Genomic DNA, 72,089 nt, shown 5'->3' with positions numbered 1-72,089 from the left:
CCGGCATCGGATGAAGCATACAGGGTGTAGTGTTAATGAGGTCAGTCCATAAGAGGATCATTTAGGAGTCTGGTAACAGCAGGGAAGAAGCTGTTTTTGAGTCTGTTCGTGCGTGTTCTCAGACTTCTGTATCTCCTGCCCAATGGAAGAAGTTGGAAGAGTGAGTAAGCCGGGTGGGAGGGGTCTATGATTATGCTGCCCGCTTTCCCCAGGCAGCGAGAGGTGTACAAGGAGTCAATGGATGGGAGGCGGGTTTGTGTGATGGACTGGGTTGTGTTCACAACTCTCTGAAGTTTCTTGCGGTCCTGGGCTGAGCAGTTTCTATGCCAGGCTGTAATGCAGCCAGATAGGATGCTTTCTGTGGTGCATCTGTAAAAGTTGGTAAGAGTTAATGTGGACATGCCGAATTTCCTTAGTTTCCTGAGGAAGTATAGGCGCTGTTGTGCTTTCTTGGTGGTAGCGTTGACGTGGGTGGACCAGAACAGATTTTTGGAGATGTGCACCCCTAGGGATTTGAAGCTGCTAACCATCTCCACCTCGGCCCTGTTGATGCTGACAGGGGTGTGTACAGTACTTTGCTTCCTGAAGTCAATGACCAGCTCTTTAGTTTTGCTGGCATTGAGGGATAGATTGTTGTCGCTGCACCACGCCACTAGGTTCCCCATCTCCCTCCTGTATTCTGACTCGTCATTATTCGAGATCCGGCCCACTATGGTCGTACCGTCAGCAAATTTGTAGATGGAGTTGGAACCAAATTTTGCCACGCAGTCGTGTGTGTACAGGGAGTGTCGTGTTGGGTGTCCTGATACACAAATGAGCCAACACGGCTGTAGATGGTACAACTTGATTTTATTATGTTAACTAACAGATGCAACTAACTAGATACTTGGGTATGTTCGCTACCAGCTAACCTATGGACCTAGCCCTATCACTAATGTTGGTGAGGCACTCAGCACATGGTCTATGTCTGAGTGTCACGCTGCAAGTTCTGTGTCCCGAGCTGTCTCCTGCCAGAATGAGCGGGAACTCTTATGTTCCCCCTTTTATAGTGCGTGTGCTCTTACTAGTGATTGGCTGTGATGTTGTGTGTGTGCTGGTTGGTCCAAATGCCTGTCCATCAGTGTGTGTGTGATTGCACCATGTTATGCTGATCTGGATATCATGACATCCCCCCTTTTCACAAGAGATATGTGCCTGCATGATAATAAATAAGATTGTGTACTGGGTGCAACTAAATATGTGTGTGTGAGATTAACTACAAAATGTACAGGAGGTTAACTATATACATAGGAAGATGTCAGGTGCAACATAAGAACAAAAGTGTATCAAGAACGTAACAAATGCACAAATGCAAACTCTCGAACACAGAACGATAATAGAAACATGTCAACAGTACTGTACCCAGTTCAGTAAGTCCAATGGAACAAAAGAAACCAAAACAGGCTCATAAGTTCAGTCTCTCAGGTGGGCAACGAATTTGGGTTGACTGCCTCAGGGGTGGGTTAGGAGCCACCGGCTGAGGAATGGGCCTGTCGACAGGCGAGAGAGGAAAATGCATTGTGGCAGGAAGCTCAACAAAGCCGACATCAGGGGCAACAGGAGGGCATGGCACCGGTGCAGAGTGTCGTAGCGAGCGCGGAGTCAAATGAAGGGCCCGCCGATTGCGGCAGCGAACAGAGCCATCAGGCATGCGAACAACGAATGATCGGGGAGCTACCTGGTGGAGAACCTCAGCCGTTGCTGACCAGCCACCATCCGGAAGGTGTATGCGGACATTGTCGCCAGGCTCCGGGGCAGGAAGATCAGTCTCCCAAGCATCATGTGCCACCTTCTGCTGATCGCGCTGTTGCTTCATCTTCCGCAAGACCGGGGCATGATCGAGGTCAGGAACATGAATGGACGGAACAGTTGTCCTGATGGTGCGACCCATCAACAGCTGAGCCGGCGACAGGCCCGTGGACAGTGGGGCCGAGCGATAAGTCAGCAAGGCTAGACAGAAGTCAGACCCGGCATCAGCAGCCTTGCAGAGAAGCCTCTTAACAATATGGACGCCCTTCTCCGCCTTGCCATTCGATTGAGGATACAACGGACTGGACGTCACATGCGTGAAGTTGTAGGCAGTGGCAAAGGAAGACCATTCCTGACTCGCAAATCAAGGTCCGTTGTCAGACATGACGGTGAGTGGAATGCCATGGCGAGCGAAGGTCTCCTTGCATGCCCGGATGACAGCAGATGATGAAGTGTCGTGCAGACGTATGACATCCGGGTAACTCGAGAAATAGTCAATGAGAATAACGTAGTCCCTGCCGAGTGCGTGAAAGAGGTCGACACCGACCTTCGACCAGGGGGAAGTGACCAACTCGTGGGGCTGAAGGGTCTCACGAGGTTGCGCTGGCTGAAACCTCTGGCAGGTGGGGCAGTTGAGCACCATGTTGGTGATGTCGTCGCTGATACCTGGCCAGTACACAGCATCTCGGGCCCTCCGTCTGCACTTCTCAACTCCGAGATGGCCTTCGTGCAGTTGCTCGAGGACAAGCTGGTGCATACTGCGTGGGATCACAATCCGATCCAATTTTAAGAGGATGCCATCAACGATGGCCAGGTCTTCCCGGACATTGTAAAATTGTGGGCACTGCCCCTTTAGCCACCCTTCTGTCATGTGGCGCATCACACGTTGTAGCAGGGGGTCAGCCGCAGTCTCACATTGAATGTGGGCCAGACGTGCATCAGTGGCCGGCAGATTGGCCGATGTGAAGGCTACCTGTGCCTCGACCTGGCACACGAACCCCTCGGGGTTGGACGGTGTGTTGACTGTCCTAGACACAGCATCTGCGATGATAAGCTCCTTCCCCGGGGTGTAGACAAGCTGAAAGTCGTACCTCCGGAGCTTGAGGAGATGCGCTGGAGGCGAGGGGGTCATGTTGTTTAGATCCTTCTGGATAATGCCGACCAGGGGGCGATGGTCGGTCTCTACAGTGAACTGCGGAAGACCATAGACATAGTCGTGAAACTTGTCAATGCCCGTCAACAATCCTAGGCACTCCTTCTCGATCTGCGCATAGCGCTGTTCTGTGGGGGTCATGACCCGCGAGGCATAGGCGACCGGAGCCCACGATGAGGTGACATCCCGTTGCAGGAGGACCGCATCAATATCCGATTGGCTGGCATCCGTGGAGATCTTTGTCTCCCATGCGCTGTTGAAAAACGCCAATACCGGGGCGGTGGTGAGCTTGACCTTGAGCTCCTCCCATTCACTCTGGTGTGCAGGCAGCCACTGGAACTCCCTGGTCTTCTTGACCAGGTGGCGAAGAGCAGTCTTGTGTGAAGCAAGGTTGGGAATGAACTTCCCCAGGAAGTTGACCATCCCGAGAAAGCGTAGCACTGCCTTCTTGTCTGACGGCCGCTGCATGGCTGTGATGGCTGCCACCTTGTCGGCATCTGGCCGGACACCCAGCCGGGAGATGTGGTTCCCCAAAAACTTCAGTTCAGTCTGGCCAAAAGAGCATTTAGCTCGGTTAAGGCGCAGGCCCTGATCGCGGATACATGCAAAGACACGCTGGAGACGACTGATGTGCTCCTGTGGTGTTGTTGACCAGATGATAATATCGTCTACGTAGACGCGTACCCCTTCGATGCCCTCCATCATCTGTTCCATGATGCGATGGAAATCTTCGGAAGCAGAAATGATGCCAAATGACATACTGTTATAGCAGAACCTGCCAAATGGAGTGTTGAAAGTGCAGAGCTTCTGGCTGGACAGATCCAATTGAATCTGCCAAAAACTCTTTAAGGCATCAAGCTTGGTAAATATTTTTGCCCGAGCCATTTCACTCGTGGTCTCTTCCCGCTTAGGTATAGGGTAGTAAGCTCCCTCATGATGTTGGAATTCAAGTCTTTCGGGTCAATGCAGATCCGGAGCTCGCCGGATGGCTTCTTCACAAACACCATGGAGCTGACCCACGGCGTTGGTTCCGTGACCCGGGAAAGCACTCCTTGGTCCTGCAAGTCCTGCAGCTGTTGCTTGAGGCAGTCCTTGAGGGGTGCTGGGACCCTATGAGGGGCGTGAATGACTGGGGTGGCATCTGGCTTGAGCCGTATTTTGTACGTGTAGGGCAGTGTGCCCATGCCCTCAAAAACCTCCTGGTTGTGCGCGAGGAGTGAGTGGAGCTGCGCCCGAAAGTCAGATGTGCCGTCAGGAGACAAAGCGTGGACTCGCCGAACGAGGTAGAGAATCTTGCACGCCAGTGTGCCTAACAGAGAGTCCTTCAAGGATCCTACGATCTCAAATGACAGCTTGGCCATGCGCGAGTTGTGGGTGACTTCCAGCTGGCAGGACCCCGTGGCCGGGATGACGTTCCCATTGTAATCCACCAATTAAGGGCAGCACGGTAGCCTTGTGGATAGCACAATTGCTTCACAGCTCCAGGGTCCCAGGTTCGATTCCAGCTTGGGTCACTGTCTGTGCGGAGTCTGCACATCCTCCCCGTGTGTGCGTGGGTTTCCTCCGGGTGCTCCGGTTTCCTCCCACAGTCCAAAGATGTGCAGGTTAGGTGGATTGGCCGTGATAAATTGCCCTTAGTGTCCAAAATTGCCCTTAGTGTTGGGTGGGGTTGCTGGGTTATGGGGATAGGGTGGCGGTGTTGACCTTGGGTAGGGTGCTCTTTCCAAGAGCCGGTGCAGACTCGATGGGCCGAATGGCCTCCTTCTGCACTGTAAATTCTATGAAATTTCTATGAAATTGACAGTGGGAAGGTAGAATGGGTGGTTTGACCTTCAATGCCTGGAAAGCTGACCATGCGAGCAGATTGGCGGAGGCACCAGTGTCCAGGCGAAATGTGACTTGGGATCGGTTGACCGTCAGGGTGGCACACCATTCATCATCCGGATCAATGGTGTGGACTGGCAGCTGCTGCTGGTGCCTACTTGGGGACAGCCTGTTCTTATGGATGACCGCAACGCGGAAGGGCTAGCTGTCATTGGTATCGCCAGTCTGCAAGGTGTCTGGAGGTGAGCCAGTGTATGTAGGCTGAATGGCCCGCACGGTCCTGCGAGACTGGCGGAATTGTTGCGAGTTGGCAGGTTGAGGTGCTCGACAACAGGCAGCATAGTGGCCCAACCTGCCACAGCGTAGGCACTGTCGGGTTCTAGCAGAACATTACCGCTTTAAATGTGCAGATCCACAGTTGCTGCACGTCGTGACGTCATTACGTTCGTAACGTTCGTTGCGCCACCACGCATGCGTGGTGCGGTCCTGCGTAGTGCGCGCCTGCGCATCGCGTTCCTCTGCCTCAGCGTCCCCTCTTTTGGCGCGTACAAGCGCGGGAGGCCTTGGAAAGCGCGTGAAGTAGCCGCCCTCGTCTGGGCCTTGGGCCGGGAGGCACTCAATCGACCGGACCTGCTCCACCTCGGGGGCCCCGTGCCGCGCCGTTTCGGCTGCCCGGATGTGGGAGTACCGGCTGGTCGCGTTTTCATGGAGGACACAGGTCTCGATTGCAGTCACCAGGGTGAGTTGTTTCACTTTAAGGAGCTGCTGGCGTAGGGTGTCTGACACAACCCCAAAAACTATCTGATCCCTTATCATGGAGTCGGAGGTGGCCCCGTAGCCGCAGGATTACGCAAGGATGCAGAGGTGTGTTAGGTATGATTGAAAAGGTTCATCCTTACCCTGCAGGCGCTGCTGAAATAGGTACCGTTCGAAGCTCTCATTTACTTCCACGCTGAAGGGCTCATCGAACTTGAGCAGCACCATTTTGTATTTTGTTCTGTCCTCGCCTTCCGCGAATGCCAGGGAGTTAAAGATGTGGATGTTGTGTTGCCCTGCCGTGGAGAGGAGAGAAATAGATTGAAAGTACCTCAATATTCAATGTAAAGTGGAGAGAAGGGCTATCTCCCTGTCTGTGGCCTCGAGGAATAGCTGAAAGTGCTGTTTGAAAAACTTCCAGTTTACCCCTAGATTGCCAGCAATTCGGAGCGGCTGCGGCGGGCTGATGCTTTCCATGGATCAGGGTGGCGGATTGCTGAAATGGTGCAGGTAGGTCTCACAGTCGCTGGTCTGCGACCACTCGTGGTATCATGTCGTGTTGGGTGTCCTGATACACAAATGAGCCAACACGGCTGTAGATGGTACAACTTGATTTTATTATGTTAACTAACAGATGCAACTAACTAGATACTTGGGTACGTTCGCTACCAGCTAACCTATGGACCTAGCCCTATCACTAATGTTGGTGAGGCACTCAGCACATGGTCTATGTCTGAGTGTCATGCTGCTAGCTCTGTGTCCCGAGCTGTCTCCTGCCAGAATGAGCGGGAACTCTCGTGTTCCCCCTTTTATAGTGTGTGTGCTCTCACTAGTGATTGGCTGCTATGTTGTGTGTGTGCTGGTTGGTCCAAATGCCTGTCCATCAGTGTGTGTGTGATTGCACCATGATATGCTGATCTGGATATCATGATAGGGAGTAGAGTAGGGGGCTACGTACGCAGCCTTGAGGGGCCCTGGTATTGAGGACTATTGTCGAGGAGGTGTTGTTGTTCATTCTTACTGGTTGTGGTATACATTCTTACTGATTGTGTATAAAACGGGGCTGTGTGCGGCCTCGGCCATTCTCCCTGTTCAGGCCCTTTATACAACTTGAGTCGCATTGAATAGCTGGGAAACACACGGCTAAACGCGCTCGCCAGGGAACTTTGTTCGCTTTCAGAAGAATCGCACCCATAATTTATTTCAGACCTTTACATTGAATATTGAGGTACTTTCAATCTATTTCATTAACAATTACCATACGTTATGCCATATAGGTTGACCTTTCAAGCTCCTAAAATCCTTCCTATAATATCCTCAGGAGTCCCAGGAAGGTAAAAAACAAAGATTTATTTCGGCAAACAAAGGTAAATATTGCAACGTGGCATACAGCGCACGTGCCCAAGCCGGGACTACCAATCATGCTGGCAGTGTTCATGTAAGCCTACTTAATAATAATAATAATCTTTAAAGTCACAAGTAGGCTTACATTAACACTGAAATGAAGTTACTGTGAAAAGCCCCTAGTCGTCACATTCAGGCGCCTGTTCGGGTACACAGAGGGAGAATTCAGAATGTCCAAATTACCAAACAGCACGTCTTTCAGGAATTGTGGGAGGAAACCGGAGCACCCGGAAGAAACCCACGCAGACACAGGGAGCACGTGCAGACTCCACACAGACAGTGACCCAAACCAGGAATCGAACCTGGGACCCTGTCACTGTGAAGCGACAGTGCTAACCACTGTGCTACCATGCCGCCCAGGCAGTCCCCTGTTAGTATTGATGGTCACATATTTCCTGAACGTCGCATCCAAGACCAACTGGAGGTATGTGTGCTTTATAACCAACTTGGAGAAAGAATGACCCCAGGCCAACATTGCATAAAGGTCCTCCACGCATGGCATTGGGTACCCGTCCAACCAAGAGGCCTTGTTCACTGTAATTTTATAATCGCCACACAGACGGACGGACTTGTCTGACTTCAGCACCAGAAGGCTGGTACTGCCCACTTCGTGAACTGAACTGGGTGAATAATCCCAAAGTTTTCCAGCTGGCTGAGCTTGTCGTCCACTTTCAACAGCAGGGCATATGGAAATGGGTGGGGTCTAAAATACTTGGGTTAGGCTTCATGATCCACACAAATTTTGGCGATGACTCCCTTTTTGTCCCCCCAATCCATCTTGGAAAACTTTCAGGACTTTGTACAGCCCGCCTGTATTCATCTTGAGATGCTCTTGGTGTGATGGGACAACTCTACACCAGAAGACCAGAAGATATAGGAGCAGAATTAGGCCATTGGGCCCATCGAGTCTGCACCACCATTCGATCAGAATAATAATACCCTAACCACACTATTAGAGGGCTTGATAGGCACAAGCAGCGAGAAGGGGGGGATGCTATGTGTGAAAATATACGTACAGCTACTGGACAGAGCTCGAACACCACTGGACGAGACTAGACAAAAATGGGAGGACGAACTAGGGACAAAGGTAGGATGAGGACTCTGGAGCGAAGCATTGAGCAGGGCGAACTCCACCTCCTACTCCGCAAGGCTAAGCCTCATGCAGCTCAAAGTGGTGCACAGAGCACACCTGACCAGAACCCGAATGAGCAGGTTCTTCCCGGAGGTGGAGGACAAATGTGAGTGGTGCCAGAGGGACCCAGCCAACCACACCCACATTAAACTTGCTGTGTTCTGGACAGACTTCTCCGAGGCAATGTCCAAGGTTGTGGGGGTGAGGGTGAAGCCATGCCCAATAGTGGCAATCTTCGGGGTATCGGAGCAGCCAGAGTTACACATCGGTAAAGGGGCCAATGCCCTTGATTTCGCTTCCCTAATTGCACGCCGGAGAACCCTGCTTGGCTGCTGATCGGCAGCACCACCCAAAGCTACAGACTGGCCCGCTGACCTCTCGGAATTTCTCCACCTGGAGAAGATTAAGTGTGCCATCCGGGGGTCAGAGGAAGGCTTCCTGGATACTTGGGGTCAGTATGTCGGCCTGTTCCAAAACCTGTTTGAGGCCTGCAACGAGGAGTAAGCTAAGAATAAAAAAAAAACAAGGCAGATGAGGAACCAAAGGACTGCACAACCCGGGGGGAGGTGGGGGGGAGAGGCAGAAGGAAGTTGGGGAAACCACAAGAGAAGAGGAAGGGTGCTGAACCAAAGATGGGGAGGGGAGGGAGGGGGGGGAGGACGACGGGGAGGGGGGTGGGGGGGGGGGAGAATTATAGACCGATCCAGAGAGCAATGAAATGTACATAGAGTTAGTTAAATGAAGGACAAAATAAACCTTTCTGTACAGTAAAGTAAATTAGCGCAGGCAAGAAAAATGTAATGTATACACACATCAACTGTTTATAAATAAGAGAAAAGCCAATAAAAGGATTTTCAGAATAATAATAATAATAATAATAACCTTCATTAGTGTCACAAGTAGGCTTACATTAACACTGCAATGAAGTCACTGTGAAAATCCCCTAGTTGTTACACTCTGGCACCTGTACGGGTGCACTGAGGGAAAATTCGGAATGTCCAACTCACCTAATAAGCACGTCTTTCGGGACTTGTGGGAGGAAACCGGAGCACTCAGAGGAAACCCATGCAGACACGGGGAAAATGTGCAGACTCAGCACAGACAGTGACCCAAGCCGGGAATCGACCCGACGTCCCTGCCGCTGTGAAGCAACAGTGCTGACCACTGTGCTACCGTGCCATGGCTGATATGTTCCTCATCCCCATTCTCCTGCCTTCTCCCCATAACCCCTGATCCCCTTATTAATCAAGAACTGTTCAATGCAGGTCCACAGACCAAGAGCTGAAAGGTGAAATTAGACAGATTTGTTCTTTCTTCGAACACAAGAGAGAAGAATTCCCATAGGGAGAGCTGAGTACCACAATTATGGGAAGTTGGGTCATTTTAAAATAGTCGGCAGATCCAAACCCATCAGAAGAAATAGATCCCGACAAAACCAAATAAAATCCCCGAAGTGGAAAAGCCACAGAAAAAAACAAATGACCTTCTTGGGAGAAGTTAACAAATCAAAGAGTAATTATTGGAGCATTAAATTAGAGGTTGATGGGCACGCCATGGAATTCAAGCTAGATACTTGTGCAAGTGTTTCAGTATTATCTGATGAAGCAAAATGGCTTTAAAAATATCACATGAAACATCCTTCCTCCATCCAGCTGCAGGAGGGACAACACTAAAATTGATAGGTCGTCGCTTGACAAGATTAAGATGCAAAGGTAATCACTGCATGTAATAAAGAACCAAGAGTCACCAGAGCAGAAATGCATGTTTGCAGCTGAGCCTTATTTACAAAGTTGATGCAATTGCTGACAAGCAGTCTCGTGATGGCATCAGTGGACGGAGGTCTTGCCAAATGAGCAAAAAGCTCGCTCTTCACAAAATTGAATGCTACAGCGGCCTTTAGCAATGCCTCTGGACAAAGAATCAAGATTGTTAAGTATTTTTAACACTCCATTTGGTTGTTATTGTTTTAACAGGTTACCATTCGGAATTACTTCAGTCCCTGGATGGCATAGAAGGAGTAATATAAGAACATAAGAACTAGGAGCAGGAGTAGGCCATCTGGCCCCTCGAGCCTGCTCTGCCATTCAATGAGATCATGGCTGATCTTTTATGGACTCAGATCCACTTTCCGGCCCGAACACCATAACCCTTAATCTCTTTATTCTTCAAAAAACTATCTATCTTTATCTTAAAAACATTTAATGAAGGAGCCTCAACTGCTTCACTGGGCAAGGAATTCCATAGATTCACAACCCTTTGGGTGAAGATGTCCCCAAATCCAAATCATCTATGTAAATTGTGAACAGTTGTGGGCCCAACACTGATCCCTGAGGAACACCACTAGCTACTGATTGCCAACCAGAGAAACACCCATCACCCCACTCTTTGCTTTCTATTAATTAACCAATCCTCTATCCATGCTACTACTTTACCCTTAATGCCATGCATCTTTATCTTATGCAGCAATCTTTTGTGTGGCACCTTGTCAAAGGCTTTGTGGAAATCCAGATATACCACATCCATTGGCTCCCCATTATCTACCGCACTGGTAATGTCCTCAAAAAATTCCACTAAATTAGTTAGGCACGACCTGCCCTTTATGAACCCATGCTGCGTCTGCCCAATGGGACAATTTCCATCCAGATGCCTCGCTATTTCTTCCTTGATGATAGATTCCAGCATCTTCCCTACTATCGAAGTTAAGCTCACTGGCCTATAATTACCCGCTTTCTGCATACCTCCTTTTTTAAACAGTGGTGTCACGTTTGCTAATTTCCAATCCACCGGGACCATCCCAGAGTCTAGTGAATTTTGGTAAATTATCACTAGTGCATTTGCAATTTCCCTAGCCATCTCTTTTAGCACTCTGGGATGCATTCCATCAGGGCCGGAGACTTGTCTACCTTTAGCCCCATTAGCTTGCCCATCACTACCTCCTTAGTGATAACAATCATCTCAAGGCCCTCACCTGTCATAGCCTCATTTCTATCAGTCACTGGCATGTTATTTGTGTCTTCCAATGTGAAGACTGATCCATAAAACCTGTTCAGTTCCTCAGCCATTTCCTCATCTTCCATTATTAAATCTCCCTTCTCATCCTCTAAAGGACCAATATTTACCTTATGCCATTTGGATGACATTCTCGTCCACTTCATCAAAGGAAGAACATGACCATTGATTGAGTTAAGTCCTCAAAGTCTTAGAAGAAGCTGTTTTTTCATTGAAGGACAAATGTGAATTTGCAAAGCCCATGATAAGATTCTTGGGAAACATTGTGCAAGATTCAGGAATTACAGACAACTCACAGAAATGCAAAATCCTGAAAGAATTCCCACAGCCTAAAAAAAAATCACAGAATTACAAAGGTTCCTTGGGATTGTCAACCAACCATCAAACTTGGGAGAAATCAAAGAGCCGTTACAATAGCTGTTGAGACAAGGTCAACAGTTGTGCTGGAATGTGGACCAACAAAATGCTTTTGACCAAGATCACAAATCTCTTAATTTCACCAGGAATTCTAGCTTACGATGATCTAGAGTTCCCAACAATTGTAATGGATGTACCATTTGCAGGTTTGGGCACTGGGCTGTAGCAAGCTCAAAAAGATGGAGAAAGAAGAGGAATTTATTAGCCCTCAAGACCTCTCGTGGACAAAGAGAAGAGATATACAACCATTGAGAAAGAAGCATTAGCAGTCTCATGGGCCCGCAAGATGTTCTCTAATAATGTAATTGAATCCATAGAATCCATAGAGTTCCTGCAGTGCAGAAGGCGGCCATTCAGCCCATTGAGTCTGCACTGACCCTCTGAAGTAGATCCCTACCTAGGCCCACTCTCCCACCCTATCCCCATAACGCCACCTATCCTGCACATTTTTGGAATATGATTAAAATTAAAACTGACCACAAAACTTTGGTTACCCTTCTGAGCCGAATGGAAATGGCAAAAATGCAACCTAGAATTCAAAGTTTCCGGCTGAAACTCATGAGATAAGTTTCATTTACTCAGTACATTCAAAGGAATTACCAGACAACAGCAGGTACATTGTAAAGAATACCAATGGAAGCAGTCAAACTGGAATTAAGTGGAAGCATATACTTCACTCATTTAGAAACACTTACTGAGAAAAGACTACATGAGTTTACACCAGCACAACAGCTGGATGATCAATGCATGAAAAAAATAGAGTATCGCCCAGTATGGACAGCAAGAGAACACTTCAAATAATCCTGTACTTGGCCAATATTTTCAACAAAGAAAATTGTGAGTTTTCAATGGCTGGCTAGTTATCCCCAAATCACTTTGACTGGACATTCTACAGATCATCTATCAAAATCACTTGGAAATAGCAAAATGCTGAGCAAGAAGCCACTGTCAATTTGGTGTCCTCTCATCAATCACTCCATTGAAGAGTTAATCACAAATTGCCTTATATGTTCAGTGCATAGTTAGTAGCTGAGGAATGGATACATTTGGTTTTCAATTTGATATCAAACAACGGCGGACCTCAGTTTTACACCTTTGCGCAGGAATATGGTTCCATGCACTTGACTCAAAGAACAAAGAACAAAGAAAAGTACAGCACAGGAACAGGCCCTTCAGCCCTCCAAGCCTGTGCTGATCATGATGCCCTAACTTCATGATGCCCTAACTAAAAAAAAAACCTTCCGCCCTTACTCGGTCCGTATCTCATCTATTTTCTCCCTTTTCATATACCCATCCAGATGCCTCTTAAATCTTGTTAATGTGTCTGCTTCCACCACATCTTCTGGCAGCATGTTCCAGGCACCAACCACTCTCTGGGTAAAACAATTACCCTGCACATCTCCCCTAAACTTTGCCCCTCTCACCTTGAACCGGTGGCCCTTGTAATTTACACTTCCACCGTTGGAAAAGCCTCTGATTATCCATCCTGTCTATGCCTCTCAGAATGTTATAGACCTCTATCAGGTCCCCCTCAGCCTCTGTCTTTCCAGTGAATACAATTCTCGTTTATTCAACCTCTTCTCATAGCCGACACCCTTGGGACCAAGCAACATCCTGGCGAACCTTCTTTTCCCTCAGACGGATAAAACAAACACGAGTACATCAGCAACATGGCTGAAATGTCGTTAATTTTGATTGGCCAGCATCCAATCCATGGAGTGGAAAGCTTTGAAAAACATTCTTGTGAAAACCACAGGATACGATTCACACTGGTACTAGAATGCATGGCAGGCAGATCAAATGTAATGCCTCAGGTAATTGTGAAATGTAAAACCGTTCTCAACAAGTACCCTGCAGGAGCTTCTGTGCATGTCCATGAAAACATTTGGATAGATGAGGAGGAGTGAAATTATGGATTGATTGTATGTGGAATAGTTGTCCTGGTGGCTTATGTAAAGAATGCAATTTATTATTGTGGATACTTGCATTTTCTTCAGGGGAGATTACTTCTTCTTCCATTCTCGCACCAATTTTTCATTAACTGGTAAATTCCCTCTCTGTAGCAGTTACCTGATGATAAAAACGATAAATATTTTTCTATCAAGTATCAAATTCATGCTCAAATAAAAGTTTATATATGGCAAATCCGATTGTCGTTTTTCAATTGTTTATACGATAAGAAAAGTGAGAATGACAAACTTTTAAATATCATTGGGTGGGATTTTACACCCTCTTCACCCCCCCCCCCCCCCCCCCCCACCCAGCCCCCCCACCCCAGGCATGTTTTCCAGTGGCAGAGGTGGCTCACTGGTGTCCTTAGCATTTTGCGTGGCTTGCCCATCCCACCGCCACGGAACCCATCGCGGGGAGGTCACCTTCGGCGGGACTGTGAAATTCCGCCGAGAGGGAACAGCTGGATAATACCACCTATTATATTTCATGTGTCACATGATTCTCCCAAAGCTGCTCTCCATTTTGTCTTTTCAATTTGCTTGGATTGTTTCTCTCTGCATTTTTGTTTGTTGGTTTTTAAAATGCACTGTTTTGTCAATTTGATTTGACGTCCCTACCAGGATATGGTGACATGCATCTCCAATCCTTTTGTCTTTCCAGGCAATGCTATGTTTAATATTGAGCTGTAAACCATGCCTCATTAAACGTCAACATTTGTTAATCTGCTATTGGGTGCACATACCATGACTTCTGCCAGTGCTGTGTTGCTATCACGTATAAACTTGAAGACCACATAAACTATTTCATGATCTCCAGCAAGGAATCTCAATTGCTCGAAAATAATATTCCAATATATGTTGACTTTGCTGAGTGCATTACCTTCCATGCACCTAGAAGTGTGCACAAGATTGAAATATTTGAATGAAGGCTCTCTATCTGAAATGCCATTATCTGACATTTCTCCTTATAATGTGGACTGGCAGGCTGCATTTTCTGTCAGAATTTGTTTTGTTTTTACTCTTTAAACAAACACTTCAAATCGCAGCTGATCTTATTACAAGACTTCGGTGATGGCAGATATGTGTCATTTCATCTGGGTAATGCAAAGCCTCTGAGCTCACTTTTGATATGGAAATGCCTTTGAAGTATTCAAGATTGCGGCATTTCAGAACCTTAAGAAGACAATGCCTTTTGTGGGATAACTCTTCGATCCACTCATTCCAGAAGACTGCACATCTGTCAAACAAATAAAATACTTTTTCCCCAAAGGTAGGTAAGCTAATTATTTCAGGGCAGCTTTGTTTTCGATCTAATGATCCTGCAAAGTCTTTTTTCAGAAAGCAGAGAGAAACAATCCAAGCAAATAGAATGGACAAAATGAAGAGTTGTAAATTATTCATGGATTTTTTTTATTAGTTCATGGGATGTGGGCTAGCATTTATTGTCCATCATGCTCTTGAGAATGTATTGAAGAGCTTCTTCTTAAACTGCTGCACTCCCTGTGGTGAATGTATCCCCACAGTACTGTTAGGCAGGGGTCGAAGATTTTGACGATGCAGAAATGGTGATCTATTTCCAAGTCAGGATGGCGTGTAATTATGAGGTGGTGATGTGCCCACTGCCCCTATCCTTCAAGGTGGTGGAGGTCACAGGTTTGGGAAATGCTGCAATGCACCTTATAAATTTAATACATTTCAGCCATGGTGCACGAGTAGTGGGGGGACTGAATGTAGAAGATGGTGTATGGCAGGTTGTTTTGTCCTGGATGGTGTGAGCATTGTTGGTGCTGCAGCTATCCAGGCAAGTGACGAGTATTCAATGACTTTCCTGATTTGTACCTTGTAGACAGTAGAAAGACCTTGCTGAGGCTGGAGGCCAGACAGTTGTCATGGAATACCCAGCTTCTGACCTGCATTTGTAGCCATAGAATTTTTGTGGCCAGTCCAGTTAAGTTTCTGGTCAATGGTTACTTCCAGTACATTGATGCTGGGGGCTTCAATTATGGTGGTGTCGCTGAACATCAGGAAGAGTTGCTTAGTCTTTCCTTTGCTGGATATGGTGATTGCCTGACATTTGTGTGCCATGAATGTAACTAGTCACTTATCAACCCAAGCCTGAAATGATGTCCAGGTCTTGTTGCCTGCAGCATGGATTGCCTCATTATTTGAGGAGCTGCAAACAAAATGTAAAACGGTGCAACCATCAATGAATACTTACTTCTGACGTTATTACAAAGAACAAAGAAAAGTACAGCACAAGAACAGGCCCTTCAGCCCTCCAAGCCTGCGCTGACCATGCTGCCTGTCTAAACAAAAATCTTCTACACTTCCGGGGTCAGTATCCCTCTATTCCCATCCTATTCATGTATTTGTCAAGATGCCCCTTAAACGTCACGACCATCCCTGCTTCCACCACCTCCTCCGGCAGCGAGTTCCAGGCACCCACTACCCTCTATGTAAAAAAACTTACCTCGTAGATCTACTCTAAACCTTGCCCCTCGCACCTTAAACTTATGCCCCCTAGTAATTGACCTCTCTATCCTGGAAAAAAACCTCTGACTATCCACTCTGTCTCTGCCCCTCATAATTTTGTAGACCTCTATCAGGTCGTCCCTCAACCTCCTTCGTTCCAGTGAGAACAAACCAAGTTTATTCAACCTCTCCTCATAGCTAATGCCCTCCATATCAGGCAACATCCTGGTAAATCTCTTCTGCACCTCCTCTAAAGCCTCCACATCCTTCTGATAGTGTGGTGACCAGAATTGAACACTGTACTCCAAGTGTGGCCTAACTAAGGTTCTATACAGCTGCAACATGACTTGCCAATTTTTATACTCAATGCCCCGGCCAATGAAGGCAAGCATGCAGTATGCCTTCTTGACTACCTTCTCCACCTGTGTTGCCCCTTTCAGTGACCTGTGGACCTGTACACCTAGATCTTTCTGACTGTCAATACTCTTGAGGGTTTTACTATTCACTGTATATTCCCTACCTGTATTAGACCTTCCAAAATGCATGATCTCACATTTGTCTGGATTAAACTCCATCTGCCATCTCTCCGCCCAAATCTCCAAACAATCTAAATCCGTCTGTATCCTCTGACAGTCCTCATCGCTATCCGCAATTCCACCAACCTTTGTGTCGTCCGCAAACTTACTAATCAGACCAGTTACATTTTCCTCCAAATCATTTATATATACTCATTTATATATACTATGATAAGGTTCCCCACGGTAGGCTACTGCAGAAAATACGGAAGCATGGGATTCAGGGAGATTTAGCAGTTTGGATCAGAAATCGGCTAGCTGGAAGAAGACAAAGGACGGTGGTTGATGGGAAGTGTTCAGACTGGAGTCCAGTTACTAGTGGTGTACCACAAGGATCTGTTTTGGGGCCACTGCTGTTTGTCATTTTTATAAATGACCTGGAGGAGGGCGTAGAAGGATGGGTGAGTAAATTTGCAGATGACACTAAAGTCGGTGGAGTTGTGGACAGTGCGGAAGGATGTTACAAATTACAGAGGGACATAGATAAGCTGCAGCGCTGGGCTGAGAGGTGGCAAATGGAGTTTAATGCAGAAAAGTGTGAGGTGATTCATTTTGGAAGGAATAACAGGAAGACAGAGTACTGGGCTAATGGTAAGATTCTTGGCAGTGTGGATGAGCAGAGAGATCTCGGTGTCCATGTACATAGATCCCTGAAAGTTGCCACTCAGGTTGAGAGGGTTGTTAAGAAGGCATACGGTGTGTTAGCTTTAATTGGTAGAGGGATTGAGGTTCGGAGCCATGAGGTCATGTTGCAGCTGTACAAAACTCTGGTGCGGCCGCATTATAGGAAGGATGTGGAAGCATTGGAAAGGGTGCAGAGGAGATTTACCAGAATGTTGCCTGGTATGGAGGGAAGATCTTATGAGGAAAGGCTGAGGGACTTGAGGCTGTTTTCGTTAGAGAGAAAAAGGTTAAGAGGTGACTTAATTGAGGCATAGAAGATGATCAGAGGATTGGATAGGGTAGACAGTGAGAGCCTTTTTCCTCGGATGGTGATGTCTAGCATGAGGGGACATAGCTTTAAATTGAGGGGAGATAGATATAAGACAGATGTCAGAGGTAGGTTCTTTACTCAGAGAGTAGTAAGGGTGTGGAATGCCCTGCCTGCAACAGTAGTGGACTCGCCAACACTAAGGGTATTCAAATGGTCATTGGATAGACATATGGACGATAAGGGAATAGTGTAGATGGGCTTTTGAGTGGTTTCACAGGTCGGCGCAACATTGAGGGCCGAAGGGCCTACTGCGCTGTAATGTTCTATTTTCTATGTTCTATGAACAGCAAAGGTCCTAGCACTGAACCCTGCAGAACACCACTAGTCACAGCCCTCCAATCAGAAAATCACCCTTCCATTGCTACTCTCTGCCTTCTATGACCTAGACAGTTCTGTATCCATCTTGCCAGCTCACCTCTGATCCCGTGTGACTTCACCTCTTGTACCAATCTTCCATGAGGGACCTTGTCAAAGGCCTTACTGAAGTCCATATAGACAACATCCACTGCCCTATCTGCATCAATCATCTTTGTGACCTCCGCAAAAAACTCTATCAAGTTTGTGAGACACGACCTCCCCCTCACAAAACCGTCCTGCCTCTTGCTAATACGTCGACTTGCTTCCAAATGGGAGTAGATCCTGTCTTGAAGAATTCTGTCCAGTAATTTCCCTACCACTGACATAAGGCTCATCGGCCTGTTGTTCCCTGGATTATCCTTGCTACCCTTCTTAAACAAAGGAACACCATTGGCTATTCTCCAGTCCTCCGGGACATCACCTGAAGTAGTGAGGATGCAAAGATTTCTGTCAAGTCCTCAGCAATTTCCTCTCTTGCCTATTTCAGTATTCTGGGGTAGATCCCATTAGGCCCTGGGGACTTATCCACCTTAATATTTTTCAAGACGCCCAACACCTCGTCTTTTTGGATCTCAATGTGACCCAGGCTATCTACACATCCTTCTCCAGACTCAACATCCACCAATTCCTTCTCTTTGGTGAATACTGATGCAAAGTATTCATTTAGTACTTCGCCCATTTCCTCTGGCTCCACACATAGATTCCCTCCCCCGTCCTTCAGTGGGCCAACCCTTTCCCTGGCTACCCTCTTGCTTTTTATGCACATGTAAAAAGCCAATGAACCCTATTCTGGAGGGAAGGTCATTGATGAAGCAGCTGATTGATGTTGAGTCTCATACACTTCTATGAAGAACTAATGCAGCAATATCCTAAGGTAATAGGTCTCCAAAAGCCACAACCATCATCCTTTGTGCTAGGGAGACATAACTTCAATCAGAGGCATTTCCTCAAATTGATTTCAATTTTGCTGGGACTCCTTGATGCCGTACTTGGTCAAATGATGCACTGAGTTCATAGATAGCCACTTTTGCTTCACCTCTTTAATTCAGCTCTCTTGTCCATCATGGCTCGAATCAGGTCTGAGTGGTCCTGGTCCAACACAAACTGAGCATCAATGAGAAGGCTATTGTATAAGTGCAACTTGATAGCACTGTTGATGACATCTTCCATCACTTTGCTGATGTTTGAGAGGAGATTGATGGGGCAGTAATTGACAGGTTTGGGTTTGTCTTGTGCCTTGAGGACAAGAATACGTGGGAAATTTCTTACATTGTCAAATAAATTCTAATGTTGCAGATCTGCTGGAACAGCTTGGTTAAAGGTGGAGCTGATTCTGGCGGATAGGTCTGGAATGTTGTTGGGCTCCACAATCTTGGTTGTATCCAACATGATCAACCATTTCTTGATATTATGTGGAGCGAATTAAATTGGCAGCTGAATTCTTCTGTGATGATGGGAATCTGAGGACCAGTTTAAGATGGATCATCCAAATGGCACTTTCATAGAATTTACAGTGCAGAAGGAGGCCATTCGGCCCATCGAGTCTGCACCGGCTCTTGGAAAGAGCACCCTACCCAAGCCCACACCACCCTATCCCCATAACCCAGTAACTCCACTCAACCAACACTAAGGGCAATTTTGGACACTAAGGGCAATTTAGCATGGCCAATCCACCTAACCTGCACATCTTTGGACTGTGGGAGGAAACCGGAGCACCCGGAGGAAACCCATGCACACACGGGGAGAACGTGCAGACTCCGCACAGACAGTGACCCAGCCGGGAATCGAACCTGGGACCCTGGAGCTGTGAAGCAATTGTGCTAACCGCTATGCTACCGTGCTGCCCGTTGAAGATGTTGGCAAATTCTTCAGCCTTGTCTTTTGCATTGCTGGGCTCTTCCATCATTAAGGAAGATGATGTTCGTGGAAGCTCCACCACCCATTTGTTATTACATTATCCACCATTATTCACGACTGGATGTGGCAGGTCTGCAGAGCTTTGATCCTAATAATTGCTTGTGGGAATGCTGAACTGTTCCAATGGCATATTGTATCTGTCTTTTGGGAAACATAAAGAAGCACCTGATACTGATATAGCTACCGAGGTAACCATGATGCAATGTCACATGATTAAATAGCTGCGATCTGGTGGGAACCTTGTGTGGAGTACTGAGATGTACATTGATCCATAAATAAACAAGAATGTTTTTTGTGAATCAATGTGTTTTGTTATGGGACAGAGTTTAGAAACTCCAAATTGTATTATGATCTTCACCCGACCTATAACTTCTATGTTGAATTTGGCTAGGATGACCAAAAAAGCCTTCACTGCAGGTGTGATTCATCAGACTTCCTAGACAATTTAATCAAAACAAGGTTTATTCTAAGAACGTAGTTAACATATATCTATAAACACAGCAAGAATCTTTTATCAATTACAAACATAAAAACACCACAGAGTTACAGTAATCTATGTACATGACATTAATGAATTTCCCTTTAACTGTTCCAATTCAATAACAAAATCCAATAAACCAAATCCCTTTTCATGGGTGTGGCCCAGCACACTGCATTCTCACTTGAATGGGACTGGTCCTTTCCCTGAGATTCTGATCCAATCTCAACGAGAAGATTCAAATTCCTTCCAGAAAGTAAACTGTATCTTTAAGTTACCATGGCAGTTGGCCACAACCAATGTGTTTTGCTGGAACAGCTATTAAAATGAAAAAACACTTCTTTCTCCTCTGTTGTCCAAAGCAGTCAAACTGAAACCCCCTCTCACCTCACAGCCACAGCCCAGCTCCACACACAGAATTACATCACTGAAGCCATGTGATAAGACAAAAATCTTTCATAAAGGGACACTCACATAACACTATGGTAGCATGCTTAGGGGCACAGATGAACTCAAGATGAAAGAACATGTGGTCCTGGGTCGTGGTTTTGTCAATTTGGCACGTCATTTTTAGATGTGCCTGGTGTTGCTCCTGCAACATCGTGTTATACTTCCCATTGGATCTGGGTTGCTCCTCTGGTTTGGTAGTAATGGTAGCATGAAGAATATGCCAGGCCATGGAGTCACATAATGTTTAAATATGATATAAACGTATAGGAAAAAACATAGCTTTGAATTACAAAATGTTGAATTATTGAGTTGTACTTCAGGCTGTCAAATAGGTGAAATACTCTTAGACCTCTGTATGATTTGCACTTGTAAATTTGAAAGCTGTACAAGAGGCTATTCACTGCATTTTACAATCTGCAAGATGGAAAAATAAGAACTGTTTGCTTTGTAAATTAACATTAATTTCAGTTTTTGCAAACTGCATTTACAGGTGACCAAAATGCAACATATCCCACAGATCATGGGCGAGATTTTCCGGCCTCCCTGCCACATGTATCGCGGCGCCGGGAGGTGGCGTATCTCTCGCTAGCGGTGGGATTCTCTGGTCCCACCGCTGTCAATGGGAATTCCCAATGAAGCCGCCCCATGCAACTGGGAAACCCGCGGGCGGGGTACGCTGCCGCCGGAACCAGAGAATCTCTCCGCCAGTGAAAGCCCGGCATTCCGGCCCATGTCACGAGTTGCCATTAGTTTTACTTTGTAAGTTATTTTTCTTTGTGGTCAGGGTGCAACTGTTGTTGTAAATGAAAGTGGGCCGGTGGAAATCCAAAACAATACAACTGCAGAATTGATGTATTCCCAGAATAGTTTAAAATTAATGTGCAGCTGGAAGCAAGTTATACGTTTTGCGAACTGGATTGATAGCTGATACACAAAATGCTTCCAACAAATTGTGTTAACTTCGCAAAAAGCTGTAATAACTGCACAAATCTCTTCTTTTTGAGCAGTTTTCATATTCCTCTTCTCAGTATCGCCAAAGTCTTGACTGTTAAACCTTGAGTTAATATATAGTATTGATCTGCGAAAGACTGCTTTAAACTTGCACTACTTGCCCAGAATTGTCAAGTGAGTTTACACTTTTAAAGGACAGCAATTGTTTATGAGACTAATGTCTCCTCTCCTACGGCAGTAGAATGACTCCAGCTGTTTTGATTAAATTTCCTCTCTGTTCTAAGATGCAATTTGTGGCTTTGCAGAAGAAATCTCAATTGTTCAATTCTGGAAGGGTCAAGAGATGTTTTCTTCCCTCATACTGGCGGAATTCTCCGGTCTTTGCGGTTCACCTTTCCTGCTGGCAGTGCATTCCCGCCAGGGGGTTTCATGGCGGCGTGAGATGATTACATTGCAAAATCCCATTGACAAGTGGTGGGAAGATAGAATACCGCCAAGAAATAAGTAACTGGGAGACCGGAGAACTTCGCACTAGTATCTTTTTAATCCACCACTCCAGGAGGTTGTACTCTGCCCTAAGTTTTCTCAATACTAGTGGCACTCCAGCGCTTTGCTTAAGTCACTATTTGTCTTCATAGGAGCCTCAATATTAAGTTATGGGGCAAAATTCTCCCCCAACGGCGCGATGTCCGCCGACTGGCGCCAAAAACGGCGCCAATCAGACGGGCATCGCGCCGGCCCAAAGGTGCGGAATGCTCCGCATCTTTAGGGGCCGAGCCCCAACATTGAGGGGCTAGGCCGGCGCCGGAGGGATTTCCGCCCCGCCAGCTGGCGGAAATGGCGTTTGTTGCCCCGCCAGCTGGCGGAAATGGCGTTTGTTGCCCCGCCAGCTGGCGCGGAAATGCGGTGCATGTGCGGGAGCATCAGCGGCCGCCGACAGTTTCCCGCGCATGCGCAGTGGAGGGAGTCTCTTCCGCTTCCGCCATGGTGGAGGCCGTGGCGGAGGCGGAAGGGAAAGAGTGCCCCCACGGCACAGGCCCGCCCGCGGATCGGTGGGCCCCGATCGCGGGCCAGGCCACCGTGGGGGCACCCCCCGGGGTCAGATCGCCCGTGCCCCCCCCAGGACCCCGGAGCCCGCCCACGGCGGTAAATACCAGCTTTGATTTACGCCGGCGGGACAGGCAATTTCTGGGCGGGACTTCGGCCCATTTGGGCCGGAGAATTGAGCGGGGGGGGGTCCCGCCAACCGGCGCGGCCCGATTCCCGCCCCCGCCCAATCTCCGGTACCGGAGACTTCGGCGGGGGCGGGGGCGGGATTCACGGCGGCCAACGGCCATTCTCCGACCCGGCGGGGGGTCGGAGAATGACGCCCTTGATCTTTCTCAAGCATGATCACACTCATGACTTCATCTCGCATTCAAGTTGGTTAACGCACTGAAATTGAAATCTTTGCTGATTTTTCTGCTCTCTGGCCCAGGTATGCTGAAGCGAATTATAATGACTGCACTGACATTTCTAGGCTGAGGTATCATAGTGTAAACCTTTGATTAAATGGAGACTTTTGTAATTTGTATGACTCAGTACCATAAAACAGGGACACTTATCCATTCAACTGGAGGAAGATAATTTATGTTAGGCCTAAAATATAAGCACGACAATGTGAAGAACATTATATTGTGTGTTTATAAACAGAAAGAACGCTTTCACAACAACTTTGATGAAATATTAATACCCCTTTAAGAATTTTTTTTTTAAACTGAGAAGAAGATTTTCAATAAACACATAATTTATCAACTGAAATGAATTAATCAACCAGTGACAGTCTGGATGCAAACCCATTCCAACGCTGACAGATCTTATAGAACTCAATGAGCATGCATGCTTAGCTGTCGATTGTAAGACAGTGATTGACTCAGTATTTCTTGACTTTCTAAGGTGTTCATCGCAATAAGCCATAACCCATTATTCATGAAGCTTAAATTCTACAGTTTGGATCTTAGAATGTTTCTTGTTTTAAGTCAAAACTAAACAGACACCAAACCACAGTTTTAAATGGTTCATTATCTCCTATTGCTGAGGAGTGCTCATATTCCCTAAGGTTCAATTTAACATCCTTTATTATTCAACATATTAGCAACTTACAGGACATATGCTGCCAAGTAGGAGTGTTGATGAATGCAGACATACTGCCATGTGGCATGAAGCTCCTTCAGTTAGTGACATCTCATTTGCACTTTTACAGGAACTGGGGAAGATTAATAATTTTTTTTAAACTCTTGGGATTCTGGTTAAGCCCTAATAGCTAAAACTGCAGTTGAAAGGAATGTCTCCCTTGCAAAAACATTATAACTATGGCTTTCTTCACCACAAACAAAGCCGTATAATTCACATTGCATTTTTCTTATCGCAAACATAAAATATGTTGCCAAAATATCGGTCTGTACTCTTTCCCCCTCACCCTCCCAAATAATAATATAATGCAGGTGTTTCTCTGCTAAGGTGTGGAATTGATAATTGTCTACTTTGCCAAAACGTAACATGAATTCTACAAACTTTAAATTGATTTAAAATCAATAATCAACTCAGCTGGAAAAGAAATAATCAATTTCTCTCCATTTTTTGCCTTCAAAACAGGAATGATGGCAATTTACAAAGCAATTTATTGGATATGGTGTAATTTGGGAATCTTTGTGATGCGAATGCCACTACAATGATACAAGTACTTGTGTCCCTTAAATTCCTTAATTTGCTTTTCATGAAGAAAGTGAGAAAAGAGTGGAGCATTTCTTCATGTGTGTTGTTACCCATCTGATGGTTCACTCAGGACATCATACATGAGCCCAGTCAACAAGATTTGGACCTTTCGGTGTTGTGGGTATCTTGCTAGATTGGTAGCATTTCAGTCTTTGGGCCATCTCCCAGAGTTTCAAGTCAGACCAGTTTATTTGAACTTTGGTGGTATAATATAAAGGGTTAATGCTGAATATGTAAATATATAGTCCACATCATCAGTGATGTAAGATCACATGATAACAGAGCATGAAGTAAGATAGTTCCATGTAGATAATCATGCAGAGACTATATTTGGTAATATTAACACCTTCAGCTTTCTTTGTAAGTCCAGGACCATGACTGCCAAAAACCAGACCGAAAACAATAACAGAAGTAAACATCTGCTCAGATCTTTCCAGTCCCACATGGATCACTTGACTCGTTATGTATGCATCTCTGAGAGCTCAGACAGCTATTAGAATATTAGAATAGCTGCTCACCAGTGATTATATCTTTTGGTTGACAGCTCAGGCACTCTGATCACTGTTATCAATTTCAAAATATTTGTAGGCACAAGCTAAATGGCTTCAAGGGTTTGTGATTTTCTAAAGTTCAAAGGACCTGGATGCTAAACACTTTTATTAGCTTGCTGTCTTGACTTTGTTTCAAGCAAAGAAGGAAGTTAACATTTTTTCAAAGCTTTTTTCTTACACATACCACTATCCAATATTTTAATAATTATCATTATCGTCACAAGTAGGCTTACATTAACACTGGAATGAAGTTACTGTGAAAAGCCCCTAGTCACAACATTCTAGCGCCTGTTCGGGTACACTGAGGGAGAATTCAGAATATCCAATTCATCTAACAGCACGTCTTTCAGGACTTGTGGGAGGAAACCAGAGCACCCGGAGGAAACCCATGCAGACACAGGGAGAACGTGCAGACTCTGCACAGACAGTGACCCAAGCCGGGAATTGAACTTGGGATCCTGGAGCTGTGAAGCAACAGTGCTACCCACTGTGCTACCGTGCTACCCTTCCACCTACCAAGTCTAGAATGACAAGTTCAAATACTCTAATCTACACTAATCCCTCTTCCCAGCACTTGGTCCAGAGCCTTGCATGTTACCACACTTCCGGTGTCGTAATTCCCCAATTCTCTCCAACAGAGAGAAAGATGGAGAGAAAGAGGTTGACAAAGAGAGAGAAGAACATTCTACAGTCAGAAACTCAGTAAAGTGATTTAAACTCATTGGTTCCAGAAAGTTGACAGTGGGTCAATGGGTATGGAAGTACCAGACCTTGGCATGAAGGCATGTGGGCACATAAGGATAGGTGGATGGGTAGGGTTTAGCATTGGGAGCATGAGGGAGCTGACGGGGTGGGTGAAATGGAAGAACTTAGCATGGGGAAATGAGGGGTCATGCGGTGGGTAGAAGGGCTAAGTTTGGCATGAGAGCTTAAGGGATCTGATGGAGGGGGTGGAAGGACAGAGTTTGTCATGGGAGCATGAGAAGACATGGGGGTGGATGAAAGGGTGTAACATGACATGGGGGCATGGGAGTGAACTTTTAAATGTAGCTTTTGAAAAGTCCCCTCAAGCAGACTAGGGATCATGATTCCTCTAAGGGATTGTCCAAAAACATGGCCAGACTCCATGAATCTTGTAAAGGAGTAGGAGCTGCCTATCCCACAATGGAATTGGCCAGGTTGCATGTGTTGGATGTGACATTTTTACAGGAACCAGCCTGCAACCATTAAAAGCATTCCACAAGAGTAGACCGCCTAGGAATGGGGTGGGGATTCCCAGAATGTGAAGCTGCCTGGCATTTTAAAGGTCTCTGGAGTCAACGCAGTGAAAATCCAAACCGACTGCTCTGATCTGTAAGGGAGTTTAACCACCATTTATAAAAAAAAGCTTAGAAAACTTGACTGATTGCTTCCAGACAGAACAAAAGTTTGGGATTTCATACCTTCTTTAAGTATTCACGGGAGTGTTATTCTTTTGCAATAACCCTAAAAAACTCATGGAGGTAAGAGCTTCTTTGCAGGTGCAGAATCCGTTCAGAAGCATATCCAGGAAATGTCAAGCAGTTGTTCAATTTTGACATCTTGTAACACTTGAAATTTATAGGCTGGGATTTTCTGGCCCCCCCCCCCTGATGGGATCCTCCAGTCCCGCCGAAAGTCAATGAACTTTCGGCTGGCTCGCTGCAATCCCTGTGGTGGCCCCCCTCATGATGGGGCAGAAAATCCCAGCCATAGATACTGATCATTGATGGGGTTACTGTGCGGTGCCACTTAGGCTGCTAAAACACAATTACTGGCTACTTAACATAAGAATGAAAGGACAGGTTCCTATCTTACAATGGTGCCCTTCCCATTAATTTCAGACATAATAAAGAACAAAGAACAAAGAAAATTACAGCACAGGAACAGGCCCTTCGGCCCTCCAAGCCTGCATCGACCATGCTGCCTGTATAAACTAAAAAAAAACTACCCGTCTGGGGACCATATCCCTCTATTCCCATCCTATACATGTATTTGTCAAGACGCCTCTGAAAAGTCACTATTGTATCTGTTTCCACTACCTCCCCCGGCAGCGAGTTCCAGGCTCCCACTACCCACTGTGTAAAAAACTTGCCTTGTACATCTCCTTTAAACCTTGCCACTCGCGCCTTAAACCTATGCCCCCTAGTAATGGACTCTTCCACCCTGAGAAAAAGCTTCTGACTATCCACTCTGTCCATGCCACTCATAATTTTGTAGCCCCTCAACCTCCGTCATTCCGGTGAGTCAAACCAAGTTTCTCCAACTTCTCCTCCTAGCTAATGTCCTCCATACCAGGCAACATCCGGGTAAATCGTTTCTTAACCCTCTCTACAGCCTCCACATCCTTCTGGTAGTGTGGCGACCAGAATTGAACACTATGGGTGGAATTCTCTAATAATGGGGCTATGTCCCCATGCCGGCATGAAAAGCGGCGCCAACCACTCTGGCGTCAATGGTCCCTGATAATGGGGAATGCTCCCTTCCTAGGGGGCTAGGTTGGCGTCGGAGTATTCCCCGCAGCTCCAGCCGGCGCGGAACGGTCCGCGCTAGTTCGCACATGCACGGAACGGCCGGGGTATTTCCGTGCAAGCACGCTACGGCCGGCGTATTTTCGCGCATGCGTGCTATGGCCAGCACATTTCCGCGCATGCTTGGGGGTTCCCTTCTCCGCGCCGGCCCCCGGACAATATGGCGGAGCCCTACAGGGGCCCGGCGTGGTGTAAAGTAAGCCCCCACGGAACCAGCTCGCCCGCCTCGATCGCGGGCCAGGCCACCATGGGGGCCCCCTGGGGTCGGATCCCCCCGCTCTCCCCTCCAGGACAGCCCCCGCATGCACACCTTCCAGGTCCCGCCATGTGGGACCTGAGTAACCCACGTCGGCGGGACTCGGCCAAACTCGTCGGCCACTCGGCCCATCGGGGCCCGGAGAATCGCCGGGGGGACCCGCTGTCAACGACCCCTGACCAGCGCGGCGGGAATCTCGCGGGTGCCCAAGAATCGGCGCCGGGGAATGGGGATGCCGGCGGCGGGGCACGATCCGCGCGCCCCCCGGGGATCCTCCGACCCGGCGCCGGATCGGAGAATCCCGACCTATATTCCAAGTGCGGCCTAACTATGTTTCTATAAAGCTGCAACATGACTTGCCAATTTTTAAACTCAATGCCCCGGCCAATGAAGGTAAGCATGCCGTATGCCTTCTTGATTGCCTTCTCTACCTGCATTGCCACTTTCTGTGATGTGTACCTGTACACCCAGACACCTCTCCTATCAATACTCTTAAGGGTTCTGCCACATACTGTATATTTCCCATCTGTATTAGACAATATAGTGTGCAGAGTATGGTTGAATTGCAAGGTGAACCACAAGAACTGTTTGTGGCTGTGATACATTAGCATCCCAAAGGACTACTGCAGGGTTTCAGGAGGCTAAAGTAAACCCAATAATATGGGTTATTTCCAATTACAGGGAGATTAACGGGATTACTGAGAGCCAAAACGGAACCAGCAATAAAATAGATTGTTCCATACTTGTTCACTTTGCAGGGAGGGTGAACTGTAAGGCTGGCCATTTTAATTACCTTAGACCCACAAATAGAAGCCACTTCCAACAAAGTATTTTCACGCATTCGGGGTATGATTATATTCATAGATACATAAAATTGAAAGCAAAAGTGTTCCTTGAAAAAGCATATTTCATGCAGTTAAAAGAGGACTAAGATATGTATCTTATTGTCTTCAGTGATAGAATGACAGAGGCCAAGCTCAACTCTGAATTGTCTGTATTTTAAATTCACTTCCATTTGTAATGTAACAAACCATTTTCTGACAGTATTTGATAGAAATTGGATGGAAAGTTCATCTAATGTACCAGTGATTAACATCTTAGTCTGAAATTTCTATCTTTTCTCCCTGTAAACATTGGAAAATTAGCCTTGTGCAGGGCAACACCTGAGCCATACTGTTAAACTAATGAATTAATTTCAAATTATAGTGTTCAGCAATCAAAGTGAATGGAAGCATAAGTTCATAAGACATAGAAGCAGAATTAGGCCATTTGGCCCATCGAGTCTGCTCCGCCATTCGATCATGGCTGCTCTCATCTTGGCCTTAACTCCTCTGCCCTGCCTGTTCTCCATAACCCTTCAACCCATTATCAGTTAAAAACATGTCTAACTCCTCCTTAACTTTACTCACTGTCCCAGCATTCACCGCACTCTGGGTAACAAATTCCACAGATTCACAACCCTTTGGGAGAAGTAGTTTCTCCTCAACTCCATATTTAAATTTGAGGTTAATTTCTGTAAAGGTTCTCCAGTTTTGCTGTTTTTCCACCCTTTCCGTGGTCTTTTCACTCAAGGATGCGCTGAAGATCATGCCCTCTCTTGATCCCACCCTCCTGGTCTAGATTCAGATTGGAAATTGACCCACCAATAATTTAGGATCATGTGCTTGCAAATCATTACTTTTAGTCTGTAAGTTATGAATTGCAAAGAGCAGGCATTTTTTTGAAATGAGAAATTAACCCTTCTATGGTCTTGTTTTTTAAAAACCTGTGCAGAACATTAGTTTTTATCAATGAACTTTTGTGAGACCCAAGCAAAATGTCTAATGCTGCTTTTTACTTGCACAGCTGATCAAGAATTGTTAAATGTGTAGAATTTGGCGAGTATTACTTTGCAGGCATTAAGTTGAGAAAATAATTGCTACTCGAATACTACAAATGTGAATCTCAAAAAGTTTGGTTTTCACATTACAGAAAAGACAGATGTAATAATCTATCCAAGGCCAGTGTCCGACACCATACCTTTTATTTAAATAACGAAAAAGGCCGCTTCCACAGCTTACCACCCGGGGACATACAGAATGGCGCTCTGGGTTGAAGCAACAAGTTTAAATTCCCACTGCTCATTTGCCCATTGGGCAAGCTCCTGCCTGTTCAATAGGGATGTTTATATTCCACGAAGCCCATGGGGAAATCTATTGATGATCCCCCATGTCCTTCATGGCCCTCGTAACTCCTCCCTCCTTAAGTCCATTTCTCCCCCAGTACCTTCGCTGAAAGGAAGCCCCTTGGGCCACTCAGCGATCGGTCTGAGGTCAGTCGAGGGTGGGACCAGATCTGGTGGTATGAACGGAATTAGGATCTTCATTTCCAGAGGGATCAGCTTCCCCTGCTTCCACCTCAGAGTCAGTGTCCCCGTTATCCGGTGGGATGGGCGCTGGATTGGCTTCGAGCTGTTGCCCGTTACTGGTGGTGGACACTTCCATGACCGGTAATGAGACTTCTCGGAGGCAGACTCCCTGCTCCTGAGGTTCTCCAGGTGTTTCTTTACTACCTTCCCCTGGACCTTCACTTTGTATGACACTGGCCCCATTTTCTCTACTATGATCCCAGGGACCCAGCCGACACAATCTCCGAAGTTTCTCACATAAACCTGTTCTTTCTGTTCTTGCAGAGTCATAGTTTCTATCCTGTTTCTCTAGTTGGGACTCTACCCTTCCCGCCATGTTTGGGAATCGCTGGCTTAGTTTCATACAGATTCACTGTCCCATTAGATGTTCGGCTGGGGCAATTCCTGTTGTGTGAGGAGTGGTCCCACAGTCGAAAAAAAGGCATGCCAACTTGGTCTGTATGGATGCTGTAGGTTCTTTCTTGGTGCCAGTTTTAAACGTCAGCACCGCCTGTTCCGTCAGCACATTTGATGACGGGTGATAAAGTGCTGTTCTGATGTGTCTGATATCATTGGATAGCATGAAGTTTTGGAATTTGCTACTGGGAAAGGCAGTGCCATTATCGGAAATCAGGACTTCTGCTATTCTGTTTGCGCAGAAACTTTGTAGCGTGGGAGGTAATGGAGCTCATACGGTGTATCTCCAACCATTTGGAGTGTGCATCTACCAGGATCAAAAACATAGAACCCAGAAAAAGCCCAGTAAAGTCCACTCCCATTGATGTAGGGAGGCTGAGGGAGGGAGATTTTGATTCTCCTGGCATAGGTTGCATCCTCTCACCAAATCAGTGATGACTGAGTTGAGGCCTGACCACCACATGTAGCTCCTGGCGAGCATTTTCATTTTCGATACCCAAGGGTGGCTATTATGTAGTCCCATAAGTATCAGATGCAGCCCTGGGTGAGGGACAACTAGTCGGGACGTCCAGAGAATTATACCATCCTCAACACTGAGCTCTTCTTAGTCAGATAGGATTTCATTTCTTCTGAGAGTTGTCTTTGGAATCCACCATTCAGGACCATGTACTTTAGGTTAGACAGAGTTGGATCTTTTTGCATCCAGGCCTTAATTTGCCTTGCAGATACCGACAAAATCTTGAAATAATTTCGGGTCATTGCAACCTCTTCCATTGCTGGTGAAGGAGTCGGGCATGTGGGAAGCAGGAGGCGACTCAACGCATCGGCATTAGCTATCCAGGTTCCAGGCTGGTGCTCTAAAAGGTCATTAGCTGCTTGTAACAGGGCCCTGCTCTGTATCCAGGCAGAGACAATAGGGGGAACTGCCTTCTCTTAAAAAAGTCCCAAAAGGAACTTGTGGTCAGTTACTATTCTGAAACACCTACCATAGACAGATTGGTGGAACTTTTTAACACCAAACACGACCATCAAGCCCCCTTTCTCAATGTAAGAATGCCTCCGCTCAGCATCTGAAAGGGTCCTGGATGCGATAGGACTTTCCTTTTCATCTTTCCAGCAATGTGAACGTACCACCCCAACCCCATCAGGGGGAGCATCACATGTCAAAACTCATTCTTTTTCATGGTCAAATTGGGCCAGTAAGTTGGATGACAGCAATTGTTGTTTAACTTTATTGAAAGCCTCCACCTGTGGTGCCTCTCAAGACCATCTTTGGTACTTCTGTAGTAGGGAATGCAAGGGGATCCGTAAGGAGGCCAAATTCGGGATAAATTTCCCTAATAAGTTATTAACCCCAGGAAGGATTTTAACTGCATGGTGTTTCTTGGAGTTGGTGCTTCCTTTATGGGCTTCACCTTGTCCTATACCGGATATGAACCTGCTTTATCCACCTGATAGCTCAAGCAGGGCACAGGGCACTACTTGATAAACACATTTTTCCCTCTCGGGTGTGCCCCAGCTCTCAAGTATCTCTGCAAGCTTCTTCTAGGTTTACCAGGAATTCTCCTTCTGAAGTCCCCGTGACTAGGACATCATCCAAGTACACGACCACTTTTGGATAACCTTGGAATATGTTCTCCATGATCCGACTTGATGAGACCTCGAAGGGCAAACAAGTGTACTCATATAGGCCCTTGTGCTTGTTGATTTCTGAAAAACTCGTCTAATTCAAGTTGAAGATAGGTGTAGTTCATATCCAACTGAGTGAACATCTGGCCACCTGCTAACTTGATCTTTGATTTGAGGCATGGGGTATCTATCTCCATTGGAAACTCGACTAACTGTTAGCTTGTAATCTCCACAGAGGTGGACTGATTTGGTCGGTTTAAGGACAGGGATGACAGGTGCGGTCCACTCAGCGATTGTAGGGCCTTATTATGTCTATATTTTCCAGGCACCCAAGTTCGACCTCTGCCTTTTCCAATAGGGAGTATGGAACTGGTCTCGCTCTAAAATATTTAGGCACAGCATCAGGGTCAACATAAATCTTGGCTTTGGCGCCTCTTATTTTACCAAGTCCTTCCTGGAAAAGTTCAGAGTATTTGCTGATGACTTTATACAACCCTCCCACACCCAGCCTGATAATCTCTAGCCAATTCAGCCTGAGCCGCTGGAGCCAATCTCTTCCCATTAGGGTTGCTCCTTGCCCCTACACAACGATGAGTGAGAGTCAGGCTGATTATTGCCTGTAAGTCACTGGGGTAATTGTGGTGCCATTTATTTGTAATTTATTTGTGACCAGCCTGCCCTCCATGTCTTCTCAGCTCAAGAGTTGAATACCAGTTTGGAGGTAATCATATGTCTGTACCCCGACTGCATCCCCTGTGTCCATCTCCATTTTCAATGGATGACCGTTTACCAGCAGTTCCACCATTATTAGGACGACATTGGCCGCACTGATGTAGTTTAGTTGCATTGTCCATGTTTCTGGAAGTGGGTGTAACTGCATGGTGCGGGCCAGTACTGGCCTTGGCTTCTTCCCTGAACAGCACACGTTTTGCCTATTCCTATAACTTTGTCTTTGCTGCGCCCTTTGGCAATGCTTGCGATAGTCCATCGTCTGGCATCTGCAACCTTCTGGAGCATGTTCCCTTGCATTCTTGGGGATGTCATTGCATTTCCTTGACTGCTGAATGATGCGAGTTGCGCTCTGATGCTGCAATGGGCTTTCTGAAATCTTACTTACAACAAGCACCCTCAGTTGAGGAATGGTCACTGCTGCATAAGGTCTTTCCCAGCAATAGAGCTATTTTGATGCATTTTTTAAAAATCCAGTTTGAGTTCGGCCAATAATATTTTTGAGGGTTGTCAAGTTGTTTATTCTGCATACCAACCTGTCTCACAACATTTGTTCATGGATGGGCCGAATTCACAATGTTCTGCAAATTTTCGTAATCTGGCCAAATATTCGGTGACAGGTTCCCCCAGCGTTCTCCCTGCGGATCTTTGGAGTATAACAGAGGGTTTCGGATCATCGTGGTTTTTTTACCAAGTTTACTAAGCGTTAAAAGTCTTCGAGTCCAAGGCATCTGGATAGGTTAGATTTTTATCATGCTGAATGTCGGGGCCCTACATGTTGTCAATAAGATCACTTTCCGTTTTTATCTTCCACAATATTATTAACCTGGAAGAAGTAACGCACGCCCTCTTTGTATTGTGCCCAATCTGTTCTGCTTATATCATCGGGTTCAAGTTGACCGAAGAGAGATTTTTCTTTCCTTACTGGAGAAGCCGCTTGTTCTCGACAGTGAAGGCTGCTTGGGGAAATAAAACGTGTTTATGTTTCGTCACCAACGTCATAATCTTGCTAAGGCCGGTCTTCCAACACCATACCCTTTTATTTACATCAGGAAAAAGGCATACATGGCTTACAGCGCACGAGTCCAAGCTCAGGGCTCTACAGAATACCAGCCCAGTTGAAGCAGTGGGTTTTAAATTCTGGCTGCTCTTTTCCCATTGGTTGAGTTCCCGCCCGCTCAGTAGGGAACCAAACCCCATGGGTTCCCCATGATCCCCCTGTGTCCTTCACGGCCATCATAACAACATAGAAGCATCAGACCCAGAAGGTTTTGTAATTGAGACATAATTGACATGAAATAAATTACGATAAGCATGCAATTAGTAATGATATTGATTCCTTGCAGAGAAAACGAGGAACTCTAATTGAAATACCAATTGCGTGCCTCCCTGTACTGATAATTTTGATTGCCTTTATTTTTTACAGAGTAATTGCTTTAAGTGCACAGCATAGCTGCAATTAACAAATGAACTTGGAACTAAATACATGAACATACCTGATGTTTTCACGGAATAAATACAACAGATGTGAGATATTAGTAAACTGAACCAATGTTTTTTTGTCACATATGGTAATTAAATAAATCAAAAGCATTTCTGACTGTGGAATAATAGAACTGTACATGCAGTATCACATGTATGACCCATAGCTAAATACATATCCAAAACCCATTCTTATATCAGCTAATCAATACTTTGAAGAAGACTTTTAAATAAAAAATGAGAGAGAGAGTTTGCATTATGTCTCGCATGCTTGATGCCCCAAATGAGGCACTGCGAAATCAAATCCTGGACGGTAATAAATGCTAGAAGTGTATGCAATACCACTTTGGTCTGGCTGCTTGGTAGACCTTCTTGGAGACCATCTGCAACAAATGCAAACATTATTTAATAAAAAGGGTCCTTTACTGAAACTGGTGCCTGAGCTGCTGACTGCCAGTGTAAGGTGTTTTGATACTTTGTCATCAGAAAAACTTCCATCTTTGCCTCCCTATTCTCTGGGGGCTGTGTTCATCTTCTGGTATGTAGGACAGGAAAAGATGGGAAAGCAGGCAGTGAAGAGGAGATGAAGATTTTACAGATGGATATAGGCTCAGAGATTGGGCTAAACTTTGACAGATGGAGTTTAATGTCGATAATTGTGAGGTTATCCATTTTGGCCTGAAAAATGGAAAGGCAAATTATTATCTGATTGGAAAGCAGATTCAAAATGCGCCTGGGCAGAGGGGTCTGGGTGTCTTTGCTGATCAATCGCAGAAAGTCGAAATGCAGCTACAGCATGTAATTAGAAAGGCAAATGGAATGTTACCATTTATTGCAAAAGGACTGGAGTATAAAAGTAGAGAAGTGTTATTGCAATTGTAGAGGGTGTTGGTGAGACCACATCTGGAGTATTGGGTCAAGTTTTGGTCTCCTTATTTCAGGAATGATGTGGTGGCATTGGAGGCAGTTCAGAGGAGGTTCACCAACTTGATTTTGGGGATGAAAGGGTTGAGGTATGAAGAGAGATTAAACAGATTGATCTTATACTCACTGGAGTTTAGAAGGATGAGGAAGGATCTGATTGAGGTATATAAAATACTAAAAGGGATTGATAAACATAGACCAAATGTTCCCTCTTGTGCAGGGAAATCTAGCAGCAGAGGGCATGGATATATGGGGCGGGATTCTCCGACCCCCCGCCGGGTCGGAGAATCGCCAGGGGCTGGCGTGAATCCCGCCCCTGCTGGTTGCCGAATTCTCCGGCACCGGATATTTGGCGGGGGTGGGAATCGCGCCGCGTCGGTTGGCGGGCCCCCCCCCGGCTATTCTCCGGCCCGCGATGGGCCGAAGTCCCACTGCTGAAATGCCTGTCCCGCCGGCGAGAATCAAACCACCTCTCTTACCGGCGGGACAAGGTGGCGCGGGCGGGCTCTGGGGTCCTGGCGGGGGGCGTGGGGCGATCTGGTCCCGGGGGGTGCCCCCACGGTGGCCTGGCCCGCGATCGGGGCCGACCGATCTGCGGGCGGGCCTGTGCCATGTGGGTACTCTTTTCCTTCCGCCTTCGCCATGGTCTCCACTATGGCGGAGGTGGAAGAGACCCCCTCCACTGCGCATGCGCGGGGATGCCGTGAGCGGCCGCTGACGCTTCCGCGCATGTGCCGCAGGGCAAAGTCATTTCCGCGCCAGCTGGCGGGGCACCAAAGGCCTTTCCCGCCAGCTGGCGGGGCGGAAATCAGTCCGGCGAGGGCCTAGCCCCTCAAGGTGAGGGCTCGGCCCCTCAAGATGCGGAGAATTCCGCACCTTTGGGGTGGCGCGATGCCGGACATCGCGCCGATTGTGGAGAATCCCGCCCATGTGGAGAGGCGGTTGATTTAGAACTGAAATGAGGAGGAATTACTGCCCGCAGAGGGTGGTGAATTTGTGGAACTTGCTGCCCCATAGTGCGGTGGAATCGGAGTCATTAAATGGTTTCAAGAAGGAGACAGATATATTTCTGATTTTAAAAAGTGGGTTAAAGGGATTTGGGAAATAGATGGGGAGGTGGATTTGAGACCAGGAAGAGATCAGCCATGATCTGATTGAATGGCGGAGTAGGCTCGAAGTGCTGAATTGCCTACTTCTGCTCCTCATTCCTGCAGTCCTATGATTTAGCATTTAGTGGTATGGATAAGCAGAGATAGATGAGTGGCTTTTGAAAGCAGCTGAAATCTGTCATTCAGCATGTGAGATTTAACTTAGAAGTGAAGGAGGGTTAGGACATCAGCCTCAGGAGCTGCCAGGCTCCCTATGCCCATGATGTGCATGACCAACTCTTCAAGGGGGCCAACACCTGGATGACTCCCTAACTGTATTTTAAAACATTCTTTCAATGGACGTGGACGTCGCTGGATGGGCCAGCATTTATTGCCCATTGCCCTTGAGGAAGCTTTTGAAGAGGGGGCATCTGATGGACCATCGAGTCCCCAGAGCATTATCCTGGGTCTCTGGATTACTGGTCCAGTGACAATGCCACTATGCACCCAACTCCCATTATACTATCAGAGTCATTTTTAATGCAATGAGGGAACTGTTATTCAAAAGCACAATTAGCCTTATAACTTGAGTATTTTATTTTAATTAATGCATGAATTTCAGGTCATAGCAGTGGCCATGTGATTGGGTGCGTGCTCTGAGCACAGCTTCTGTTCTATGCATCACCATCAAGAATGTGAAAGGCTAATGAGATTAACAGTGAACTTGAGATGAAAATTAAATGACAGCAAAGCTACAACACTCGCAGGCACGGAGAAGAATAATGAGATGCAATTTTTCCAGTAACAGGGGTATAAGGAGTCTGGAGACATTGAGTAGCACAGTAGCACAGTGGTTAGCACAGTTGCTTCACAACTCCAGGGTCTCCGCTTCGATTCCCAGCTTGGTTCACTGTCTGTACGGAGTCTGCATGTTCTCCCCGTGTCTGCGTGGGTTTCTTCCGGGTGCTCCGGTTTCCTCCCACAGTCCAAAGATGTGCAAGTTAGGTAGATTGGCCATGCTAAATTGTCCTTAGTGTCCAAAAAAAAAAGTTTAGTTAGAGTTACTGGATTACGGGGCTGGGGTAGGCTTAAGTGGGGTGCTCTTTGCAAGGGCCGGTGCAGACTCGGTGGGCCTCCTTCTGCACTGTAAATTCTATGAATAGCCATATCAGAAATATTGTTTACCAGAGATCAGTGGGGTTATATAAATGATAACTTCTAAAGGCAAGAAATTTGAGAGATGTAGACAGCAAAATCCACAGACAGGAATGTGAAAGGGATTGAACAGTTTAACTGATAGCACCCTCATTGTGGAAGCAGACTAGTTCTCCATCCAACACCCAGACAGGGCATTTCCATCCATGACCCGAGCCACATAGGCCTGTTCCATCTAATATTTAGAGCCACAAGCAGATTGCAGACACTCTGCTCTAAAAGACACAGTTCTGTGCCTTTGCTGAAGTCATTTTTCCAGGTTTGGTCACCTAGCAATATTTTGTGGTAACTATTAATTGGATTTGACCTATAGAGTTACTAAAATTAGATGTTGCTTGAGGAAAGGGGGCCCCACTGAGTCTGAGGAACGTGGGTATATTTTGGGAACAAGAGATAACTTCAGATAAAATGATGTGTTTATTTATTCTTACGCTTAAGTGCCATCCTGTATATTAGTCTTTTTGTTTTTAAGATAAAGATAGATAGTTTTTTGAAGAATAAAGGGATTAAGGGTTATGGTGTTCGGGCCGGAAAGTGGAGCTGAGTCCACAAAAGATCAGCCATGATCTCATTGAATGGTGGAGCAGGCTCGAGGGGCCAGATGGCATTCTCCTAATTCTTATGTTCTTATGTCATGTGTTTTTTTCTTTTGTAAGTATTGTTTATTGATTGTTTACACAATGACAGAACTGGTTCCTCACTGGTTTGTACATGCTCCTCACATTATTCCAAACAAAAATACGCCACTAAAAAACAATATTTCCAGTTATTCTTGAGGATTTTGAGACACTCTCACAGCTAACATCAATGGGGCTCTTAAGAAAAATTGGGAGCCCTTGGCCGGGATTTTAAAAAGCATAATTCCTTTTGGATAAAGGGGATTTGTGACTTTTTAAATGTGATGGGAGTGAGGAAATGCGTGGTACCAAGTCAGAATGCATTATTTAAAATAAGGAGACTGCAAAGATGGTTTTCATTCCAGGCCCCGACCTATTTGGAAGTGCACAATATAACCTTAGCAAATTTGAAAAATGTACCGAAAGCAAAATTGATAGAATTAGCAGAAAATTTGAGTTCGGATTATCTAAGACAGTCAAAGTAATTGAAAGCATAGCGACCAATTTAAATATGCATGCGGAGTCAGATAGACCAAGTGCATTTAGAACTGGGGGAATTGAATTAGCTAAATTCAATTAGAAAGAGAAATAGTAATGAAGAAATTTGAAATGCAAGAAAGAGAGAGATTTCCAAAGGGAATTGGAAATGCAGATGTTTCTAATGGAATGAACAGAAAAGGATGAAGAGAGAGAACGTCAAATCAAAATGTAGCCACTTGCAGCCAGAACAGCAGAGCTGGAGAAGGAAGTAGTTCTAGACATGAACCCAGTGGGCTGTTAAAATTTGTACAGGCACTTCCAAAATTTGACGAAAGGGATTGATGCTCGATCAATAACTCCAGAAGCGAGATTGGATGACAATTGAAGGCTTTATTGGACTAGATGTTTCCCCCAGCAGCGCAGGTACAGAATGCAGCTGTTAGGGAGACACAGACTCTGATACTCCGCCTTACTGGGCGGAACCAGCAGGCAGGCGTCACCAATGATCTTCTGGTCTCAGGTACCTCCCACACCAATGATCTTACAGCCTTAACCTAGGTATCGTAATACCCCTAATACAGACTACCACATTCACCCCCTGTTAAAAAAAAGAGTCCGGCGGGGGTGGTGGTCTCGCTTCACACAGTGGTAGAGGTTATGGTGGTACCCGTTGGTGGTACAGTGTTTTGCCTTATAATATGTCAGAACTATTTACAGTATTCATTTTACATGTACATATCAGGATGAAGCAATTAGTCGATCGGGGGCCCTGGTCATCCTCTGTGATCGTCGCAGTTTCGGCGGTGATGCTGGTGCCGGCTCGGGCCTCCGTGACTCCGGGAGCGTGACTTTGGCTTCTTCGGTAGCTTCATCACCCCTGAGTGGGACCAGTGGAAGAACCAACGCACCTGGAAAGGGTGCAGCTGTGGGGAGCGCCGGTGGGAGGGAGGGTGGGGTTGGTGGGGGCAGTGTGGGTGGGGATCCAGCGGGCGGCAGGTCCCGTAGGGAGACCGTATCCTGCCGGCCGTCGGGGTACGCCACGTAGGCGTACTGAGGATAAGCGTGAAGGTGGTGGACCCTCTCTACCAATGGGTCCGACTTGTGCGCCCGCCCATGTTTGCGGAGCAGAATGGGTCCAGGAGCTGCCAGCCAGGTTGGCAGCGAGGTCCCGGAGGAGGATTTCCTAGGGAAGACAAGGAGACGTTCATGAGGTATTTTGTTTGTCGTGGTACACAGCAGTGATTGGATGGAGTGGAGTGCGTCGGGAAGGACCTCCTGCCAGCGGGATACTGGGAGATTCCTGGACCGTAGGGCCAGTAGGACGGTCTTCCAGACCGTTCCGTTCTCCCTCTCTACCTGTCCGTTTCCTCGGAGGTTATAACTGGTCGTCCTGCTCGAGGCGATGCCTTTGTTGAGCAGGAATTGACGCAGTTAGTTGCTCATGAAGGAGGACCGCCTATTGCTGTGTATGTAGGCGGGGAAACCGAACAGGGTAAAGATACTGTGGAGGGCTTTTATGACGGTGGCTGTGGTCATGTCGGGGCAGGGGATGGCGAATGGGAACCGGGAGTACTCGTCAATCACGTTTAGGAAGTACGTGTTGGGGTCAGTGGAGGGGAGGGGCCCTTTGAAGTCCATACTGAGGCGTTCAAAGGGACGGGAAACCATTATCAGGAGTGCTTTCTATGGCCTGTAGAAGTGCGGCTTGCATCCCACGCAGATTTGGCAGTTCCTGGTGGCGGTCCTGACCTCCTCGAGAGAGTAAGGCAGGTTGCGGGTCTTGATAAAATGGAAGAATCGAGTGACCCCCAGGTGGCAGAGGTCCTCATGGAGGGCCCGGAGTCGGTCCACTTGTTCGTTGGCACATGTGCCATGGGATAGGGCATCAGGAGGCTCGTTTAGCTTCCCGGGACGATACTAGATCTCATAGTTGTAGGTGGAGAGCTCGATCCTCCACCGTAAGATCTTATCGTTCTTTATCTTGCCTTGCTGTGCATTATCGAACATGAAAGCTACCAACTGTTGGTCAGTGAGGAGCGTGAATGTCCTGCCGGCCAGGTAATGCCTCCAGTGCCGCACAGCTTCTACTATGGCCTGGGCCTCCTTTTCAATGGAGGAATGATGGATTTCTGAAGCATGGAGAGTGCGTGAGAAGAAGGCCACGGGTCTGCCCGCTTGGTTGAAGGTGGCCGCCAGAGCTACGTCGGATGCGCCGCTCTCGACTTGGAATGGAAGGGATTCATCGATTGCGTGCATCGTGGCCTTTGCGATGTCCGCCTTTATGCGGCTGAAGGCCTGGCGGGCCTCTGCCGACAGGGGGAAAACTGAGGATTGGATTAGTGGGCGGGCCTTGTCTGCATAATTGGGGACCCACTGGGCGTAATATGAATAAAATCCCAGGCAGCGTTTCAGGGCCTTGGAGCAGTGGGGGAGGGGAAACTCCATGAGGGGGCGCATGCATTCGGGATCTGGGCTTATGACTCCATCATGCACTACGTAGCCGAGGATGACTAGACGGTCGGTGCTAAACACGCATTTGTCCCCGTTGTAGGTTAAGTTAAGGGTTTTGTGGTATGGAGGAATTTGCGGAGGTTGGTGTCATGGTCCTGCTGGTCGTGGCCGCAGATGGTGACGTTGTCGAGGTACGGAAACGTGGCCTGCAAACCGTACCGGTCAACCATTCGGTCCATCTCCCGTTGGAAGACCGAGACTCCATTTGTGACACTGAAGGGAACCCTTAGGAAGTGGTAGACCCGCCCATCTGCTTTGAATGCAGTGTATTTGCGGTCGCTAGGGCGGATGGGGAGCTGGTGGTAGGCGGATGTGAGGTCCACCGTGGAAAAGACCTTGTATTGTGCAATCTGATTGACCAAATCAGATATGCGGGGGAGAGGGTACGCGTCGAGCTGCGTATACCTGTTGATGGTCTGACTATAATCGATGACCATCCTGTGCTTCTCCCCGGTCTTTACAACCACTACTTGAGCTCTCCAGGGGCTGTTGCTAGCCTCGATAACACCTTCCTTCAGTAGCCGCTGGACCTCCGACCTAATGAAGGTCCGGTCCTGGGCACTGTACTGTCTGCTCCTGGTGGCGACGGGTTTTCAATCCAGGGTGAGGTTCGCAAAAAGGGAAGGCGGATTGACCTTGAGGGTCACAAGGCTGCAGACAGTGAGGGGGGAGGGGGGTTATAGCACCGCCGAATTTAAAGGTTAAGCTCTGGAGGTTGCATTGGAAGTCCAACCCCAGGAGCGTGGCAGCGCAGAGGTGAGGGAGGACGTAGAGTCAGTAATTTTTGAATTCTCTTCCCTGGACTGTGAGGTTCGCTACGCAGAACCCCTAGATCGCTACAGAGTGAGACCCGGAGGCCAGGGAGTTTTTTGGTTCACTGGGTGTGTGGGAAGAGAACAGCACCTTACCGTGTTGGGGTGTATGAAGCTCTCTGTGCTCCCGGAGTCGATCAGGCAGGATGTTTTGCATCTGTTGATGAGCATGGTCGGCGTCGCGGTCGAGAGCGTTTAGGGCCAAGATTGGTCCAGTGTCACCGAGGCGAGTCGTGGTAAAAGTTGAAGATATTCCTCGGGCGAAGTGTAGTCATCCGAATCGGGGTCCTGAGACTCCAGCTAAAATGGCGGCGCCCACGGGTTGCACATGGCTTAGGGTGGGCAAGATGGCGGCACCCACGCATCACACGTGGTCCCTGGGGAACATGATGGTGGCGCCCGGGGCCCACACATGGCTGGGGAAAATGAAGATGGCGGCGCCCATGGCCCGCACATGGGCCGTGGAGAGAGTTGTGATGGCGGCCCCGGTTCGCCCACAGAGACATCGCAGACCGCCCGGCCCTGGCATACCACCATGAAATGCCCCTTTTTGACACAACCTTTGCAGGTGGAGGAGTGGGCCGGGCAGCGCTGCCAGGGGTGCTTGGCTTGCCTGCAAAAATAACAGCGGGGCCCCCCGGGGTTGCCTGGTTGCCGCACGGCACAAGCTTGTGGGGGGATGGGGGATGCGTCAGGTTTGGCCGCGGGTGGGTTCATAGTTGCCCAAGGGGCTGCCGCGCAGTCGGGGGCATACGCGCGAGCATTTCGGGAGGCCACATCCAGGGAGCTAGCAAGGGCCCGTGCCTCCTTGAGGCCTAGTGTCTCTTTCACAGCTGCTGGCGGATTTAGGGGGCCAGCGAACCTGCAACGAATGCGTCCCGGATAAAAAGTTCTGTGTGGTCGCTGGCTGAAACTTGCGGGCAGTCACAGTTCCTACCCAGTACCAGGAGCGCGCGGTAGAATTCATCCAGCGATTCCCCCGGGATTTGTCGCCTCGTCGCTAGCAGATGTCGGGCGTAAACCTGGTTTACTGGGTGAATGTACTGTCCTTTCAACATGGCCATCGCAGCCTCGAAATTGTCTGCATCCTCGTTGAGGGTGTAGATCTCTGGGCTCACCCTCGAGTGGAGAACTTGCAGTTTCTGGTCCTCCGTGGGTGCAGTCGTGACCGTCCTGAGATACCCTTTGAAGCACGCCAGCCAGTGTTGAAGGTTGCTGCTGAGTTTGCTGCGTGAGGGCTGAGTTGCAGACACTCTGGCTTGATTCGGAGCTCCATTCTTTAAAATCTAGTCCAATAAATTGATGCTCGATCAATAACTCCAGAAGCGAGATTGGATGCCAATTGAAGGCTTTATTGGACTAGATGTTTCCCCCAGCAGCGCAGATACAGAATGCAGCTGTTAGGGAGACACAGACTCTGATACTCCGCCTTACTGGGCGGAACCAGCAGGCAGACTTCACCAATGATCTTCCTGTCTCAGGTACCTCCCACACCAATGATCTTACAGCCACAATCTAGGTACCGTAATACCCCTAATACAGACTACCACAGGGATGTTGAGGCATTTTTTCACGCCTTTGAGAAAAAATCTAAACCGATGAAATGGTCACAAGATTTTTGGACATTGCTCTTACAAAGTAAACTTGTAGGTAAGGCTTGTCATGTCTGTGCATCTTTGTCAGAGGAAAGGTCTTGTGAATACAAGACAGAGAAGAGAGCTATATTGAGTGCTTCTAATCTAATTTACAGCCAAAAGTTTCAAAATATAAGAAGCCCGTTTGGACAGACTTATATTGCATTTGAAAGTATTAAACAAAGTAATTTTGATAGGTGGGTGAGAGCATTAAAAATATCAGAAACCTATGAAGCTTTCGAGAAGTAATTCTGTTGGAAGAATTTAAAGACTCGTAACCTACAACGATAAGAACTCATGTGGAGGAACATAGGATTAAAACTGCAAGACACGCAGCAGAGCTTGCTGGATGATTCTGAGTTAATTGATAGTCCCAAGCCTTTCTTTCAACATTCTTTTACATTTGAGAAAGATAGGAATTGAGAAGATGCGAGAAGTTCAAGCAAGAGAGGGATTGGTTGAAAATTCCAAGGAGATTTCAGCTCAAAATAGACGGGATACTGCTGAGGGTACAAGAGAATTGAGAAAATTTAGTTGCTTTCATTGTAATGAACTGGGCCGCACCAAGTCAGTATGCTGGGAATTAAATGGAAAATTGGTTGGAGTTACAAAACTTAAAAAGGGAAATATGAAATCAGAGGTTGGTGAACAGAAGAAGCAGGTAGGATTTATAGACAGAGGTAAGGAGAAAACCATAGGAAAGAAAACGTGTGCATAAATGCTACAGGCGCAGAGTGACCAGCAGGTGGCTGATGTGCTTAAGGATTTTGGGCGGGATTCTCCGCAATCTGCGCGATGTCCGCCGACCGGCGCCAAAAACGGCGCGAATCAGTCCGGCATCGCACCACCCCAAAGGTGCGGAATTCTCCGCATCTTGAGGGGCCGAGCCCTCACCTTGAGGGCCTAGGCCCGCGCTGGACTGATTTCCGCCCCGCCAGCTGGCGGGAAAGGCCTTTGGTGCCCTGCCAGCTGGCGCGGAAATGACTTTGCCGTGCGGCGCATGCGCGGGAGTGTCAGCGGCCGCTCACGGCATCCCCACGCATGCGCAGTGGAGGGGGTCTCTTCCACCTCCGCCATAGTGGAGACCATGGAGAAGGCGGAAGGAAAAGAGTGCCCCCACGGTACAGGCCCGCCCGCGGATCGGTGGGCCCCGATCGCGGGCCAGGCCACAGTGGGGGCACCCCCCGGGGCCAGATCGCCCCGCGCCCCCCCAGGACCCCGGAGCCCGCCCGCGCCGCCTTGTCCTGTCGGTAAGAGAGATGCTTTGATTCTCGCCAGCGGGACAGGCATTCCAGCAGCGGGACTTCGGCCCATCGGGGGCCAGAGAATCGCTGGGGGGGGGGGCAACCGGCGCGGAGCGATTCCCACCCCGCAGAATATCCGGTGCCGGAGAATTCGGCAACCGGCGGGGGCGGGATTCACGCCAGCCCCCGGCGATTCTCCGACCCGGTGGGGGGTCGGAGAATCCCGCCCTTTTTGTGTGCAAAGGTCAGGGGCGGGATTCTCCCAACGGGAGTCTAAGTGCCGACGCCAGAGTAAAAACCGGAGTGTTTTACTCCGGCATCGGCGCCCGATCCCAGACCGCTACTCTGGGGCCTCCGTGGGACTGTCAGGGGCATGAGGCGATTTGCGGGGGGTGGGGCCTCGGTGAAAGATGCAGCGCCTTGGATCCCGCGCATGCGCAGTTAGGCCAGCTCAATCCTGAGCATGCGCAGTTGGGCCACGCCATCCTGCGCATGCGCGGGAACTTCTTACGCGCGCCGGTACCGACCTGGTGTTCAGGGACCAGCCGCGCCGGTTAGTAGTCCCGGGGGGGGAGAGGCCGCCCCACCGATCGGTGGGCCCCGATCGTGGGCCACACCCCATCGGAGGCCCCCCACCCCGGTGAAGGAGCCCCCCTCCTCCCCCACAGACCGCCCCCCGAGCGTTCCCACAGAGTTCCTGCCAGCAGCGACCAGGGATGAACGGCGCCGGCGGGACTCTGTCATGTCGGAGGGGCCGCTCAACCCATCCGGGCCGGAGAATCAGTGGCCCCGTCGATTCCAGCGGCCCGCGGCCGGCACCGCGCCAAACGCACCGATTCTCTGTACCTCGGAGAATCGCGCGCCACCGTCGGTGTGTCGTAGCGTGGTTGTTCCGATTCTTCGGCCTGGTGAGGGGCTCGGAGAATCCCCCCCCCAGGTATTTCCATGTGGACAGACGAGAATGGGGAAACGTATTGAAATCTTAACAGACACAGATGGAGTCAATCCCTAATGTTGTGGGATAAAGGTATTTGCTGTTCAGAAGAGATGTTGAAGGAAGAGGTTCTGATCAGCAGCATTCATGTCGAAACAAGAAAATTTCCTTTGTTAAAAATAAACTTACAGAGTAGCTTGAAAACAGGCGAAGTGGTTGTAGGAATAGTAGAAGCATTACCAATTGCAGAGATTCACTTTAAAGAAAAGAAGAAATCTTTCATTGTCACAAGTAGGCTTACATTGCAATGAAGTTACAGTGAAAAGCCCCTAGTCGCCACATTCTGGCACCTGTTCGGGTACACAGAGTGAGAATTCAGAATGTCCAAATTACTTAACAGCACTTTCAGGACTTGTGGGAGGAAACTGGAGCACCCGAAGGAAACCCACGCAGACACAGGGAGAACGTGCAGACTCTGCACACAGTGACCCAGCGGGGAATTGAACCTGGGACCCTGGATCTGTGAAGCCACAGTGCTAACCACTGTGCTAACGTGCTGCCCCTTGTAAAGCATGGTGGCACAGTGGTTAGCACTTAAATAATTTACGAGTCCTAAAAAGGAGTGCAGTTTGGTTGCATTTTTCGGAGTGGGAGCTCGTTGAATCTCTTAGACCTTCTCCTCTAGCGGGTGCAGTCCATCCCAGTCAAGATGTCGTCCAAATAGACTACCATACACAGCAGCCCTGGTAGGATGTTTTACATGATGCGTTGAAAAATGGCACAAGCCAACAACACTCTAAATAGCAGCCTTGCATACTCCTCAAGGATCCTGTGCATATTAATAGTCACATAAACATCTGGACTCTAGATCCAGCTTCATTTGGAAATCTGCGTGGCTCATGTTGAGCATCGTAAACAGATGATCGCTAGCCAGTTTCACATAGAAATCTACAACTAGTGGCATTGGGTACCTGTCCAATCACCTTTTTTGATTCTCTCTGGATTTTGAACTTGTGCCTAGTTTCTCACCAGTAGAGAGTGCAGACTCAAAATAGGCCCCTGTGTCTCGAATTTCAGAGAAAGGCTGAATGGGCCTTGTGAGGTGGCAGGAAATGCCTAAAGACAGCACAGCAGGGAATGAAAGCAATGGCTGATAGTGAAGTTCAGACTCGTAGTTTCATAGTAGGGGAAAAAGGGCTTGTGTTGTTACCCATATCAGGCGAATCACTGACAGCCAGATTTAGTGGGCCGTATCCCATGGAAAGACAGCTAGGTGAGGCAAATTATCTGCTACGTGCACCAGATAAGCGTAAATCACACAGAGTGTGTTATATTGACCTGCTTAAGAAGTATTGGGATAGAGGAGATGAGGACAAGCAGGAGGTTTTCATAAGAATGCAACAGGGAGAGAAGTGTTAAATGATGACAGTGACTTCCCTAAAATTCATTTGGGTAATGAGGAAGTCTTGAAAATTTAAACAACTGGTTAAGTTATCTTCCAGATAAGAGGCAGAGTCAAACAAAAGAGTTACTGTAGTCCTATAAATATACTTGCAGGGATAAATTAGGTAGAACAGAGGTAGCAATGCATGATGTAGATGTGGGGGGCAGTTCCGGTAAAGCAACATCCATATAGGTTAAATCCAGAAAATTTATCACAAGTATAGAAGGAAATTGAATGTATGCTCAAAAATGACATTATTGAATTGAACTCTAGTGATTGGAGCTATCACACCGGTGTCGAAACCAAATGGAACACAAGACTTTGTGTGGACTACAGGAGAATGAATGCCATCACCAAGAGGGATTTGTTTCCTAGTCCAGGTTTGGAAGATTGGATCAAAAGAGTTGGACATTCTAAATTCATCACAAAGGTAGACTTACTAAAAGGCCATTGGCAAGTACCTTTGACTGAGAGGGAAAAAGAGTTTCACGCATTCATAATGTCAAATGGAATCTATCTGTTCAATGTTATGCTGTTTGGGATGAATAACGTACCAGAAACTTTTCAGAGTCTCATGAATAAAGTTATTCAAGGTCTGAGTCGCTGTGCATTATACATTGATGATTTAGTGGTGTTCAATCAAAGTTGGTAAGAACTTAAAAGAACTGTTTGACCACTTGAAAGGGGCTAATCTTGTCATGAATCGAGCAAAAAGCAAATTTGCAAAATCCCAAATGGCCTATACTTTTGCATCTCATTGGGCCATTTGAACATGTCTCACAATATATTCCCGATTGAATATATTGTGAGACATGTTCAAATGGCCCAATGAGATGCAAAAGTATAGGCCATTTGGGATTTTTACGGAACCCACCACAAGAAAAGAGATTTTAAGGTTTCAGGGAATGAATAGATTCTACTGCAAGTTTGTACCGAACTTTAGCAGTGTGGTAGCACAACTCAACAGAGCTTTTAAAGATGAACAAGCATTTTAATTGGAACAAGAACTACAAAACAGCATTCAAATATTTTAAAATGTTGCTAAATAGTGTTACTCCCACCAAACAGCAACAAGCAGTTTAAACTGGCTGTAGATGCTAGTGACATTGGTGCGGGAGTCCTGTTGCTACAGGAAGATGAACATGGCATTGAGAAACCTGTGGACTATTTATCAAGGAAATTAGATATTTTTCATTCATTTATGGGTTTTGGGCGTCACTGGTTAGGCCAGTATTTATTGCCCATCCCTGGTTGCCCTTCAGAAGGTGGTGGTGAGTTGCCTTCTTGAGGTGTAGGTACACCCACTACGCTGTTAGGGAGGGAGTTCCAGGATGTTGCCCCAGCAACAGTGAAGAAGCGGCGATATAGTTCAAGTCAGGGTAATGTGTGACTTGGAGGGGAACCTCCAACCTGATATTCTTCTCTAAAATATGCAGTTCTGTGCCTTCGCTGAACCAGGAAGAGACATTTTTCTAGATTGGTCACCTAAATGATGCTGTGTGGCAATTATTAACAGTATTTGCCATATAGAGTTACAAAAATTGGGCGTTGCTTGGGAAAAGTGAGTCTCAATGAGTTCAGGGAATATGGGTATATTTTGTGAACAAGAGGTAACTTCAGATAAAATGATGTTTAGGTGTTCATATATTTTTAAATTTAGAGTAGCCAATTATTTTTCTTTTCCAATTAAGGGGCAATTTAGCGTGGCCAATCCACCTAACCAGCACATCTTTGGGTTGTGGGGGTGAAACCCACGCAGATATGGGGGGAATGTGCAAACTCCACACAGACAGTGATCCAGGGCCGGGATTCGAACCCTGATCCTCTGCGCCGCAGTCCCAATGCGCCACATGCCACCCTTCGGTGTTCATATATTTAAGTGTAATGGTGTATAATAGTCTTTTCTCATCTGCTTATTTATTTTCTTTTACTTTAATAATAAATATTCTGCATTAATTGTTTACACAACTGGACTGGCTCCTTACTGGGTTGTATATTGTTTCTCACACTATTCCAATTAAAAATACACCACTAAGAAGCAATGTTTCAAGTTATCCTTCGTGGTTTTAAGACACATTCACAGATAACATCAGTGGGGTTCTTAACAATGCCAAGACAATTTTTCTGCCTATGCCTTCAATTTAATATCAATAGAACACAAACTTAGCCTCATTCCATCTTCATAAACTTGTAAGTAATGTGGCATCATCAACTGTTGTAATATTTGACAGAGGAAGTCTGATGTTGAGCCACATCAAGGAGAGTTAGATTGATTTTGTGCTGATGAAATGCCACAAGTGGAGATTCATGCTGATTATTTTCTCTCTTTTAAATCACTTTAGTTTGGTATGTAACAGATACGCCAAGATAGAGGAATTTATAATAATCCAGATTGTATTCATGAAAATTAATTAATAGGGTTAATAAATTACTTAAAGAAATATTTCAAAGTTCATCATTATCAGTGTATTTTTTTCAAGTTGGGCATGATGATCGGCACAGGCGTGGAAGGACGAATGGCCTGTTCTTGTGCTGTACTTTTCTTTGTTCTTTGAATGGATCACTTAGATGCCAACAGGAATCGCGTAGAATAAAATGAGAATAAAATAGAGATTATTTGTTGCAAATTCAAAAGTCTTCACAATGATAATATATTGTGTATGCTTCTTGAACCTTTCATAGGCATTATTTTGGTGCTGAATAAATATTTAATTCCTTATTCATTTAAGCAGTGATATATATTCATTACAAATATTTGCATTGATTCGCACAATATTTAGTCAAATTTCTGCTGCAGACCAATAGATAAACTCTAGCTTGACAAAGCTTATCACAACAGCCTCCTTGAATAGGTATTGAATTAAGAAGACTAGTCCTCATTCTCGTATCTGGTCAAGAGGCTCCTTTGGCTGAATGATACAGCACATTGTAATCACGAATGGCAAAATCTCATGGGGCTGACAGGCTATGTGTTACAATCTCACCACGAGTCTGCTTCCCAGCTCGTTACAAGAGCACTAGCTCAGCGTGTGTCCCCAGAGCTTTTCTTCGCAGTCTCCACACTGCATTTTCAACATTCTCTGACACTGTGACTTTGTTGCAATCTTTTCATGCCATATAGCATGATCCAAGGTGCAACAAAGTCACAAAGAGCTGGGAAGCAGACTCGTGGTGAGATTGTAACACATAGCCTGTCAGCCCCATGAGTGTGACAGCACATCGGGAGGGCCAGCACTGGGTTAGCTCAGTTGGTCAGGGTGTGTGCCGAATCGACAGCGAGCAAGGGAGAGTTAAACAAAATAGAATCATAAATGTCAGGCCAGAGAAGGTTGTGATTATAATGTGGGAGTTGCTGAACACTGAATTGAATAAAAAGCAAAGCGCCATTACTCTGCGTTGCGAACCCGCCACAACTAATCTTCGGAACAGCATGCAAAAGTGACACTCACCCCAGGTACCAAAGAAGGAAGGTTATTAATATATCAACTTAGCAGTTACTTGCAAAAAATATGAATTATTATATGCATGGGACGATTCTTATTCAGAATGTTATTTTTGTTTGCGACTGCTTGCAGCATTTTAGGGCAGTAATCCATGGAGCTCTTGGGCTGGATTCTCCGCTGTCGGGATTCCCTGTTTCGCCGCCAGCCTGGGGGATTCCCGACGACGTGGGGCTGCCAGTTCTGGTAATGGGGCTATATCGCCACGCCAGCGTAAAAATGCTGGCGTTTCACTCTGGACTTTCCTTAAGAAAGTCCCGAATTATTCCTCCATCACCTGGAGAGGGCTAGCAGGGCCCCGGAGTGCTTCTCGAAGCTCTGGCTGCGGGTACGGGGCCCCGCACGTCCAGTTGGGAGTCCGCGCATGCGCACAGCGGCAGCCTGCAGCAGCCGCCCCATGGGACCACGGCGGCACCAGAAATGTAGACCCCCCGAGATCATGTGTGCCCACGGGTCCGTGATGCCCGATTGCTCCCCTGGCCGTCCATTAGGCCCCCCCTGGTGAATGTTCCCCCCACCAGGGTGGCCACGGATCGAGTCCGCAGCCGGCACTCGACGTTCCCGATGGCCGATAGGCGGTTAGAACCACGCCATTGGTAACTCTGCCGGTTCCGCGTGGAGAATCGCAGGGGGTGTTGGGCTCTGTCAATGGCCCTCTCCCTGCTCCGTGTAATTTGCGTGCGAGAGACTCCCGAGCGATTCTCCGAGGAGAATCGCGGACCGGTGCTGGTCGAAATTTCGGGTTTGGCAACCATTCTCCGTCCCCACGGGAATCCAGCCCATGGTGCGGCGGGACGGAGAATCCTGCCACTAATCTTTTTTTGTTATTCGTTCAGGGGAGGTGAGTGTCACTGGTTGGACCAGCATTTATTGCCCATCCCTAATTCCCTTGAACTGAATGGCTTGCTAGGCCATTTCAGAGGGCATTTAAGAGTCAACAGCATTGCAGTTGTGGGTGTGGAGTCACATGTAGGCTTTCTAGTTCTATATAAATGTATTGAAAGATAAAATATATCCCAAGGAGGTTCTCACCCTTTGTGGGTGGGAACCTCGTTATGCCATCACTGTGGCGCATGGAAAATCGGGAAATACGGGACATGCGTGATATTTTGCGGCTGTGTTGCCATTCTCACTGATGGCGAACATGGGCGCAAAATCACTCCGTACATGTCATGGCCGGGTGAGAAGGGTTGACCTGGCTTCCCCCTATTCAGCCTCCTCATTTGGTCCCAGCAAAGATTTAAATTTCATTTTCTGCGGACGTGTCTTTTCTCAATCCAAATTTATTTAATTATATAAGCTGTGAGCGACAAGGAACCAATCAATCAAGGTTTTCTTGAGTCAAAGAAAGAGCAAATTTATTAACCACTAAACCTGAGAAAAATAATAAAACACAACATCACACATACAGTTATCTGAAATATTGAGCAATAAAAACAAATGAAAAGAGTTTATGGTTCAGTGTCCTTTGAGAGTGTCCTTTAGCTCATTTCTTGGACACAGTCAGATGCAATTATCGTGAGATCTTGGTTCACTGATAGATTTCTGGTAGTGTTGTCTTCGGAATTGGGGACTACATTTGTTCCAAATGAGAGAGCGGCAGAGAGCGCAGCTTTCGGTCTCTTCTTCTGCTGAAAATTTTCTTGCAACCTCTCCCTAGTGGCTGCAGCTTGGCCTAAAGTACATGCCCTCTTTTGTGAGGGCCACGAAGAATCCAGCACAAGTTTTAAGGATACAAAGTAATAACATTTATTTACAATAACATATATATATAACAGCAGCAGCAACTTCCCTTGCTGCACACTCCTTCCTGCTGGTTCCTGAACTGGCCAGCTTTATTTATACTAGGAGTTTACTAATGGTTTCTCCGCCCCCCCTCATTGGGGAAGCTCATACTCCCACAGGATTGTGGGATTGTCATTAGTCCCCAGCCAATGGTAAGCAGGCAGGTTATAACATCCCTCCCCCCCCCAAAGTCCAAGGAATCCACTGAAGACCCTGGCGAAGGAGGGCGTCGGACTTGTTTTGCCACAGGCCGGACACCATTTGCATGCGGCGCTGGATCATGCGGCGTGTAACGAGACGGAGACCGGCGCTTCCGTGATGAACGGTGCAACGGTTGTACATCCACGGCCCGTGGACACGAGGATTCCCCCTCTGATGCATCCTGTGTCTCCATCTCGGAGTCAGAGTCTGCTGCCTCCGTCATGTCAGCGTCTCTATCTCTATTCGGTTCTGTAACGACCAGCGCAGGCTTCGAGTGAGGCACCAGTGGAAGATTGTGAGGACTACCTTCCCTTTTCTCTGGTCTCTGCGGCTGTAGAAATGAGCTCCGGGGGCGGGGAATCTTTTGAGGGGATAGTCTTCTGGACCGAACGTGGTCTACATGTTTGCGCTGGAGATGACCCTGGGCTTGCACCTGGTAAGATATAGGGCCCGTTTGGCGAAAGATTACACCAGGAACCCACTGGGCACCACCAGCAAAATTCCGAACGAATACTGGGTCACCGGGCGCAAACTGCCGAATCGGCCGATGCCGAGAAAATCCCTGTCCCTGCCGTTCTTGTGTGCGGCGTACTTTTGCGCCAATGTCCGGGAAAACCATACTAAGGCGGGTGCGAAGTCTCCGGCCCATTAGGAGTTTTGCGTGAGCTACCCCAGTCACCGCAAGGGGGTTGTCCTATACGCAAACAGAAAGCGAGCCAGTCTCGTGTCCATTGATCCGGAAGACTGCTTCTTTAGGCCTCTTTTGAATGTCTGCACTGCGCGCTCTGCCAACCCATTTGAAGCCGGGTGGTAAGGGGCAGTGCGGACATGGTGTATGCCATTCATCTTCGTGAACCTCGCAAACTCCTCACTCGTGAATGGAGTGCCGTTATCCGTGACCAGCACCTCGGGGAGGCCATGCGTACTAAACGACAAACGCATCTTTTCAATTGTTGCGCAGGACGTTGTCCCCTGCATCTTATGCACCTCTAGCCATTTAGACTGGGCTTCAATTAACAGAAGGAACATGGATCCTTGAAAAGGGCCTGCAAAATCTGCATGCAAGCTTGCCCAAGGCCTCCCTGGCCTTTGCCAGTGATGTAGGGGCGCAGCAGGCGGAAGCTTCTGATGCTCCTGGCAAATGGAGCAGTTTTGGGCCACCTTCTCAATGTCGGTGTCGAGGCCTGGCCACCAGACATAACTCCGGGCCAACATTTTCATTTTGGTCACACCTGGATGCCCATTGTGCAAGTCTGTTAATATCAGCTCCTGGCCTTTTTCCGGGACAATCACACGCGTCCCCCACAAGAGGATGCCGTCTTCCACGCTGAATTCTGACAGCTTGGAGGAAAATGCCCGCAACTCGCCTGGGAGCTGTCTATGCTGCCCACCATACAGGACTATGTGCCGAACCTTTGACAGGACTGGCTCCGTCTGGGTCCACTCACGGATCTGTGATGCCGTGACAGGCAAGGTGTCCATAAAATTTAGGGTTGCTACCACCTCACCAGTCGTGGGGGTCGACATGGGGCCGGTCGATAAAGGCAATCGGCTCAGTGCGTCGGCATTTGCTATCTGCGTACCTGGTTTGTGCTCCAGAGAATACTCGTATGCAGCAAGCAACAAAGCCCAGCGCAGGATCCGTGCGGAAGCAATGGGCGGTATTGGCTTATCGTCTCTGAAAAGTCCCAGCAGAGGCTTATGATCAGTCACGATAGTGAAATGGCGGCCATACACGTACTGGTGGAAGCGTTTCACCGCAAAAAACACTGCCAGGCCCTCCTTCTCGATCTGCGCGTACTTTTTCTCCGCTGCAGTCAATGTGCGGGAGGCGAAAGCTATCGGTCGCTCGGCCACGTTCTCCATCTTGTGGGACAGGACGGCCCCAATACCATACAGGGATGCATCACATGTGACGAGCAAAGGCTTTCCCGGATCATAGTGGGTTAGTAACCCAGACGACGACAATTGTTGCTTTACCCACCGGAAAGCGGTTTCTTGCAGCTGACCCCAAACCCAGGTGTGATTTTTCTTTAGCAGAAGGTGCAAAGGGGCCAGCGTAGTTGCCAGGTTGGGGAGGAACTTCCCGTAATAGTTTACGAGACCGAGAAAAGAACAGAGATGCGAAGTGTCAGTCGGGGCGGGGGCCTGTTGAATTGCACGCACCGTCTCTGCGACGGGGTGCAAACCTTCGCGGTCCACCCGATAACCTAGGTAGACTACTTCCTTTGCCTGAAATACGCACTTTGTGCGACGTAAACGGACTCCAGCCTCCGAAAGGCGTCTAAGGACAGCCTCCAGATTTTCCAAATGCTCCTGCTCCGACGTCCCTGTAATCAAAACGTCATCTAAGTAGACAGCAACACGTGGTAAACCTCTCAAAATGCCCTCCATAACACGTTGAAAAATTGCGCAGGCAGAGGATACTCCAAAGGGCAACCGTGTATAGTCATACAGGCCCCGGTGTGCATTAATCGTTACATATGGTCGGGAGGCAGGGTCCAGCTCCAACTGCAGGTAGGCGTGACTCATATCTAATTTTGTGAACGAGAGTCCACCTGCAAGCTTCGCGTAGAGATCCTCTATGCGAGGCATTGGATATCGGTCGAGTCGGGAAGCCGTATTCACTGTAAATTTATAGTCGCCACACAAGCGAACTGTGGCATCTGGCTTCATTACAGGTACAATTGGTGCTGCCCACTCAGCAAAACGGACAGGCCTGATAATACCCAAACTCTCCAAACGAGTGAGCTCCCCTTCTACCTTCTCGAGCAAGGCGTAAGGCACCGGGCGCGCCTGGAAATAGTGCGGCGTGGCTCCTGGTTCGACTTGGATACGGGCTACGGCCCCTTTTATTTTCCCCAAACCAGGCTTGAATACATCTGGGTATTGTCCTAGCACCTCAGTCAACCCTTCAGAAACTGTTTGGAGGATGTGCTGCCATTGCAACCGCAAATGGCGCAACCAGTCCCGACCCAACAGGCTGGGCCCATGGCCACGCACCACAATAAGTGGGAAACGCCCCTCCTGGCATCCATAAACAACAGGGGTTATTGTAGTTCCTGCAATGTCCAGTGATTCCCCCGTGTAGGTGGCCAACCTGGCCTGTGAGTCGGTTAATGTAAGGGTCTGTATACCCTGCTTGATGCAGTCGAATGTCCTCTGGGCGATCACAGAGACCGCTGCGCAAGTGTCCAACTCCATCTCAAGCAGGTGGACATTGACCCGTACTGTCACCTTAACGGGGGCCACACGGGGAGCTGCCACACAATGCAACTGCAGGCAGTCGTCCTCCGTCTCCACGTCCTCAGGGGTAGTCGCCACAGGTTCATCCATATGGAAGGTACGGCCCCTGGGCTGGTCCTAGTTACGGCTCCTGGGCTGGTCCCAGTTTCGGTCAGAACGACGGCGCCTCTGGCGCCCCCAGGACCGCCGTTCGCGACGGGGTCGGCACCTACAAGTTTGACACGGACATGGACTGCTAATCCATTGTGCTATGCACGCGTGGGTTCGAATCCTATCTTCGGCGCCAGTTTTGTGAGGGCCACGAAGAATCCAGCACGAGTTTTAAGGATACAAAGTAATAACATTTATTTACAATAACATATCTCTGTAACAGCAGCAGCAACTTCCTTTGCTGCACACTCCTTCCTGCTGGTTCCTGAACTGGCCAGCTTTATTTATACTAGGAGTTTACTAATGGTTTCTCCGCCCCCCTCATTGGGAAAGCTCACACTCCCACAGGATTGTGGGATTGTCATTAGTCCCCAGCCAATGGTAAGTAGGCAGGTTATAACAGCCTCCCACATTACGTTCAGGCTGGGGGGATCGGGGATCTCTTCGGGGGCCGCGGATATCAGGGTGCCATTTTAAATTGGCATCCCGATCTCTCACTGCACCACTAGCCGGAACTCCCCAGTGTACAAAACTGGGCTATGTGCGGCCCGGGCCACGCGTTCCCTGCTGAGGCACCTTATGCAACGTGAGCTGCAAGTGCAAGGAAACACGCGGCTAAATCTGCTGGCTAGGGGACATTGTTCCTATTTAGTTAAATCAAGCCCATTATATTTCTTTGTTGACGCAAAGAGAAAACTTAGGGAGGTGCCCACACTCTAGATTCTTTTCAACACGATGAGAAGTTTTATTAAGAGGTGTTGCTCATACAATCGAAGAGTGTGAACTGCAAAGCCCGTGGAAACACTCTGCTGCCATTACTACACATCACATGATGCTTTATCAGCAGGGATGTATTCTCTGATACATAACACATTCAGATTCGGAAATGGCATATCCTCATGAAAAAGAACATTATATCTTTGTTCTGACGAATTGAAGAGGCTCAATAGCGGACAGTCAGTTCACCTCTTCTCATCTGGTCCTAACAGAATTGGGGGTCATATCCAGAATTATTACCGCAGCGGAACAAGAGAATTGGAGAAGAGAAAGTAAATTATTCCTTCAAAAACAATTTAAAAACTGCAAAAGGTTTTCTTGTGTCTGTAATACTAGAGTGCTAAAATGTCCACATTCACTGTCAATGCTTTCTTAGACAAGTTTAGATAACTGCCAAGAAGTTAAGAGAAGCTCATGGAATATCTAAAAGGTGGAGCTAGGTCCTCAGAGAAGGAGCTCTACCCGAAAGCCAGAAAAACGGAAATTTTAAAACGGGTGCCAAACCATCTAGAGGTGGAAATTGACAGCAGAGAAATTAAACTTCGAGCAGTGGAAATTTGAACCGGAATTGGAGGAAAGGGAAAAAGAGAGAAGTATGAACAGAAGGAGCAGAGAGAATTCCAGGAAAGAGAAAAGGGGAGGGAGCTTAAATTAAAACAGCTCGAGCTGAGAAGAGAGGATCCCAGTGTGTCCATTTATGACACCCCCAGCTCAGACGTAAGGGCTGACGTTTTCATGTTTTCCCATTTAGCCCTCAAGTTTGAGGAAGGAGAGGTGAAAGCCTCCTTTATCAGCCCACTGGTTTTGCTCCGTTTGAATTGGTTTACAGACAACTGAGAGCTCCTCTGAAACTAATCAAGGAAGACGCCATGTTCAACTATGTAGCCATTTTCGTTGAGTGACTCATGAGAACCCATGATTTGGCTCAAGAGCGCTTAAAAATGTCCTAAACAGCTATGAAAACACAGGCAGACAAATATACCAGGGACACAATCTTTCAGCCAGAAGATTAAATGCTAGTTCTCCTACCAATGTAGGGTAAACCCCAAAAAGCCCAGTTCCGTGGCCTGTACAGAGTAGCAAAGAAGGTTGAGGAAGTAAGCTACCTGATTGATATATTAGACCGCATGAAAAAGCGAAGGCTCTGTCATGTAAACATGCAAAACATTATCGCAGCCGAGAAGTGGGACAAGCAAATTGAAATAATCGCTGCCACAAACAGACCCACCCAAATCTTCTTGCAAATGCACAATGGGTGATCTCACGAGGTGTTGTTAGTCAGGTAGATCCCGAGAGCGGAGCCTCCTGTCTTTTATTGGCCACGCTGAACTGCGATGAGCTGCTTTTCGGGCGCAATGTGGCCATTGGGTCGTGCCCAACAGAAGAGGAAACTGGTGATGAGGATTGAGGCAGGAAAAACCGCTGGAAGAAGAAATCTGTAGATGGAATGGTAGAGACGGCATCGGGAGCAAAGGAAGAGTCTCAGGGTCGGACTCACACTCGCACACATCAGGCGAAGCACTGCCGCCAATGTTGAAGGTTTAAACATTTTTTAGACCAAGACCGTGAGTAAAGAAGACCAAAAGTTCAGTGAAGACTTGCTTGTCATTGAAGTGAGTGGGATCTGGGGTGCAGGGACTGCGCAAGTGATGAAGCTACACAGCTGTGTGGAACAGGGATTCTGAAATCTCCCTACTCTGCACAGGCTACTACTTGGGGAAAAGTCAAACTACAGTCAGGCAAAATGGGAAAAAATCTAGTTGCTTGTCATAAAGGGCATTGTTTGTGCCATACTTTCCTAAGGAATCAGAAGGGAGAAAGTTGGTTGAAGTGTAGACCCTCGGAGCTGGACTCTGAAATGGTGGGGAAAACATGCGCCATTGATACATATGATGCAGACTGTGAGACCTGGAACTCATATGAGAAATGTTTAAAATTATATCTTATAGTGAATCAGACACTGGAGGACCTAAAGGTCGCAACATTTCTCAGCTCAGTAGAATGTAAAACTTTTAGCCTGTGACTAAATTTAGTTCATCCAGCAAAACCAGGAGATAAGTCCTACATTGAATTAATGAAGGTGTTGGAGGCGCATTTCTCTCCTAGGCTGTTAGTGATTGCAGAAAGGCTATGTTTCCACTGTTGTAGTCAGAAAGAAGGTGAAAGCATTTGACTATTCACAGGCACTTTAAGAAGATCAGCAAAATATTGTGAATTTGGTGCAACACTTGATGATATTCTTCATGATAGGCTGGTTTGTGAACTCTGCGGTGAAGCTATTCGTAAGAAGCTGCTTACCGTAAATGATTTAACACTAAAGAGTGTTGTGGAAGTATGGAGCAAGCAACTGTTATGTGTCAGGGAATATATTCCTGCTGGCAAAGTGTAGTGTCGTGACGTCAGCAGAGTATTTGTGCAGGCTTTAGGCAGCTCTACATCTTTGATTGTATGAGCACCATCTCTTTATCATAGATACTTTATCATTGAATTTACAGTGCAGAAGGAGGCCATTCGGCCCATCGAGTCTGCACCAGCTCTCTGAAAGAGCACCCTACCCAACCGCACACCTCCACCCTATCCCCATAACCCAGTAACCCCACCCAACACTAAGGGCAATTTTGGACACTAAGGGCAATTTAGTATGGCTAACCCACCTATCTTTGGACTGTGGGAGGAAACCGGAGCACCCGGAAGAAACCCACGCACACACGGGGAGAACGTGCAGACTCCGCACAGATAGTGACCCAAGCTGGAATCGAACTTGGGACCCTAGAGCTGTGAAGCAATTGTGCTAACCACCATGCTACCGTGCTGTCCTTACTCTTAATGAACCTATCATCATGTTTTACAGGAATCCAGATTTTGGGCACCCAAAATGGGCACCATACCTCTTCGCTTTGTGGCAGCAAAGAACTACAACAGAAGAGAAAATGGCGACGAGGATTGAGGCAGGAAAAATGGAAGGAAACATTTGTCAATGAAACAATGGAGACTGCATTGGGAGTGACACAGGATCCTCAGGTCCGGAATGTCACACACACAGACGTTGGATGAAGCACTTCTGCCGTTGCTGTAAGTTTAAAATCTGTGAGTAAGAAGACCGATAGTCGGGGAAAGCTTGCTTGTGTTGAAGAGAATATGGTCTGGGCTGCAGGGACCGTGCATATGGTGAAGCTAAAAGTGTTGCAGGGAACGGGGATTTTGACGTGAACAGGCAAAACAGAAAAAAATCTAGTTGCTTGTAACAAGCGGGACCGTTTGTGCCATACTTTCCATAAAAATCAAAAGGGAGGAATTTGGTTGAAGTGTAGATTCTCAGAGCCAAGATCCAAAATGGTGGGAGAAATGGGTGCCATGGACGCATTTGATGAAGTCTGTAAGACTTGGAACTCACATGAGGAAAGATTACAATTATTTCTCATTGCAAATCAAACACCGGAAGACTTAAAGGTCGCAGCATTTCTCAGCTCAGGAGGGCGTTCATGCTGCTACAACATTTAGTTCACCCAGCAAAGCCAGGAGACACGTCCTGCATTGAATCAATGAAAATTTTATCGGGCGGTTTCTCTCCTAGACCTTTATTGATTGCAGAAAGGTTTTGGTTCCACCGCCATAGTCAGGAGGAAGGTGAAAGCATTTTACACTTTGTAGTAACTTTAAGAAGATTAGCAAAACAATGCGCATACTGAATGATATTCCTCATGAAGGGATGGTTTGTGGACATCCACAGTGAAGCTATTGGGTGGAAGCTGCTTACTGTAAGTGACTCAACTTTAAAAGCTGATGTCGAAGTTACCACATCTATGGAGCTTGCAACAAGAGAAGATTCACAGATAGGGGCTGAAGCAAAGATCGACAGAATGGATACCATAAGGAACAAGGCTGCAAGGGCGCCACCATGTCACTGGTGTACACAGGTTGGACACTCAGCCGGAGTATATTGGAGTAAGACTAATAAATGCAAGAAGGACTGCATTCCAAAGGCATGTTGGACTCAGAGAATTTCTTCCACACCAAGACTGTGCAAGAAGAAAAACACAGTTAAACAGACTGGTCATGTTTATCAATTAGTGGATGAAGCTCAAGATCACTCAAAGGACAACATAACTGAGCTACTGAAGGAGCTGATGCTTAGTGTTTTGTCAATGCGTTTTTGGGCAGATCCAAAACTCAAAGGTCATAAAATTAAAATGGAAGTGGATATGGACACAGCAGTATTGTTGATACCTGAGACAATTTATCATCAAAAATTGAAGCATCTGTCTTTAAAACTATCCAAGTAATCCTCAGGATGTACACTGAGAGGTTGTACCATTAAAAGGATGCATTATGGTGAAAGTAGAAGCAAATGGACAGACAACGAAGTTGCCTCTTCATGTTGTCCATGAAAATCTTCCTGCTGTATTTGGCAGAGCATGGTTGGCAAAGATTAGGCTTAACTGGGACGCAATAAATCAATTAGTAGATTCAAAGAGCAACTTGTATCAACTTCTGATGAAATACAAGAAGGTATTCAAAGTTTGGCTAGGTTCTATGACTGGAGTTGAGCTATATCTAAATATCAACCCTGACAGCACACCCAAATGTCTCAAAGCTAGAACTGTACCATATGCCATCAAAATTTGAAGAACTAGAAATGTTAGTATCAACAGGAGTCAAAGAATCTGTTGCTCCAAATGATTGTGCAACACCAATAGTTCTGATATTGTCATAGTCACATTGCCAAGTCACAGAGTGCCATTAAGACAGTGATAGATAGGTTCTTAATTAACAAGGGGATCATGGGTTATGGGGACAAGGCGGGAGAATAGCTGAACAGACTCAATGGGTGGAATGGCCTAATTGTGCTCCGATATCTTATGGTCTAATTGAAATGTGATGGCTCAGTGAGAGTTTGTGGAGATTTTAAAACAACTATTCACACTGTGTTGTGTACAGATCATTATCCACTACCGCTGATCGAAGACTTTCTTGCTGGATTTCTGGAGGACAGGAATAAAGTAAAATTGATCTTTCACAGACATATCTGCAGATGAATCTGGCTGCCGAATCACAGCCACTATGTTGATGCCAAAAGGTCTGTTTCACTACAGAAGACTTCCTTTTGCAATAACATCCATGCCTGCTCTTTTTCAATTTCTATGGATTAAATTCTTGGTGAGTTGAATGGAGTGCAATGTTATTTAGATGACATAGTCGTTACCGGTTCACGTGAGCAGGAACACTTGGAGAATTTGGAAGCTATCCTGAAGCATTTACAGAGTCACTAACTGAGAGTTAAAAAGGAAAAGTGTGACTTTTTCAAGTTCTCCATAAATTACCTTGGCCATATCATTGATAAAGATGGCTTACACAAGAACCGATCCATTGATGGAGCAGGTGATGGACTTGGTCCAGAAAGGAACGCTGTCAAGCAGTCAGAAGTAAAATCCAGACCTCAAGCCTTAAGTTCATGACATACGTCACAAAGCTGTATCCCTTTAATTGTAAAAATGCAATTTTCAAACTTCCAACCAAATTAGGGCAATGTCAATTCTATGCAAAACTAAGGAACACTCCACCATTACAACCATTACAACCATGGAAATTGTCAACACAGCCATGGCAGATAATACACACCGATTATACTGGTCCACTGGAGTGTCACATGTTCTTAGTAATTGTGGACGCACACTCTAAATGGCCAGAAGTCACGATCATGAAGTCATGATGGGCCGAATGGCCTCCTTCTGCACTGTAAATTCTATGATCTAAGTCAAGGACGACTTAGCAGTCCATTGAGAAACTAGACAAAATATTTGCAAGATTCAGAACATCGGAGCAGATCATCAGTGACAATGGTACTCAGTTTACTTTGAGTTCAAGTGCTGGAAAATGGGATTAGAGTGGTTGGATGGTTGTTTTTTGACCGGTGCTGTCACGATGGGCTGAAGGGCCTTTTCAGTGCTTTATGGCTCTATGACTCTATTTGAAGGGAAATGGGATACATCATATCAAGTCAGACCATATCATTTTGCAACAAATGGATTGGCCAAATGTTTTGTGCAATTATTGAAGCATCCTATCAAAGCGTTGAAGGACTTGGGGAATTTGGCAAGAAGAGTCAACAAATTCCTACTGTCTTACACTGTACATGCCACAATGCAGAGTTCACCGGCAATGCTGTTGTTCTAAACGAAACTTCAAACACTGTTTGATTTGTTAACTCCACCTGATATTTCAGAGATTGCCAAACGACAACAACAAACACAATGTGCTAAGAGGGAACAAAACTCTCAAAAGCGAGTACGCAACCAGGGAGAGAGAGTGCTCGCCAGGAGCTACACCACCAACAAGAAATGCGTATCTGCTGCGATCCTAGCAAAGACAGATCCAATATTATACACCACACAAACGGATGATGAAAGAGTTTGGCGACATTATGCTGATCAGCTACTTGCTTCCCAAAGACAATTCACCAAAACTTTTCAAGAGATTCTTCCCTTGGAAAATGTTAAATGCAATATTTCGGAACACTGAGCAGACACAGATACAAGTTCAGGTTTTGTTTCTGAAGATTTTAAAATACTGGAGCAGCAAGCCAAGAATGAGAATTCTTCCAAGGTTCCAGAACTCCAAATTCAACTAAAAAGGACTAGACATCCACCTGAGAGGCTGTCTTTTTGAATTGTATATATATATATATAAATAATACATCAGTGGATCTGTATAAATGTTAAATTGTTATCGTTGCACAAATGAAGAAAAGGGGGAGGGATGTTACACATCATAGAATACATCCCCGCTGGTAAAGCATCACCTGATGTGTAGTGACATCAGCAGAGCATTTGTGCAGGCTTTGCAGTTCTCCATCTTAGATTGTATGAACAACACCTCTTAATAAAACTTTCATCGTGTTGTACAGAATCTAGAGTGTGAGCACCTCCACTTCTTTTCTCTTTGCAGCAAACAAAGACAAACGACAGAATGTTTAAGCTGTGAGCAACAAGGAGCCACTCATGTAGGGTTTTCATGAATCACAGATAAAGAAAATTTATTAACGACGAAATCCAAGAGAAAAAAATACAATGTCGCACAAACAGGTATCAGAAATAAGGTGAAATCCGAGACCAATAAAAAAACAAGTTGGAAACTATATATCGTTCAGTGCCCTTTGATTGTTCTTGAGGGATAGATTTTTAAACATTGTGGGCAATTTGTATCAGCTGGCTTTGTGGATACAGATGGATATAGAAGATGTTGCAATTATTGCGAGATTTCAGTTCGCTGGTAGATTTTTCGTAGTGTTATCTTACAAATTGGATAATTTCCTTGTTCCAAGTGAGTGAGGTAAGAAGTTTTACAACACCAGGCTAAAGTTCAACAGGTTGGTTCAAATCACTAGCTTTTGGAGCGCAACTCCTTCCTCAGGTGAATGAAGACGTAGGTTCCCTATATATATAAACATATATATTGACAAAGTCAAAGATGCAAGACGATACTTTGAATGCGAGCATTTGCAGGAAATTAAGTCTTTATAGATCCAAAGAGAGGGGTAATCCCAGGTTAAAGAGGCGTGAATTGTCTCAAACCATGACAGTTGGTAGGATTTCACAAGCCCAGGCCAGATGGTGAGGGGTGCATGTAATGTGACATGAATCTAAGGTCCCGGTTGAGGCCGTACTCATGTGTGCGGAACTTGGCTATAAGTTTCTGCTCGGCGATTCTGCGTTGTCATGCATCCTGAAGGTTGTCTTGGAGAACGCTTACTCGAAGATCAGAGGCTGAATGCCCTTGACTACTGAATTGTTCCCCGACTGGAAAGGAACATTCCTGCCAGGCACTTCGCTTTACCACAAGCCCGCGGATAACCTCACGATGCTCCACTTCTCCAGCTTCTACACGAAACACATTAAAGAAGCCATTCCCTATGGACATGCCCTCCGTATACACAGGATCTGCTCAGACGAGGAGGAGCATAACAGACATCTACAGACGCTGAAAGAGACCCTCGTACGAATGGGATATGGCGCTCGACTCATCGATCGACAGTTTCAATCATCTGAAGTTAAAAAACGCACCGACCTCCTCAGAAGACAAACAGGACACAACCGACAGAGTACCCTTCGTCGTCCAGTACCTCCCCGGAGCGTGGAAAACTACAACATCTTCTTCGCAGCCTTCAACACGTCATCGATGAAGACAAACATCTTGCCAAGGTCATCCCCACACCCCCACTACTTGCCTTCAAACAACCGCGCAACTTCAAACAAACCATTGTTTGCAGCAAACTACCCAGCCTTCAGAGCAGCGACCACGACACCACACAACCGTGCCATGGCAATCTCTGCAAGACATGACAGATCATCGACATGGGTAAGTAACACCATTACACATGAGAACACCACCCACCAGGTACACGATACATACTTGTGCGACTCGGCCTACGTTGTCTACCTCATACGCTGCAGGAAAGGATATTCCGAAGTGTGGTACATTGGCGCGACCATGCAGACTCTGCGACAACGGATGAACAGGCATTGCGCAACAATTGGCAGGCAGGAATGTTCCCTTCCAGTCGGGGAACACTTCAGCAGTCAAGGGCATACAGCCTCTGATCTTCGGGTAAGCGTTCTCCAAGACAACCTTCAGGACGCGTGATAACGCAGAATCCCCGAGCAGAAACTTATAGCCAAGTTCCGCACACATGAGTACAGCCTCAACCGGGATCTTGGATTCATGTCGCATTACATTCACCTCCCACCATATGCCTTGCGAAATTCTACAACTGTCCTGGCTTGGGACAATTCACACCTCTTTAACTTGGAATTACCCCTCTCTCTGGGGCCTTAAAGACTTAATTACCTGCAAATGCTCACATTCAAAGTATCGTCTTGCATCTTTGAATTTGTCTATATATATGTTTCTGGAACCTACCTCTTCATTCACCTGAGGAAGTAGTGCTCCGAAAACTAGTGATTTGAAACAAACCTGTTGGACTTTAACCTGGGGCTGTAAAACGTCTTCCTGTGCTCACCCCAGTCCAATGCTGGCATTTCCACACCAAGTGAGTGAGGCAGAGAGCCCAGCTTCCAGCCTGTTTCCTCTGCTCAAAACGTTCTTGCACTCTCTCACTTGTGGCTTCAGCCTTGCCTGAAATTCTTCCCTCATTGTGTACTTCCAAGGGGCTTTGGGTGGATCTATCTATGGCAACCGTCGTTTAAATATCCAGCATTTTGCATTTTCATGTCTCTTTCATTGACAGTGATGGGTTTCGAAGGGTCTCTGAATTCATAATCCCCTGAGGATGATTTGTTGGTTTTCACCTTCACCAATTGGAAGGTGCCCTTACATTTTAAAGTACTTTGTTCTGTCCCATTTGAAATTGCAAAATTTTCAGTTGGTTGAAGGTTTGAAAATCGCATTTTTAAAATTAAAGGGATATAGCCTTGTGACATATGCTATGCACTTAAGGGTAAATTTGCCAGGCGAAAAGTGTGCCGAGTGTATTTATTCTGACAGAAAAAGAGAAAACTGAGGTCACAAAACAGGAATATGAAACACAAGGGACAATACTAATGGATGTACTGTAATAAAGAAACTGAAAAACAAGCCGGACACTCGTGCAGATATAAAAATTGAGGCAAAAATGTCCACAGGTCAAAAAAGGACAACAAAGGAAAAATATAACAGATTGATGAAGCATAAAAACAGGGATGATAAATTGAAGATGGATAACTAGATTGAGTGAGAGACTAGGTTAGTGGCTATGGGTGAGAGGTTAAGAGCAGCAGCGGAGTTAACAGCTGTGAAGGTAACAGTGGGATTATTGGATAGGTGAGTGACTCTGGGCAGCATATTGGGTGACTGATTGATTATGTGAGTGACACACTAACTTCAGATGATCAGTTCACTGAGCAATCACGCAGCACAAGCAAGAGAATTGATTTAACTAGAAAATTATTTACTTGTGACTTTTCCATACAGCGTAGGTGAGGCCACATTGTTACATTTGCATTTACTGAATCTTGCAGGATAATTTAGTTGTTTTTGAGCCAAAGCTTTAATTCGACAGCAATCTGAAAAACAGAAAATAGAATACTCATGTTCCAATTGTATACCGAACTGTAATATTCTCAAGGTGATAATATGGATGGACAGGAATATCTTAACTTTGAATGTGGGATTTGAGCTGTACATGATAATCTAATTTTTAAAAAAACTTTCATGATGCAGTTTTGGAATAAATGCAGTTTTTTTCCGGATTAAGTTTGTAGACAGAGTAAATTATCTGTGTCCAGACAATTTAAATGCTTATGAGATCATGTGTTCTGTATGCCATACAATACTTGTAAATTCCACTTCAAACAATTTAAAATAAACCCAAGTTCCAAAATTATGTTTGCTCATCCAGCACTCATTTTAACCACAGGATAATTTCATGAAATAAAGACTGCTTGACCTCCATTATTTCTAATGTCATTTAGAGAAACAGGTGTGACATACAACTATAATGCCATTTTGAATGAACAGAATGAGGGTCTGAATTTTTCGAGGAATATATATGCAACAACTTTAAATCATTTTTTAAAATCTGATTGGCAGGCAGAGACAAGTGAGGTACCATAGTGATCTGTGCTAGGACCCCAACTGTTCACATCTTGGGCGGGATTCTCTGACCCCCCGCCGGGTCGGAGAATCGCCGGCGGCTGGCGTGAATCCCGCCTCCGCCGGTTGCCGAATTCCCCGGCACCGGATACTCGGCGGGGGTGGGAATCGCGCCGCGCCGGTTGGCGGGCCACCCCTGGCGATTCTCCGGCCCGCGATGGGCCGAAGTCCCGGTGCTGGAATGCCTGTCCCGCTGGCGAGAATCAAACCACCTCTCTTACCAGCGGGACAAGGCAGCGCAGGCGGGCTCCAAGGTCCTGGGGGGAGCGCGGGGCGATCTGGCCCCGGGGGGTGCCCCCACGGTAGCCTGGCCCGCGATCAGGGCCCACCAATCCGCGGGCGGGCCTGTGCCGTGGGGGCACTCTTTTCCTTCCGCCTTCGCCATGGTCTCCACTATGGCGGAGGCAGAAGAGACCCCCTCCACTGCGCATGCGTGGGGATGCCGTGAGCGGCCGCTGACGCTCCCGCGCAAGCGCCGCATGGCAACGTCATTTCCGCGCCAGCTGGCGGGGCACCAAAGGCCTTTCCCGCCAACTGGCGGGGCGGAAATCAGTCTGGCGCGGGCCTAGCCCCTCAAGGTGAGGGCTCGGCCCCTCAAGATGCGGAGGATTCCGCACCTTTGGGGCGGCGCGATGCCGGACTGATTTGCACCGTTTTTGGTGCCGGTCGGCGGACATCGCACCGATTGCGGAGAATCCCGCTTATATTAATGATTTGAACGAGGGAACTAAATGTATTATCCCCAAATTTTCAGATGATACAAAGTTGGGTGTGAGGGCGAGCTAGGATGAGGAGGATGCAGAGATGCTTCAGCAGGATTTAGACAGGCTGGGTGAGTGGGCACATACATGGCAGATGCAGTATCATTTGAATAAATGTGAGGTTATCTGCTTCGGTAGCAAAAATAGAAAGGCAGATTATTATTTGAATGGGTGTAAATTGAGAGAGGTGGCTACTCAGCGAAACCTTGATGTCCTTGTGCATCAGTCGTTGAAAGTAAGCGTGCAAGTACAGCAGGCAGTAAAGAAGGCAGCTGGTATGTTGGCCTTTATAGGAATAGCAATAGAGATGCTTTACTGCAATTCTATAGGACATTGACGAAGCCACACCTGGGATATTGTGTGCAGTTTTGGTGTCCATATCTGAGGAAGGATGTTCTTGCTATGGAGGGAGTGCAGTGAAGGTTTACCAAGTTGATTCCTGGAGTGGCGGAACTGTCATATGAGGAGAGACTAAGTCAATTAGGATGATATTCATTGGAGTTTAGAAGAATGAGAGAGGATCTCATAGAAACTTGCCTGTGAAATTCACTACCACAGAAAGTAGTTGAGGCCAAAATGTTGTGTAATTTCAAGAAGGAATTAGATATAACTCTTGGAACTAAAGGGATCAAGGGATATGGGGGGAAGGCAGAATCAGGGTATTGAACTTGATGATCAGCCATGATCATAATGAATGGTGGAGCAGGCTTGAAGGGCCAAATGACCCCCTCCTGCTTCTGTTTTCTATGCAAGTGTGTTTGTAATGCTTATGCAGGATGTGTCACATTAATTAACATAGGGGCAATAAATAAGGAAATTCTTTCAGAAAACTTAATTTTCTAGCCCTTTTTCAATTCCATGTCTTTCAAGCAGTTCATTCACGTGTAGTCATTGATTCGGAGTAAATATCTTCAGCTGAAAAGCCAATAACTTTAATAGCCTGAATTTTAATTATTTTCATTTTTTTCCCTCTCCTTGCAGGCATTTTTCAGTCAGGTTTACACCAGATGCATTAATTCCAATGATCTTTTCTTGTCACCCGCTATCTGTATGAATCTTCATCACTTTAGCAGCTTGCAGATAGTTTTTTTTGCCAATGCTGAACAGTAAAATTAACAACCGACCTGACTTTTTGCATGAAACATATCACCTACATTTAAGGTCTCCAGGGGGAAAGTAACTCTGGACTGGAATTTTATATTCTATTCTGCAGTGAAAATTGCATTTGGCAACTTTTACAAGCCAAGCAATAAATGTAAAGAAAAACATATCCATGTAATGAACTTTCTAATTTTAGCAACCTCGATTTCTAAATCTTTTAATGAGCCTGGATTATTCTCTGTGACCAATATGTGGGATGGTTCCTAGTTTTTTATCCTAAGCTTGGTTGAAAGAAAATGACATACAGATGACCTTCACAGCAAGCTTATATGAGAACATCCACTCCGTCTTCATATCTTATTCCTCATGAATCATGGATGATAAAGTTCTCAGTTTGTGCTGATTTTCACAGTGAATATTCTAAATGAGATATTATTTATGAAATTCAGTTAAATCAAACCCAGAAATATTTATAACATTCAATCACTGCTATCAGTACATTTTACAAGGACCATAAATCGAATCGATTGACAGAATTCTGTTAAGTCAATGTGCCCAGCAAAGCATTAGGCTGTGGCTAAATATGCATGTTTCCCAATGATAATAATAATAATAACAATCTTTAACAATGTCACAAGTAGGCTTACATTATCACTGCAATGACGTTAATGTGAAAGTCCCCTAGTCACCACACTCCGGTGCCTGTTCAGATACACTGAGGGAGAATTCAGAATGTCTAAATCACCTAACAAGCATGCCTTTTGGAATTTGTGGAAGGAAACCGGAGCACCCGGAGGAAACCCATGCAGATATGGGGAGAACGTGCAGACTCCCCACAGCCAGTTACCCAACCCAGGAATCAAACCCGGGTCCCTGGTGCTCTGAAGCAACAGTGCTAACCACTGTGTTACTATGCCGCCCACAAGAATTATTATCTCTGAGCTTTATGATAACGTTATGCCAACCATTCCAAAATATTTTTTGCCTCTGAATTGTAATTTCCAGAAGTTAGATTTTTACATTCTTTATTGCTGTGCTTTCCAATGATGTTTGGTAACCATGGGAAGTTCCCCAAGGGTGTGCCAATCAATCTACAATTGGTTCCTATCCTTGCTATTTTTTGAGGGACAGTTGAGTGCATCTACAAAGTCAAATTCATGCTGACCACATTCTCCATTAGATCCATGGAAGTTGAACATTGACCTGCAATATTTTGCTGTGCATTTAGAATCCATAGAATCACTACAGTGCAGAAGGAGGCTTTTGTGAGGGCCACAAAGAATCCAACACAATGTGGTAGTATGCATTAGGGGTCATGTGGGACTGTGAAGCCGTGATGTCATTGGCTGACAGATCCCGGGTCCTGGTTGGCTGTTGACCTCTAGCTCCGCCCTGAAGGCGGAGTATAAGAACCAGGAGTTCTCCCCCGCAGGCCAGTCTGCTACTGAACTGCGGGTAACAAGTCACGCTTAATAAAGCCTCATCGACTTCATCTCTATTCGTCTCTCGTGAGTCTTTGTGCGCTACAATTTATTAAGCGTGCTTAAAAGAACTATGGAGCTCAGGATCATCCCGGAATGCCTGAGGATTAGCCCCAACGCAGTGAACTCAGCAGCAGTTTTCAAACACTGGCAGACTTGTTTCGAGGCCTCCCTCAGAACGGCCCCCGGCCGGGTCACAGAAGACCAGAAACTACAGGTCCGGCACTCGAGGGTAAGCCCGGAAACTTTCCCTCTCATCGAAGACGCAGAGGATTTCCAGACGGCGTTCGCAGCACTAAAAAGCATCTATGTTCGCGCAGTGAACCAGATCTACGCACGCTGCCAACTCGCAACGAGACGGCAAAGTCCCGGAGAATCGATGGATGAATTCTACGCCGTGCTACTAATTTTGGGACGGGCCTGCAGCTCCCCGCCGGTAAACGCGATGGAACACACGAACATGTTGATGCGTGATGCTTTTGTGGCTGGTATGAACTCTTCCCAAATCCGCCAAAGACTTTTAGAAAAAGAGTCGCTAGGACTCTCAGAGGCACGGGCCCTTGCAGCCTCACTAGATGTGGCCGCGCAAAACGCCCGCGCCTACGGCCCCGACCGCGTGGCAGCCCCTTGGGCTCCGTGGACCCCCGTCGCGACAAACCCCCCCTCCCCCCACCCCACAGGCTTGCGCGGTTCAGACGCCAAGTCGTCCCGGGGGAGCCCGCTGCTATTTCCGCGGCCAGGCGAAACACCCCCGGCAGCGCTGCCCGGCCGGCGCAGCGATTTGTAAGAGCTGCGGGAAAAAGGGCCATTTTGCGGCTGTGTGCCGGTCCCGGGAGGTCGCCGCTGTCCCCGGCGAACAAGGATTCCTGCGCGCTTCTAACGCTCCCCAACCCCCCCAGCGCCCCATGTACGACCCGCAGGCGCAACCAGTTTGGGTCCCGGCCACCGCTGTCCAGCGCCCCATGTACGACCCGCAGGCGCAACCAGTTTGGGTCCCGGCCACTGCTGTCCTCGGAGAACAAGGCGATCTGCGCATTTCTGACACTCCCCAACCCCCCCAGCACCCCATGTGCGACCCGCAGGCGCCGCCATTTTGGGTCCCGGCCACCACGAGGGGAGGAGGGGCGCCACCATCTTGGGACCCCCCAGACCTGT

This window comes from Scyliorhinus torazame, chromosome 8 (assembly GCF_047496885.1).
Source record: "Scyliorhinus torazame isolate Kashiwa2021f chromosome 8, sScyTor2.1, whole genome shotgun sequence".
Taxonomy (NCBI): domain Eukaryota; kingdom Metazoa; phylum Chordata; class Chondrichthyes; order Carcharhiniformes; family Scyliorhinidae; genus Scyliorhinus; species Scyliorhinus torazame.
Note: the sequence above shows the minus strand (reverse complement) of the source record.